Source organism: Cannabis sativa, chromosome 6, assembly GCF_029168945.1.
Source record: "Cannabis sativa cultivar Pink pepper isolate KNU-18-1 chromosome 6, ASM2916894v1, whole genome shotgun sequence".
In the NCBI taxonomy this organism is placed as follows: domain Eukaryota; kingdom Viridiplantae; phylum Streptophyta; class Magnoliopsida; order Rosales; family Cannabaceae; genus Cannabis; species Cannabis sativa.
Window position 1 is genome coordinate 69,264,346 of NC_083606.1, and position 72,089 is coordinate 69,336,434.

General features: G+C 35.2%; 2 protein-coding genes and 1 long non-coding RNA gene across 4 annotated transcripts; 2 read left to right on the forward strand and 1 right to left on the reverse strand.

The window, feature by feature from the left end:
- Nucleotides 1–16,875: 16,875 nt before the first annotated feature.
- On the reverse strand, nt 16,876–24,292 carry LOC115725458 (squalene synthase 2). Of its 2 annotated transcripts, none has more exons than XM_030654986.2 (14): nt 23,821–24,292; nt 22,450–22,492; nt 22,050–22,139; nt 21,348–21,423; nt 21,081–21,150; nt 20,595–20,738; nt 20,386–20,490; nt 20,049–20,195; nt 19,458–19,533; nt 18,160–18,248; nt 17,446–17,540; nt 17,298–17,340; nt 17,154–17,223; nt 16,876–17,058 (listed from the first exon to the last, which is right to left on the reverse strand). In XM_030654986.2, exons 1-13 carry the CDS (start codon nt 24,013–24,015, stop codon nt 17,155–17,157), a joined length of 1,242 nt encoding a protein of 413 aa, XP_030510846.2. In that variant the 5' UTR covers nt 24,016–24,292; the 3' UTR covers nt 16,876–17,058; nt 17,154. The 2 variants fall into 2 exon arrangements, with proteins under 2 accessions (XP_030510846.2, XP_030510849.2); XM_030654989.2 differs by lacking the exon at nt 23,821–24,292 and adding an exon at nt 23,108–23,198.
- Nucleotides 24,293–44,845: 20,553 nt separating this feature from the next.
- Nucleotides 44,846–45,392, forward strand: LOC133039513 (uncharacterized). The gene is made up of 2 exons (XR_009688657.1): nt 44,846–45,087; nt 45,170–45,392. It is a non-coding gene; the product is annotated as an uncharacterized LOC133039513 (long non-coding RNA).
- A 15,919-nt stretch (nt 45,393–61,311) lies between these two features.
- LOC133038903 (protein DETOXIFICATION 46, chloroplastic-like) lies at nt 61,312–66,432 on the forward strand. The gene is made up of 14 exons (XM_061117522.1): nt 61,312–61,963; nt 62,343–62,437; nt 63,108–63,216; nt 63,380–63,435; nt 63,949–64,004; nt 64,376–64,514; nt 64,656–64,793; nt 64,877–64,945; nt 65,047–65,157; nt 65,400–65,528; nt 65,718–65,795; nt 65,915–65,986; nt 66,075–66,137; nt 66,256–66,432. Exons 1-14 carry the CDS (start codon nt 61,480–61,482, stop codon nt 66,340–66,342), a joined length of 1,686 nt encoding a protein of 561 aa, XP_060973505.1. The 5' UTR covers nt 61,312–61,479; the 3' UTR covers nt 66,343–66,432.
- The last annotated feature ends 5,657 nt before the right edge of the window (nt 66,433–72,089 follow it).

Here is a 72,089-nt window from a genome sequence, read left to right on the forward strand (position 1 = left end):
TGGTCGTATCCTAGTTAGAACGTTCATACTTATCTGTTAAGCTCTGTAAATAGGTGTATGGGCGCCTATTTACAGGTCGGAAATTATATGATATGTTATATGCATTTCTTACTGAGTCTGTCGACTCACAGTTGTGCTTCCATGTGTAGGTAAAGGAAAGGCTAAGACTGAACAGGAGTGAACCCGAGCTCAGATGGGATTGTACATGTCAAGCAGCGCGACCTGGAGTGTTCGGTCTCGGGACATCTGGGAGTTGTATTTTGAAAGTCGGTGTGCGACCAGTAAATTTGTGTATTTTGGAACATATAGTTTGGAAAGTAATTTTACAAAGTTTGAAAACGGGATCCCGGCATTTGTAAATATTTTATTATATTACAAAGTTTAATATTTAATGCAAAAGTTTAAATTTGACACGTTTTTCGAGAAACTTCTTTGATTAGCAAAGATTGCATATTAATTGAAAAAGCACTGTAGTGTGCCTTAGCATTAGGGCGTTACATCTTTCCCCATGTTCGGACCTTGGCTATCACCCTCTTCGGCGTATGGTGATGTTTTTTCTGCTCCTAAGCCTTTTGGTGCCCGTGGTCGGTTGGCCATGATGATGGTCCGTGGTGGTCAGACCAGGACGCAGGGGATCAAAGCTCGTGTTCCTCATCCCGTATGGGCGGTTGATGGGATCGGAGGTGACCGTTTGCAACCCCCTAGTTTTTCCAAGATGCGGCGATCTCGAATCTCTATGAAAACGACTACTCGGCCTGTTGAAGCTGCTGGAACCGAGGATGCTGAGCAGGCGGTGGGGCTCCCAAGGCCTCCGTCGACTGTTCCTGCTCAAACCGTAGCCATTTCTGGTAATAAGGGCGATGATGGTCAAGTATTTGGTGAAAAGGGTACCGCTACCAATCTGGTTATGGCTATTGAAGGAAGGCCTGTCTCGGGTGTGGGAATGAATTTGAATTTGGAGAAAGAAGCTATCAAAGAAGTGGGAGTTGGGCCATCTGATGGTGGGCCAATTTCTTTTAGTGGGCCGGTTGTGGGCTCAAATAAAATTATGGGGCCGCTTGGGCTATTTGGTTTTCAAAGTGAAAAAGACAAGAATGGTGGAGGCCCACTTCAAGCCAATAAAGATATTTTTTTGAATGGGTTTGGTGACAAGGCCCAATCCACTAATTCTCTCGGCCAAAGAGAACCAACAGGGACAGATGGTAATGAATTGATGAAGGAGGATAGGCTTGGGGCCGTGCGTGATGGTGATGAACAAAGTGCTTTGGCTCATTTCTTTTAAGCCCAAGAACAATTACTTTATGATTTAAAGCATTTTGGGAAATTAGATTTGTATGAGATAAAGAATACCGGGGGCGATATTGGTGTGTTGACTACATCAGAAACTAATGGAAGAACAACACCTTTTAAGAAAAGAAAGTTTGAAGGCTCTGCTTCGTTGTGCTCAAGACCTCATAAATTACACCGGAAGTACCCGGGTGTAGTCCTCGATTTTCCTTGGGACCCTTTGCGACCAGACCTTGAATCAAAAGCGCTGGAGGAAGATCCTTCTGAGGAAAGCTCTAACTCCTCGAGCTACACTGATGGTATTATGAAGAACCCTCTGGTTGGTTCATTTGTGATTGAAGACTCTGATTCCTATGTGTCAGTTCACTCTAGTACCCCTGTGGAGGAGAATGTCATATCTCCTCCACAAGAGTCATGAGAGGTATTGCTTGGAACTGTAGAGGGTTGGGGAAGACCTTTACAGTTCGCGAGCTGAAGTCCCTGATCAGATCGCCCTCTCCTGATTTTGTGTTTCTGACTGAGCTAAAAGTGGATGCAACTCCCCTGGTACGTATTCTTAAGAATCTCCATTTTTACTTTAATATTAATGTGCTGCCTATTGGAACAGGGGGGCATTATTTTGGCTTGGAAAATTGATTTTAGCTTTCAGTGTATTTCTTGTTCTCGTAACCACATCTCGGGTTTGGTCTACTCGGATCCCCCTACTCAATCTTGGTTGTTATCTTGTGTGTATGGTCCTCCTTACCTCCATGCGAAGAAAAAATTCTGGTCTGATCTTATGGTGTTAGGGGATAGGTTTGGGGGTCCTTGGTTAATCTTTGGTGATACCAATTTTGTTCTTAGTCACTCTGAGCGTGAAGGGTCATCGGGTAGGGATCCTTTTGTCCCTTTCATTTCTAATCTAGTTGATTCTAGAGGTCTAATTAATTTGAATATCCAAGGAGACAAGATGACCTGGGATAACCACCGTTCTGGTAGTAATCATGTCAAATCAGCACTTGATAAAGGAATAGTTAATGGTTCTTGGCTTCTTTTGTTTCCTAAAGTTATCCTTTGTTCCTTTCAATCGAGAAATTCGGATCATAGGCTGTTATGTGTTGATTCTGGAGGGACAGTTTAAGAGATGTTTCAAGTTTGAGGAGGGGTGGACGAGAGACGAGAGGAGTAAACTGGTTGTAGCCAATGCTTGGCGAACGGTTGATCACCCTTGGGCCCCTGCTAGTGCTTTCAAGAAAATTGGAGCTACTCGTGTGGCTCTTCTTTAGTGGCATAGAACTCAGTACGGTAAATTGGACGGGACAATTAAAGATCTGGAACAGAAGCTTGATAGAATCCAGAAGTTACCGGTTGGAGTCAGGGACTGGAAGGAGGAATGTGATATTCGTCAGTTGTTGAATGAATCATTGGCTAGAAAGGAGATTTATTGGAAGCAAAGGGCGAGAATTGATTGGCTAAAGAATGGAGATAAATGCTCTAGATTCTTTTTCCTCTCTGCAGCTATTAGAGGAAGAAGAAATGCCATTGAGAGTATTTTGAGTAGTAACAAATGTCTGGATCAATGACCGGGAGTCTATTGGTCGTGAGTTCATTGCGTTTTTCAACAGCATCTTCTCGGGGTTTGATCCATGTCAAGCTTTAGACTGTAGACATCTCTTCTTGGATAGAATTACTCAGGATGTTCAGGATGGGACCACCCTGTGTCCTTCTCGAGATGAAATCAGAAGTACGTTATTTGCCATGAATAACCACAAGGCCCCTGGACCGGATGGTATGTCAGTCCTCTTTTTCAAACATTACTAAGAGTCTGTAGGTGATGACTTCTGCAATGTAGTTTCTGATTTCTTTGAATCTGGCAGAATGCATAGAGGTATTAACTCGACAAACGTGGTTCTCATCCCAAAAATTCAGAACCCAAAAAGACCTAACCATTTCAGGCCTATATCTCTGTGTAATGTGATGTACAAGGTTATATCCAAAATAGTTGCTAATAGAATTAAACATATCCTCCCTTCGATAATTTGCCCTACTCAAGCAGCTTTTGTACCGGGGCGGAATATACGGGATAACAATGTAATAGTGCAAGAGATCATACACTCTTTTAACAGGAAAAAAGGCAAAGAAGGATATTTTGCAATAAAGATTGATCTGGTTAAAGCCTATGATAGGTTAAACTGGAAGTCCATTGACAACGCTCTTGATTGGTTCGGCTTCCCCCTGAAATTTCATAAATGGGTTACTCAGTGCATCTCCACCACTTCGCTGAATGTATGCCTTAATGGTGGAATAGTGGGAAAGATTATACCCTCTTGTGGGCTTTGCCAGGGTGACCCCCTCTCCCCCTACCTCTTCATTTGTGCTGCTGAAATTCTATCAAGACTTTTGGAAGAAGGCTTGAGGAAGGGAGACTTCAAGGGCGTTAAGTTAAGCAGGGGAGGGTCGGTCCTCTCGCACTTATTCTTTGCTGATGACTTAATTCTGGTTGGCCGGGCCGATGTGATGGAAGCCAAAGGCTTTTGGAATTGTTTGGAAAACTTTTGTTCCTAGTCAGGCCAACAGGTGAAAAAGCTCAAAACGTCAATCTTTTTCAGCAAGAATACTCCCAACAGAATGAAAAGAGGCATTAAGGATGTGCTGGGTATTGGCTCTCAGGAAGGTGTCATTAAATATCTGGGTCTGCCTCTGTTTAGATCTAGACAGAAGGATGTGGATTTCAACTTCATCCTTGATAGACTAACATCCAAATTATAGGGATGGAAAGCAAAAACGCTTTCCAAGGCATGGCAAGCGACCCTGATTAAATCTGTTGGTCTATCGCTACCAATGTATGCAATGCAAACCACCAAACTTTCTAATCGTATGGTTAAAAGAATAGATGGTCTTGTCAGAGATTTTTGGTGGGGATTTGAGAAAGGAAACCATGGCATGCATCTAAGAGCTTGGGATAAACTTTGTCTCCCAAAGTCTCTTGGAGGCCTTGGTTTTAGGAAAACAAAATAAATGAATCTGGCTTTCCTGGCTAAATGGGGTTGGATGATGCTAAATGGTTGTCAATCTTTATGCTGCAGAGTCCTAGAGGCGAAATACCTTCGAGGTAAAGATTTTCTAAACTGCAATTATAAAGATTCTGACTCGTGGTTCTGGAAGAATGTAATCAAAGCCAAGGCAATATTGAAAAAAGGGGCTTGTAAGTTAGTGGGTCATGGTAGAAACACTTGCATTTGGAGGGATCCTTGGATTCCTCACTTAAAAGGTTTCATTCCGAAACCAATAAGAGAAATTTTGACTGGATTGAACTATGTGGCTGATCTTCTCACTACTCATGGATCTTGGGACATTTCTAAACTAAATAATCTGTTTGACAAAGAAACTGTCTCTGCTATTTTGAAATGAGGCAATCCTTCGGGGCAGGAAGAGGATAAATGGGGATGGACACTGGAGCCTAATGGGGATTCACTTGTAAATCCGCTTATCTAACTCAAGCGCACGATAGAGCTAGCCATTGTGTGGTAGCCCCAACGTTGTGGAACAAGTTATGGAATAGCAAAGTGCTCGAGCGGCATAAGATCCTTTGGTGGTGCATTCTCTCAGAGGCGTTCCCTATCAGGGAAGTGATCGGGAGAAGATTCCAAATAGAGGATACTAGCTGCCCTATGTGTGGAATGGGGGAGGAATCTGTTGAACACCTTTTTCTCTCGTACGATGTGGCGCTACATCTGTGGCGTTCATCTCCTTGGGGCATCTATCCGGTCTGCGATAATGGGATTCGTGTTTGGGACTGGGTCAAATTTCTTTGGACACTTAACAACAGGGGTATCCGAGTGGAGGAGATTTTTCTTTATGCTTCAATCGTTGTTGATACCATCTGGAGAGCGCGAAATGAAAAAATTCACAACAACAATCACTCGGATGTTTTGAAATGTATTGACCTTATTCATACTTCTTTTGCAAAATTACACACTACTTTGGTACCATGCCCATCTCCTAACTTGGCAGAAAGCTGGAATCCACCCCCTGGGGATTGGATCAAGCTGAATTGTGATGTTAGAGTGGGTTTGGCGAGCATGTGCACAGCTATTGTTGCTAGGAACCACCTGGGCAAAGTGGTTCGGATCCACACGTCTCAGCTGGACTTTTCGGATGCTTTATGTGGAGAGGCGGCGGCTGTTTGTTTAGCCATTTTTTTGGCTTTGGATTTAGGTTTAAAGTTTATTATTATTGAGAGTGACTCAAGACTAACTATCAATGCGCTCAATGGGAAGGAGTCTCATTGGGCTCTTGAGAACTATGTCTCCTTTTGTTTGAGATCTACTCCTTCTTTTAATAGTTGTAATTTTATGAATGTTAGTAGACGTTGTGACTATGTTGCCCATAATGTGGCTAAGTGGGCTTTTACCCACCATAGGTTTGGCTGTATTCCGGTCTCTTCTTTGCCGGAGAACACGCTTTGTAATGACCGTGAGGTCTAATTATATTTCCGTTATCTAATACAACTTGACGCTTATTTTCAAAAAAAAAAAAAAATAGAGAGTGCTAAAAAGAGTATAATAAAGGAAAGTCTCTATATTATATTTAATTTTATATGTACAAAACACAAAACCTTTTTATATCTATTTTATAGTTTGAGTTAATTTGGACTCTAAAAAAAATATTTTTTTTTGTTTTTTTATAACAGTAAATGATATTTTTAAAAATTATTAAAAAAAAAATATTTGAGTCCTATTAAAAGTGGACCCTAGACGCGGCCCTAATAAATTAACATTTTTCGTTAAGTAGCCACATTTAATATAAGAGATATGATTTTTGATTATTTTTTGAAGCTAAATGTGTAATTTTTGCTATTTTTTGAACTGTAATGACCACACTGCAAGACTTTAAAACTGTAAAACTCATCTAGTGCACCTCGCACGAGCTTTTGAGAGAATAGAAGAAGATAGAATTATAAATAAAAGGTTAAAGTTACCCACAAGCCTCACATACAGTACTGTGTTATGATTCATGCATGCTTCTGCATTTCAATATTCTTTTTTGGGAAAAATATCTTAATATAAATAAATGAGATAATCCATTTATATATATAGGGAAATTTCACTATTTGCCCTTAATAATATACCTCATATCAAAATTTATACCCTTCCTTAATTTGTACAAATTTAGTCCATTAATTACATGAACTTCCCATTTTACCCTTTTTTTTTAAAAAAAAAATAAAATACCTAAAATCTGAAATGATGTTTCTCTCTCTTCCCTCTTCCCTCTCTCTCGTGCACCACTCTCTCTCTCTAGAAAAAAACTGAAAAATTTATCAAAAAATTTCCCCCTATCCGTCCCACTCTCTTGTCACTCTCTTTATTTGCTGTTGAATGGTTGTTTTCTCGTTGGGTGTTGGTGGAAAACCGAAGCACAATACAACATCACTCAAGAATCTTACACCATTATAATGGGTAAGTTGTATTTTAAGCATTTTGTTTGACTTTATGTAGTTTAAAATTGTTATATGTGTGTTTATTGTTGGAACTGCTGTTTTTTGGTCTGAAATTGTTGAGATCTGACAGATTTGGTTTTCAGTCGAATTCTGGGTTTTCCAGAGTTATCGATGATATGTCGATGGTTTGTCGATGATAACAAAGGGGAATGTCAGTGACGACCATTATCGACGTTATGTCGACATAATGTCGACATGTTGTCGACATCATGCAACCAACATGATATTTACTATTTGTCGACATTTTGTCAACAGTTGTCGACAGAATGTCGACAACATGCATTTTTCTTTTTTTTTAGATGTTGTCGATACTTTGTCGACATGATGTCGACAAAATATCGACGCAATGGAAAAAAACCGTGAATTAAACATAAACATAACATAACATTAAAATTAAAAAACATAAAAAAAACATAACATAAGAAAACATAAAAAACAGAAAACATAACATAAAATAACATAAAAAAACATAAAAAAAACAGAAAATAAAGTTCATAAAAAAAAAAAACAAACATTAAATGAAACTCCCCACAAGCCATAACATAAGAAATTATTTTTTTTAAAATTCTTTGGCTTGTGGGTGAGCCTTGCAATACTTGCATAATGTTCCAGGCTTCACCGGTTTATCGTTAAAAATGCCTAGTTTGCAACGACGGCATCCTTCGGGGAACCCTGGTGGTGGAGCCGGCCATACACCAGTTTTGCAAAATTCTCTTTCAAGTTGCATGAACCTGAACTCGTTACGATTTCGTTCTCTTTCGAAAGCTCGATCGGCGTCCAAAACTTTCTGCATTGCAGGAGTAATTATGCCAACATCAGGCTCCTGCTTCAGCTCTTCAAGAGTTAGGATGGGGAATTTGCCGTTCTTTCTTGGGGCCATATTTAGAACTTAAGAGAATAAGAGAAATTTTTAAGAGTAAGAGAGAAGTAGAAGACAAGAGCACTTATGAATAAGAAAGGATTTGCTTTTATAGAGCAGTAAACATGTTGGGAATGTATGAAAATTTAATGGTCATTAAATGCGTAACTGTACAGGGAAAACGCATGAAATGGTATATTTGTCGACTGAATGTCGATAGTATGTCGACATGATGTCGACAACATGCCAATTTAGTGTCACTGCTAACACATTTGTCGACGCCATGTCGACTTCATGTCGATATGTTGTCGATAGGACACGTGTCTGACATGCAACGTTTCAGTTGGGAAGGGTTGTTGGGAACGTAGGTAAAATTTATTAACATTAAATGTGCAACCGTTGTTAATTGTCGATTAAATGTCGATGGTATGTCGATATTATGTCGATGACGAACATGCTTGGTGTTTTTGTCGACTGTATGTCGATAGTATGTCGACACAATGTCGACAATCAGTGCCCTAATTTCTGATGTTGTGATTATCGACATTATGTCAATTGATATCGATGGGATGTCGATTTTTATTTTTTTTGGGTGTTTTTTCCTTTACTCACCTTGTTTTTTTGGTTTGCAATTGCAGGAGACAAAGTGTTCCTTGTTGTATCGTACGATGGTGTTTGGTTATGTGAGAATTATAATTGGATCTACAAAGCAAATAGCAGCTTGACGTTGGCAGTTACAACCGAGACAACCCTACAAGAACTGCGACAAATTTTATATGAAGAGTTGGAAGTTGATCCAGTAGCGTATGATTTAAAGTTGGAGATTTGTTCCTTGTACATGAAGGGAAAAATGGTTGCGCCAGAGGTTATTAAGAGAGAACGCCAACTGAGAACGTTTTTAGAGATGAGGGCAACAATGTCAAATACAGAGTTTATGCCATTATTCGTGACCAAGGTGAGAAAAGTTGGGAATTCGGAGCCTACGCCGCCTACTAATCCTCTCCCTCGGAGTGTGGTAGGGTCTTGCGTTCCCGAAACAGATGTTGGGATTGGTGTGAATGAGGAGGTTCCGGCCAATTTAGAGGTTCTGACCAATTTAGAGGTTCCGACCAATGTAGGGCAAGAACAAGAAGCGACAAGATTTCATCAGTTTGAAGAGTTCGATACACCCTTCTACAATAACGATCCTATTGTAGATTTGAATATGGACGATGAACATGATTTAGCAGTCGATGAACCCGTAGCGGGACCATTGTTGAGGTTAGAGTGTGTACCGAGTAACCAAGGTACACAGCGAGAACGACAACCTCGTAGTGAAAATCGCACTACACCTGGAACTAGCAGCAGTCGACCAGGCAGAACTGAAGAACATGCTCGTCATGCAACGTTCTCAACGTTCTCCTCTTTTGAAGTTTGTACCAAGTTCAAAGCTCCCATGTGGACAAAGGAAGATATAATGGAAAATCATGAACTAACTACTTGTTTACAAAGTAAGGAAGCAGGGGTGATAGAGCTTGGTAATCTTTATGAAAACAAGGAAGAACTGAGACAAGTTGTGGGTAGGTTTGCACTTAATAACAATTTCGAGTGGATGGTGAAGAAGTCATCCCCTGATGTGTTGTACGTTACATGCAAGGCTCCAGATTGTAAATGGAGATTGAGGGGGAGGAAGAAGATGCATTCTGACAACTTTGAGGTCACTGTATTTCACAATGAACACACATGTAACTTGAATGCGAGACGTTCAGATCACCGTCAAGCAGCACCATGGGTAGTTGGCCACCTTATTAAGGGGAAGTACACCCAAGACGGAACTAAGTACAAGGCTAAAGACATACAGAGGGACATGTTTGACAACTACGGTATCAGTATGAGTTATGTGAAGGCGTGGAGGTGCAGGGAGATGGGACTTACGTATGCTAGGGGTACGCCTGAGTTTTCATACATGAAGCTTCCTGGGTACTTGTACATGCTGGAACAGAAGAATCCAGGTACCATTACTGACTTGTACTTAGAGGATGAGCGGTTCAAGTACTGTTTTATATCACTCGGTGCATATAGAAGGGGCTTTTCTTTTTGTCGTCCTGTTTTGAGTATCGATGGTACCTTCTTGAAGACGAAGTACGGCGGTATAATGTTAGTTGCTGTGGCATACGATGCGAACAACCAATTGTTGCCGGTTGCTTATGGTATCGTTGACAGTGAGAATAACGACTCCTGGACGTATTTCTTACAGAAGTTGAGGGTAGCAATTGGCGTGGTTGAGAACTTAGTGTTTGTGTCAGATAGGCATCAAAGCATTGATCATGCTGTTGAACTCGTTTTTCAAGAAGCATGGGACTGTGCATGCTATCACCACATTGTTATGAACGTGAACGCCAAATTCAAGACTGATGCTTTTCACAACCAAATATATAATGTTGCTTACGCATGGTCGAAGACTGAATGCGATAGAGAGTTCGAGAAGCTTAGAAAGATGAATCCGGTCATTGCTGCATATGTGGAGAGTATAGGGTTTGAGAAGTGGGCTCACCCTTATTGTTTGGGCGATAGATACAACATCATGACGAGCAACGCTGCTGAAAGCTTCAATAGTGTCACAGAAGAGTTCAGGAAATATCCAATAACTACTTTGGTTGAATTTATCAGGTTCACACTCCAATCGTGGTTCGCTGATCGCCTCGAAAATGCTGACAAATGTGCCACCCCTTTGGCCACGCTCTTTGAAAAAAACTTGGCAAAAATTCATGAAAATGCAAGGTACAGGCGCGTCCAACGGAATGGAGCCAATTTATATAACGTTGGTAGGGGACCTAACGGTGAAAGAGGTGGTGATGTGAATCTAGTTGAAAGAACATGCACCTGCGGCGTGTTCACGTTATTGAAACTCCCTTGCCTTCATGCATGTGCCGCGGCATTGAAAACGAACACAAGTGTGTACACGCTTTGCTCACCTTATTATTCAAAAGAAACGTGGAGGAAGATTTAAGATGATACCATCAATCTTGCTGGTGACGAGGATGATTGGGTTCTCCCAGAACACATCAAGAATATGAAAGTTGGGGTACCTGTGGAAAAGAAGCATGTAGGTCGTCCAAGAAAAAGCAACGCTGGAAGAAGACGGGAGAACCGTTTCCCGTCTGGTGATAAAAAAGGTTTTGTACCACGAAACTGCAGCCGCTGTGGCAGTTCAGGCCACAACAGAGCAACATGCAAAGCCCGCCTCTGAGGCGTCTTGTACGTATTCGTTGGGAAATTTGATATATTGTAATGATCCATATTTTGTCATAGTTATTTTTGTTGAGGTTGAATATTTTTCAAATATTTTAATTATTTTTAGGTTTAATAGTTATTTTTGTTGAATAATGTTGATATTTTATATTTGAAACCACGAATAATTATCAAAATTTGAACGAAAAGAAAATCTATATATACATAACTGTAATGTTAATTACACAAAATATACAATGTCCCAATAATTACACATATAATCAGCCGACATTTTGGTAAAATAAATCGACACACCACCGTTGACGAAACATGGCTATCCGGTCTGGCGTCACATCGGTCAATCCACGCTGCATCATGAGATGCTCCACATACTCAATGCAATACACGCCACAATCACCACTAAATGCAAAATAAAATGTAAAGTCAGTCTAACGTAAAACATGTTTTAATACTATAGTACTTTTTTATCGCTATGTACCTGGTTGCTGACTTCGGAACTAAGTCGTGAGTGGCTCGAGTCGCGTGCATTTTTGGAAGCACCGTAATGTCACAGTTAGCTAACGCCATGATCTGGTTGTTATGTGGAAATTCCCCAGTTGCAAGGATTAGCGAGGGCAGCAGTTCTGCCCAAACCTTCAGGATGGGTTCCAAGGCGGTCCAATGACAGACGCTGGAATCACAGTCGTAGACATTAATTTTCCACAGCTCTATGTCGACTTCAACTGTGACCCAGTGCCTTGTCGTGGGAAGGTTCAGAACGAAGTAAATAAACTCGTTACCCCTCCATCTCTCAAAGACTTGGGACTATAATTACAGAGAACAACGAAACAATTAACAAACCATAATAATCTTCCCAAACAATTAACATTTAAAATCTTACTAAAACAATACCTTATGAGCCCCTGTGCAGTAGTCCAGGATATAATCCTCCCATTTAAAGTTTTTCCTCGGACCCTTGTGGCTCGTCCATGCATTGCTGATCATGGCGGTCACGAATGTGGAGAGAATGATACCCTTCTGAGGAAATGTGAGTGGATAGTCGGTGCGTCGCCTCCTCAGCATATGCATTGCTGCATCTATATGCTGCATATAAAGGGAAATGTCAGTTAAACAAAAAAATATATTAGTTGCACATAAAGTTGTAAAGTGAAGTAATATTATAAAATACTTTACTTACGTCATCTGTAAGCCATTCCTTTGGTGTGAGCATTATCCAAAAGAATCCTGGACCGTAATCACCACTTCTCAAATCCCGAAGTCGGTGGTTCGGAATGAGTCCAACACACCACTTTCGGAAAGTGGTTAACAATTTCTCATCCGGTGGCTCCAGGGGATCAAAAGTCGAAGATGGCCTATGTCTCCTCTTCATCTCCGTATAGTCACCGAACCATACAGGAGGCTTTCTCTTCCTCTTCCGACTCTTAACCACTTGCGGGTTGTGCCTCTATGGACGAATCTCACCCCGCGACTCGGTGTCATGTACATGGATAAGAGGTTGTGCCTCGATCGGAGTCGCTGGAGCTCCCTCATAAGGATCGTAATCGTCGGGGAAGACCTCATCCTCTTCTACTGGGGGTGAAGCAGCTGGCGGTGGGGTAGATGGATCTGCTGGGGCCTCCGGTGCTGAAGCTGTCGTTGGCGGATGATTCAACATGGCCAATATGTGTCTGAGCTGCTCCATAATTACGTTCTGACCACCCTTCAGCTCTACATGGCTGGTCTCGTATGCCTTCTTCAGCTCGACATGAGCAGCATACAGACCCTGAGTGTCAGCCTCGATCCTATCCAACCGAGCCACTAAATCAGTGTACTCGGCACCCCGAACGCCTGATGAAGATGGTGCACTGGGCTGAGGTTCTGAACCAGTGGCCTGAAAAAATATATATCAAAAAAATACGGTAAGCATACGATAATTCCACAATGTAACAAATATCACAAAACAAAAATAATAAAAAATAAAGACATAAAAAAAAAGTTCCAAAAATTGGTACCTGAGTGTCTCTTTCCTGAGTGTTTGGGACCTGAGTCTCTGGTACCTGACTACCTGCCTCAGCCTCTGTGTCATCCACAACATCATCAACCAGGTTCTCCACACCATCGTAAGATATTGTCCTCACAAATGCCTCCTCCTCTGTCCGTGGAAGTAGCCCCTTCACCACTTCCGCATTCTCGTTTATGGTTTAAAAAATATCAAAATAAAACCATTTAGCATTTATTACAAGCATTTATGTTAAATAATTATTCAGAACATAAGTGAAAATCATACCCGTCTAGAAAATAATGCGCTGACGTCTTTCTTCCCAATATCGCCTTTGCTCGTCCAGCTAAGCATCCTAGGGAACCGAATCCCGTGGTTCGTGCCATACCTCTTGCCAACCTCCAAAATGGCCTCGTACGCCCAATATTGGACTGCAGGTGCGAAGCCATATGCTGTGTATTTGCACTCGTGCTGAACATCCGAACTCAGCTTCTTCTCGTAGTTGGCCTTCTGTTTCAACATGTCTTTCTGAAGCGAGTGCATGAGTCTGGCGAATGAGTGCTTCCCCCAAGGAATCCGGAAGAAGAACTCGAGGTCTTCCACATATCTAAGTATGTGAGGCGTGATCAGCGCGTTGGCCTCGCGGCCCAGAAGCACTGACTCCACAAACAAGCACAAGCCGAGCTTGTACAAGTCTTCCGGGTTCTGGCAGTTTGTGAACTGAAGTTGGAGTGCTTCTGTCTTCAAACTATCAGACCGGTTGAAATATTTGTTGATCAATCGGTCTGACCCCGAGCGCGCGACCTGCGCAGCCTTCTCCTCTTCTGTTGGCCCCGAGGAGAAGTCCAAACCCGTAATGAGTGCAAACTCCGGCTCGAATCGGACCTCCTTCCGACCAACATAAAACCTCATCCTCAACTCCTCCTGAGCATCCACTTTCATTTTGTGGAGCATCAGCTGGTGAAATAACACCGAGGAGAATGTCAGTGGTACGGCATTCCAGAAGCTCCCGAAACGGCTTTCCTTCGCCGTGTTATTAAGGTTGAACTCCTCAAACCGAGCTTTGATTTTTGCAAAAATTCCAGTGCCCCTATATGTGACGTGGCCAGTGAAATGCTCGGGTGCTGGAATAATGAGTCTGGGAGCCATCTGAAAAATCAAAGACCAAACAAATTTAAATGTCAAAAAAGTTAAGAAATGTCGACATAACATCGACATCATGTCCACATTCTGTCGACATTATCAAACATTCATAACTGGTCGACAAATCGTCGACATACAATCGACATGCTATCGACATTATCATAAGAGCAGTGACAAACGACCAACATCGACAACTTATCGACATACAGTCGACAAATCGTCGACATTATACCAATTAACTACCAACAGAATCAACTCTAACTTCCCTATCGACATACTGTCGACAAATTGTCGACATTCTACAGTAAACTACCACAATAATCAACTACAACTTATTATCGACAACCTATCGACATACTGTCGACAAATTGTCGACATTCTAACAGTAAACTACCAAAAGAATCAACTACAACTTATTATCGACAACCTATCGACATATAGTCGACAAATTGTCGACATCACATGGCAAAACTACATAACATCAAACAAAGGTAAACCATCGACAAATTGTCGACATGATGTCGACAACCTGTCGACAACAATGTTCAAACACATAAACAGAAACCTATACATATCGATATCCTATCGACATTTCATCGATAACGATGTAAAAACACACAAACACCATTGAAACATATCCAACATATACAACCTACCACAAGAAAGAGCACAAAATATACAAAAATTCCACTAATTTCAACAACATGCAATATTTCACATCCAAATCTATTAAAAAATTAATTTTTTTTTGAAAAAGAAAAACTTACCTTTGACTGAGCTTTGGGTGGTGGCGACGGTCCGTGGTTGTGGTGGCGATGGCCTGTGTTGGCGACTGTTCGTGGTGGTTTCCACGAGCACGGGTCGAATTCAAGACCGACCGAGAGAGAGAGAAAGAGGAAAAACAGAGATCGATAGAGAAAGAGGGAAAAATCGAGTGGGAAGAGAGGGAAAATGCGTGGTCGTCGTCGTCGTTCAACTGCTTTGTTTTTGGGCAGGGACGAAGAGGAAAAGTCGGAGAGAGAGTGGGAAAGACAGAGAGAGAGGGAAAGAGAGAGTGGGAAAGAGAGAGTGGGAAAATTAAATGTAAGGGGTATTTTGGGTAGAATTTGAAAATAGTGGAATTGTTTTGTATAAATTAGTAAGGGGTATAAAATTTGATATGGGATATATTATTAAGGGCAAAAAATGAAATTTCCCTTTCCCTATATATATATATATATATATATATATATCTAAGTGTGTAGTTTTGTATAACTTAATTATAAACGTTTCTAAAATAAAACACATGAAAACGTTCTATCTAATAGATTGGGCCAACTTCATTATTATCATGGATGATTTTATACTTTGCAGTGGAGACACAAGCCATGATCAATTCGATCCAATGCTCCAAAAAGCTCATCTTACGAAGCATGGCTTCCAAAAAATATCATTTGATCCTATTGTAAGCCTTACTCATGTCCAATTAAAGTCGTAGATCCCGTCTTGCCTCTTCTCTTCTTTTTCAAGTAATGGAGGACTTCAAAAGACACCATCACAATGTCAAAGATAAGTCGTTCAAGTATAAAAGTACTTTGCGACTCCGCAATGATAGTATCCATAAACGGTTTCATACGATTAGTCATGACCTTGGTTATCACCTTGTACAAAACATTACATAGAACAATTGGTCTCAAGTCTTTCATACATTACGGATCCTTCCTTTTTGGGATTAGGACTACATTGGAATCCCCACAACCATCTTCAAAGAAATGTTGAACTAGCTCCATAACATCTACTTTAACAATATGTTAATATTTTTGGTAAAATGCTGAGGTTATACCATCCGAACCTAGGCTCTTATTTGGGTGCATTTGAAAAACTGCTTCATCTTCAGTTACAGGGTGAGATAGCTCAACATTTGCATACTCAGGCACAGCAGTAGAGACATCATCAATAACTTCTTGCTAGTAGGTGTTAAGGCAGAAAACAAAGAGGAGAAGTAGTAGAACATCAAAGGAGAGAGACCATTTGACCAATCGACCCATTGAATATCCTCTCCTTAAACTAAAATATAAAAGTTAAAAGAAAATATATAATATGGAAGGGTAGGGTTGATTGTATATCTTTTTTATTTATTCTTTATGGGCATCATCCAATCTAATCCAATTGAACTGAACCGATCCAATCCAATCCAATTACAAAAAGTTGGATATCCAATTACAATTGGATTGGATTGGATGCTAAAAGTTGGATTCTAATTGGATTGGATCGGTTATTGGATGTCAATCTCAAAATCCAATTAAAAACCGATCCAATCCAATTACATTTATATATAGATTAAAAAATTATTTATATAAAAAATATTGAAAAATATAATAAATATTTATTATATTTTTATTAGATTTTTTTGTATGTTGAATTTATAACAATTGATTGTTTAGTGTATTTATTTTCATGATGTTTTGTTCTATTTTATTACTTAGAAATGTTATTGTTTTAATTATTTAAAACTTTTAGCTATAATACACGTGTAAGAATAGTATATTTATGAAGTATTAAACTTCAAATAAAAAGTGATACTTAGTTTTTTTTACGTATTTTTCTTTATATTTTTAAGCTAATATTGAAATTTAGGTGTGTAATATAATATCCAATTAAAAAATCGATCCAATCCAATTAGTAATTAGATTGGATTGGATTTTGAGGTCTAATTGGATTAGATCGGATGATGATTTTCCAAATCCAATTAGTTGGATTGGATCGGATGCCTACCCCTATTTTATATATTTTCATTTCAATTGGAAGCATCAAACCATTGATAGACACCCTTATATATATACATATATATATATATGCATGGTAAGAAATAAATACAATGCTGTTTAGCTGTTAATGATCAAAAGCTAAATGGGATTCATGCAACTGCAATAATTTATTAATTTTCTTTTAATAATATTACTCTCAAAACCCAATATTTCCATAAATGTCTACTGTCTACACATAAAATAACAACACATTTTTCTTTACTTTTTCTTTTTTTTGGACAAACTGGCCACTTTGGTCTGAAGTAAATAAATAAATAAAGCCAGCAAAATCCTGCAAAAGAAAGAAAAAAAAAAATTCAGGGATGAGATTTGAGAAATTTGTTGATTAATTTTAAGTGACATTTAATATTTTGGGACAAAACTTACACTAGTTATTTGATCGGTTGGAATTAACATAAGCAAGAATGGTAGCCAATAGAATGATGAACATGATAATCTGCATTGGGATTTAAGATGTAATTAGTCCTTTTTCTTCTCTAAAAAAATATTAATTCAAAGAGAGAGACTCACCACAGCTGAATAATTTGACTGATTCTTGAGTATATAAGATTTCCTGTAATATAAAAATAAAAAGATAAGGCAGGCACACAAAATTTAGAAAAGAAAAACAGTGTTCAATATTCATGAAAATGTACAAGAAATTAATTATGAAAAATACCTATTGGCGGTAAGGGTCCAAGAGTTCTTGCAGGCTTTCTGTATAGAGTCTAGTCTGCTCAATGTCTTTTGTGCATTTGGGTCATTGGTGTCAACCTGTGGTAGCCAATGATAATAAATTGATTTTAATATCGAAAAATGAACCTTAAAAAACAAAAAAAAAAAGGAAAGAGATTTGCATATTAATCAAAATCGCCATTACAAACAAGGCTCACAATTATAATCCAAACCCCAAGAAAGTTTTTTGGTCATACACATATTTGATGATAAGGAAATGAGAGGTATATTTCCAAGGGCATAAATGATAGAGCACTTCTCTAAATGAATGAGAGAAGACCAAACATTCTCTCTTTTAATTGGTTGGAGCCTTGGAGGGGGAATTAGAAGTAAATAGGAGATTTTAACTGTAGAATGGGAATTACTCCAATGATTGCAAACTATATCAAATTTGAGGATTTGAAATCCTTGGTCTAGCTCCTTCCTACCAAATAATCACAATTCTCTCCAAAACACACTCTTAATCACAGAAGATTATGCCTTTTTCATGGTTAAGGAAAATGTTAGGCTTTTTAATTATACTCATTTTTCATTGGTATAATTTGTAAGTTATCGATTATTAGAGCTAAACTCTCTTCGAGCCTGGGGTAAAGTATACTTCTAAATCTTCCATAGGGTGCAGCCATTATCATGGTTTCTACATATACAAGAATCGTACCTTGGACTTCATGATACATGAGAAATCATAGAAAGCGCCGTAGACATCAGCCATTGTATTCGTTCTATCAATTACTTTAGCCGTAAGACCTAGAAAACACAAGCAAAGTGAAATCAGCATCAGGGACTCATGATTCTTGACAAGAAAATACAAGCATGGCCAAACAATATTATATTAGTACCAGTAGAGCATTTCCCATTCTACCAAAACATAAATAAAATATATGCTTGTGAGAAGAGTATTAAAGAAAACTTTTAAATGTGTTAGATCCCATGTTGATTAGGGTGAGAGAGAGAATAGCAAATAAAAGGGTTATATGGGTCTTCGTATTAATTGTAATATTAGGGAGGGAATACATAGTATACATAGCATGCTAAAAAGAATTTAGAGGGTTATGCGTAGGCCTCTCGAATGCCTAGGATATTGTCTCTGTACTTCTCTGTTCTAATATCAACCTATACACAAGTCTTCTCTATTTTTCTGCTATTGTTCTTATTTTGGCTACTGTTCTGTTGTGATTGAGATTAATTGCGATCAAAAGGATAGTCGGGTCTTATCAAAATGGCAACAAATGTTATAAGACTGGCATTACAGAAACACAACAGACAGGGATGGGTTTTGACAATCTTTATGAAAATTCTAGCCAGAAGTACTGCTCCTAATTCTAAAATTCTACATACTTAAGTGCAAAGAAAGCATAGAAAGCTTAGGCCTTAAGTTGTCATATCAAAGTATGATGTGCACTTTTTCTTTCAAAATAACACACATTCTGTATTAACATGAAAACCATTTCAACTTCTGATGATGCACAACAGGACATACTGTGCTGAGATAGCTCACAATATCTCAACCCGGAAGGGTATGGAGATTGTGGAGCAAGCTGCTCAGTTGAATATTATTATTACCAACAAGTTGGCTAGGTTGTGCAGCCAGGAGGATGAATGAGCATTTATGCTTTCATTTTTGTTCATTTACTTTGTGAGATTTACCCTTGGGAACTTTTTGTTGAAGGTACTTTGTTCTTAATTTTGCGGTTTGTTTTAGAATCTGGTTTCTTGTATTGCTTGCTCAAATACCTTAGGGGCTGTTTAGAATTGATTAATATGTTAGGAAGGGAAAGGTAATCTTGATGATTACCCAATTTGTTATGAAGTTTTAAATTTTTTAAACCCTTTAAGTTATATCTTCTCTTTTGCCATTTTCTATTTCAACTATGCTTTCCTTTTTCTACTATATATTTGTCTCACCTAACACATTCTCTATAAAAAGAAATTCATGTGCAAAGACTGAAATCTTACCGCGCCTCATCTTCACTACACCTCTGAAGACCTCGATGTTGTTGTAGCACAAAGATAGCGTGCCAATCGACATGACCTACGCATATGTAACAAAGGTAATGATAAGTTTCAAATTTCTGAAAAACAAAATTTCTTGATCCATGACAAGTACATGATTATTCGTGAAACCAGAGGTAAAAACAACGAAAAAAATAAAATCAAGTTGGTAACAAATCACTTAAACACTGTCAGTCACCCACATTCAAATGCTATAGATTAAAGAGTATCGTTGTCTTGTTAAGATTAACTTTGACCAAAAATTTGTTCAAATGAGCATTTTGTACTGTTCAGTAAAATACTAATTTGGTGTTATTGAAACTACAGAGATGTATGTGGGCATATTTAAGCAAACCACGAGGTAAAATACCTACTTTATTTTCATCTATACCGAACCATTCTAGAAATTTATTCAAGTTTAAGAAGTAAGAACTGTATATAATCACTGGATCAACTTCAAATTAGTTAATAGTTGTTCTATGCAACATGTTAAGCTATAAATTGTTGTGAATCAGACAAGATTAAACGAAGATCTTATTAAAGAGCAGTCCCTACCTGAGGGATAGCACAAAACCGAAATATAGAGGGGTCCCGTAAAGCAGCCATGTATTTCAAGCAATCTTCTGCATGTATTATAGCATTAGTGACCATGTCATTTAAGCATTGCACTGCTTTCACTGAATTTTCCTCATATTTCAAGTCCTGAAGAAGAGATTGTAACAGAATCCAATTCAGATAGTTGTTTTCCAGTAGTAAAAGGGGCGTTAGAAAAAACTAAAACAGGGGCGAATCACACATTTTGATTATGAATTGACAGGATGATCATCCAAAGTCCAAATCACGGTCAAAGAAGAAAGTTATTAACAGAATGAAGATTGTAAAAGAGATGCACCTCAAGTTTGTTAACATATTTACTCCAAATCTGGCGCGGCCAAAACATGCGTGACTTTGGTATCTCATTGATATCCTCCAGATAATCTCGAATAATATTTATTTTCTGTTGTAATCGCATACAGTTCAACAGCATTAGGATCAGATTCCAGAAATAGTTGAAACTGGGAATCAAACTGTACTTTTTTTTTCTCATATAATATGATATACCTGAAGAAATAAGCCCATTGAATTCGAAAGGTAATCATCAGCTGGATCTTCCAAACCAGCAGCATGGAAAAGCTTGGAGAGCCCTATACCAACAAGTCCTGCTACATAGTGGCAATATTCATCATAGTCATCAACTGTTTCTACCTGCAAAATGAGATTAAAAGCATGGGAATCAAATCACATGGAAGTGAAAACTGCAGCTTGCTTTACTTTATTCTGACTAGTTTTACCCTAGGCAATTGAATTTTATGTTTATTTTCAAACTTTTATTGGGTTTTTTGAACAGCATACTTCTTATTAAGGGACGTTATGTTTTAATTCTTATGAATCTATACATACTAAATTTCTAATTTTTCATAATTTTATGTTTTTTTTTTTTGTGAATTTCGTTCAAAACTTGGCTCGAACCAATTTAAAACCTATGTTTTGATTTGATTGAGGTCCAAAATAGATTTCAAATGCACCCCAAAACAATTAGTTACCAACCTCCTTGCAGATAAACTTTGCCATTCCTTCACCCATTCTCTTCGTAATATCTTCAATTACCTCCTTATAACTGCAAAATTGAAGTACTTGATGAATCGACATGTAATTAAATGCACAATTACAAGAAAAATTTCAAGCATTTTATTTGTAATTATCTCCAGAGACTGAGAAATGTGATATGAAACAGTAATTAACTGATGCACATATCATAATAAGTACATTTGCTTTGTACTTAATAATTTACATAAGAAAAAAATAAGAACAAACCCTTCATTTAGTTCCAGAAATGCAGTTGAAACGTGATGAAACTGGTCCATGAGAACTTTGTACTCCTTTGTACCACCTGAAAGCAATATGAGATAAATATAAGTAAAGCAAATTAAGAATTTTGACAATGAATTCAACATTACTCAAAAGAAGCAATATGTGACCACTTCAACTTTTACGAATGGTATGCCAAAATCGGTACCTAAGTATCGCTTGCTTGCTTGCACGTGAACGGGAAGGTGTAAAAATTTTCTTAATTAGTAGCAGAGTTGTATTTCTTTAGTCACATAAAAAGCAATATCATTGGTGTTCACTTTACACTCCAAGGGTGGTTAAAATGAAACCTAACTAACAAATGAGTTTAATTATAAAATTATGGTCTCATGCAATATTTATTAACATATATATGTTATATTGGGATGAATGATGCACAATATTCTCATGTCACAGCAAAACATAGAGTCAAATAAGGTTCTGCAGAATCATATTCCCCTCCCTTTCAAGCTCATAAATCAGATTATTTCGAACTTCACATACCAAACAACACTAAAAAAAATATATGTGGTCATCCAGAAGTAAACATGCCAATCAGAAGCATACAAAAAGATATTATGATTTGAAAAATATCTTTTGAAAAGAACCATTGAATACAGAATTCTCATGCTTATTGAAATATAGTATATGAGTTCTTAAAAAACTCACAAGCAAAATGCCACTCGGGATCATATATGCGACGATGAAACTCCTTCAAGATAGGCACTTTAACATCATTTGGTATGCTTGTATCATCCTCTGAAAAATCAATCAAGAAATAAATAACATATATATGCATTGATAATAAATACCATTAACAAAGGTCCAAAGAAGTTTTGTAAAAGCTATCGCAATAACCAAAAGTCATGAATTTTCTTTTAACACTTGAACAACAATGTTTATTGAGATTTAAAAAATTGCAACACTAAGCTTATAAAAGCTGAAAAAAAAATATGGGGTTACTAATTAAATCAAATTTTGAAATGCAATAGATCAGATTGAATCTGTTACATGCAATATCAGGTGAAACTTAACAGAAAGCTTAAGAGCAAAGGTAATAGGAACAAACCAACAGTGTCAAGGGCTCGGAGAACCAAATAAAATATACATACCTGCAAAGACACAAAAATCAACATTTGTAATTCACATATTAAATTACTAAGCTAATAAAAATCAAAGCAACAATCAAAACAAAGTGAATAATGAACATCTGCAGAAATATGCAACTATCTTAGTAATAACAACAAGAAAAGTAATAATTACTTATGCAAAACACAAACAGTTAATAGTTTTTCTTGATACTAACGTTTTTCTGCACATAATGTTATAATATAGAGGACAAAACAGATTAAACCATATTCTGGTCATTTTACAAAGGATTAGAAAAATGAAACTAGAGATACCCAAGACACAGAAATTGTTAGCATCTGTGATGTTAACAATTTGTTTATATAAAACAATTGAAACTCATGTCTTCTCGACCCTGTCAACTAGGCTCCCGCCTAAGCCTACAATATTTGAAGAAAAAGAAACTATACCCATTTCAGCTACTCCTCTTGAATTTGTCACTGTTCTCTTATACCCATATAAAAATGGCTAATGATTATACTTTTGCCACTATTAAATAGTGAGAGAATCAAAACCCATAGAAAGTGCCCAGAATTCAAAAGCAATGAACCAGTCAGGACTCAGGAAGTCCTTGTACAAATAGACATAAAATTGTAAACCTCTTTCATTTTTCTTTTCTTGACTAATAAATACAGTTTCCACTTTCCAATTCAAAAAGAAAACTAGAGTTGTCCCATTTACATCCAAATGGTGCACAAATTTGCCTCTCATACATAGCAGAGCTGGAAAGAAATTAAATTCTTTTAGAAAAAAAAAAAAACTCACACAAGTTTATGAGTTTAAAGTTTCAACCCTTTTCTGGTATTATGTATTTCAACAAATGTTTACAAACAAACTAGCAGTTTAGTTTCAAAAGCTATTAGTCAGTATACAACCAAACTTGATTTGTGTTTTGGTTCTCTATAATTACAGCTTACGTGTAAATAGTGAGCCTATCAGTCAATTTTAGCCCAAACAAACGTGAAAATTTAAAAGCCTAAACAACTCAACTACCCCTTTTTTCAAAAAGGCAAGGCCTCAATTAATATCTACCTATTCTACTTTCTCAGACTCTTACCAAAGCAATATTCCACAATAAGAGATTATATATTACAGGCTTCAACATCTATCAATTATTACAAGACAAAAGTCCGAATCTTTCAGGATAAAAACGTACGGACATGGTTAAAAAAAGGTTGACCTCACAATAAATCAGGCATTCAAACCAAAATTCTCAAACCCATTAAAGAATTATTAATCATCAAATCATGAACAAACAGTATCAAAATTAGAATGCCAACAATGTCATAATCTACAAAAATCATCAACTTACGGCATCACGGAGCTCAGTTCCAAGCTGTTGAATAACAAGAGCGAAACTACGAGAGACCTTATGAAGCATTGAGTAGCAGAAGCCCCAATGAGGCACCTGAGGGATCTGTTTCTCGGCATGCCTGGCTGCCATTTTAAGCTTCAAAAGTGGGTAAAAGTCATCTGGGTGTTTCAGAAACGCTCCCAAACTCCCCATTGTTTGATTATTTTTTATTCTATTAGATCTGAATTACAACAACTCAAATCTCAAATCACTGAGACTACAATGGCGTGATATGGTCCAATGCAGCGTCCGTCCCTGAATTTATGTATAAAATATTAATCAATATTATATATATTTGTGTGTGTGTGAAAGGAGTATTGTTGAAGAAGAAGAAGAATACAAAAGAGAGAATCCAGATAGATAAAAGATTTGAAAGACTGGCGTTTGAGGTTGAGCTGTGATCAAATATATATATATTTATTTATATAAATATATGGTAATATCAAGCCAATGATCTTCTTCTTCTTCTTTCTCTAAATTACACTAATACCCTTTTTGGTGTTCAAATACTTTTGCAATATGTCTATGTCCAACCAAATTAACCACCCAAAATAAATCAAGAATAATACAACCAAAATATTTAGGAAAATTGTAAGGGCCATTCGATGAAATTTCGTAGTCTAATTTTTTTTATATAATTTGTAATTATTTAAGATATTTTGTAAAATTTTGAAAAATTTAAAAAAGATTTAAAATAAATAGGGTTCAAACAACATGTTTGAGCATCTGCAATGGAAATATTATGAAAGATGTTTGATGATATGGATATATTTTTAGTATTTTTCAATTGATCATTACTATTGGAATGAAAAATAATGCTCCAAAAAAAATGTTATACCATAATATCCTTTATATCTTCTTTTTCTTATTTTATTATTATTATTTTATAATTTAGTAAGAAAAAAAATTTTGAATGAAAATAATCTTTATTAGACAGAAATATCCGCTAATACAAAGACCTGAAGAGCAAGGGGAACATCGCTCTCAGTAAAACGATGACCTGACCAATAACAAACACCATGTGTCATACAATGCGCGGCTTTGTTAACAGACCGTTTAACATGACCAATAGAAACATTACTTAAATAAAATAAAATAAATTGACAATCTTGAACAAATAGACCAAAAATAGAAGGCATAGATACCGAACTAAGAATAGCTTGAACAACTAAAATGAAATCTGTCTCTAAAATAACATTTGACTTGTTATTCCTCTTTATCTAACTAAGTGCCTCTTTGACACTTAGAATTTCTGCAATTTCAGGTTGGCAACTGACAGAAGAAATAGTTGAAAACGCCTTAATTATTCGACCATCACAGCCGCATACTACAAAACCAGTACCAATCTCATTTGTGTCTTCAAAAACCGCCCCATCCACATTAATTTTTAACTGTCCAGCAGCCGGTTTGGACAAGCGTTCTCTTGTGTCAGTGCGATTGGAAGCCAGGGAAATCGAGTCCAGCCGCTTAGACTAAGCACACTTCTATTGTCGGAGAGTGGTACGAGCCAGCCAAACAACATCAGCAGCACTACAACTTTTACCATTCCAAAGCATATCATTCCGAGCCTTCCAAATTGCCCAACTAACCATCAGCTTCTTCAACCAACCCCATATTGCCTACTGCCAACACTTCCATAAACCAGTCAAAAAAATTGGTTGCTGCAGAATGGCCAACACCTAACGCCGATCAGAGCCAACATGAATGAGAAAAGGAGCATTGAACCAAAACATGGAAAATTGACTCTTCCCCATAGTTGCACAACACACAATGTAGATCCATAGGAACATGTTTACTATAAAGTTGAGTACGTGGAGGCAAACAACCTGAAAGAGCTTTCCAAGCAAAATGTAAAACATTAGGTGGGGCTTTAATCTTCCACAACATCTTCCAAACATCATCCTCCATAGATGAGTTCCAATTACCATTGATTGCCTATAAGTGATTATAGGAGCTTTTGACAGTGAAAAAACGAGTTGAATTATTATTCCAAAACCAACTATCACTCCGAAGATTAACATTCAAAGGCACCTGTTTGATGAGCTCAACATCACGGGAATCAAACAAGTCCTCAATAAGCTCTAAGTCCCATTGTCTACTATCTGGCTTCATGAGTTGAGACACTTTACAATTGGCCAGTGCCGGATGATTAGACACCACACACGGGTTAGCCTCAGACGAAAGCCAAGGTGTGTTAAGCACCTCAGTAGATGAACCTAGTCCTATTCTCCTACGGGCACCATCTCTGAGTAGCGATTGTGACTAAAAGACACTGCGCCATATAAAGCTCGAATTGCCACCCAACTCGGCCTCCAAGAATGAGCAGTTAGGAAAATATCGAGCCTTATATATCCGACCCACAAGGGAATCCTGGTGCAGAAGTAACCGCCAACCTTGCTTACCCAACAAAAATAGATTATATTCATGCAAACTCCGAAAACCCATCCCACCAGAGTTCTTATTTTTGCATAGTTTCCTCCAACTAAACCAGCCCACACCTTTCTTACTACTCGAACTCCACCAATACTTAGACATAATGCTTTCCAGATGTGGACAAGTTTTCAGTGGCAACAAGAACACAGACATAGCAAAACTTGGCAAAGCTTGCGCTACGGTTTTTATTAAAACTTCACGCCCAACGGCAAACAAAAAACGACCCTCCCAACTTTGAATGCGCTTCTGCATTTTGTCTTTTAAAAACCCCAAAATGGCATCCTTATTTCTTCCCATGACACAAGGGAGGCCAAGATAAGTACTATGTTCATCAGCAAGTCTCATTCTAAGATCCCACACAATCGGTCTCGAGTAGCAATAGGAACATTAGTACTGAAGAAAACAGAGGACTTACTGAAATTGACTTGTTGACCAAAAGCGATCTCAAATAGCTGAAGCAGATGTAATATATTCGAAGCCTCTCTATCATTTGCACGACAATATATATAACTATCATCTGCAGAAAGCATATGAGATATAACCGGAGCCCCATTAGCAACCTTGCAACCTTTAAGCCTACCATCCCGCTCGAACTTCTGTATCAAAGATGAGAAGCCCTCTCAGAAACAATCGGACCCAGCTCATGTCCGCCATGAATTATTCTATACCTCACAGAGCTAACCATAGCAATAACAAGATCAATGAAACGCAAATCAAATCCCACTTTACTCATCATAGCTCGAAGAAAGCCCCACTCCACACGATCATAAGCTTTACTAAGATCCAGTTTGAGCGCCATATAGCCTTCTTTGCCTTTACGCTTTCTTTTGAGAAAGTGCATAGCCTCAAACGCTATCATAATATTATCAGTAATAAGGCATCCCAGGATGAAAGCCGATTGATTTGAGGATATGATCTGAGGCAACACTTCCTTTAAGCGATTCGCATTCACCTTAGACACTATCTTATACAAGACGTTGCACAAGGATATGGGTCGAAGGTCACCCATCGAAGTAGACTGTTTCTTCTTCGGAATCAAGACAATATTCGTGTCATTCAGTCCATTAGGAATACTGCCATTCGCAAAGAAGATGTTTATTATTCGATCATTTTAGAACAAATAGTGTCAAAAATAATATAAAAGAGTAATAAAATAAAATAATATATTTTTAAGTGATGTGAAAATTTTTGACACTCTTAAAAAATATTATTATTGGAGATGCTCTTATACGTGTGATTCTTTTACTTTATATATGTGTGAAATAGATTGTTTGAATATGTTGTAATTATTAAAAATATTCTCTAACATTTTGAGAAATTTGAAAAAATTTAACATGCTAAAAAGTAAAACAAGATTCAAACAATTTATTTCACGTGTGACTTTTTTAATTTACATACGTGTGAAATAGATTGTTTGAATATATGCTGTAATTATTAAAAATATTCTGTAAAATTTTGAAAAATTTTAAAAAAGTTTTCATGCCAAAATGTAAAACATGATTCAAACAACCTGTTACACATGTGATTCTTTTATTTTACATACGTGTGAAACAAATTGTTTAAATATTACTTTTTATGTTATAAATTAAAAAATGCATTGATATAATTTTTTTGAGAAATACATTATAAAATACCCTATTTTTTTAACAAGCTCAATTATTATATTAAGGAAATTGAAAATTGAAGCCAACCAGCCCAAAATAATCCAATTCATTCAATTAACATTATATTTAGTTTGACATAATTGTAACTCAATCACTAATACTATTATAATTCTATTGTTTAGTTTATGTTTGAAACTTTTATAAAGATATTACAATTCACTAATCTAATGACATCTAAGTTTTCTTTTTTAGTTTTTAATATAACTTATATATATAAATTAGTTGATGGGAATTTTAAAGACTACTAATCATTGCTTTAAAATTATTGTGTGATGTTTAAATTTTAATTTCAAATACTCTTGAAATGAATAAGTTGAACTATATTTTCATTTAATTTATCAAGAAAAAAATCTTCGTTTTTCTAATTATTTATAAACGTTTTGAATATCTTTTCTGATTTGAGAATGAATAGTTTGATAAATTCATGCTTTATTTATTTTATTTAAATAAGTATTTTATAAAAATAATAAAATTAGACGTCATTATAAATAATATATTTTTTTTAGTATTGTTAAGTTTTGAGAGAAAGATCAATTAGCTAGATTATAGGCTAAATTTTGTTGTGTATTTGAAGAGCATTTTTTTCAATATTGGTTCACACCTTGATTAAATGATTTAAGGTTCGTTTGGTATGTCGTATTGTATTGTATTATGTTATATTGTTGTATTATTATTATTTAATACAATACTATGTTTGGTATTGACTTGTATTAATAGATTGTGTAAAGTTATAATATATTTTCAATACACTCGACCCTAACACCAACTACAGGTTTGGGTTTGGGTCTGGGTCCGATGACTCCCGGGTCCGGGTTGCGAGTCTCGGGTTTGGGTCCATGTAACACCCTAACTAACATAGGCGTATTACGTGATTTTTAAACATGCTGTGCAGCTCGTTGCTAATCAACGAGATTTATGGAAAACGTGATTAATTAAAATTTTTGCTTTTAATTAAACTTGTAAAATATTTATACAAAAGACTCGGGATCCCGATTACAAAATCATTTACAAAAGTTTACTGTTCATACAAAATAATTGTCGCCTAGCGACTAGTTACAAAAATAGCCTTGCTGTCCCGATGATCGTACGCTCCAGGCCTAACCGCCCTGACATGTACAATCTTCATAGGCTCGTTCACGGTCCATCAGCTCTAGCCCTGCCCTTACCTACACATAACATAGCACTGTGAGTCGACAGACTCAGTAAGAAAAGCATAATAATACTCATACATAAACCCGGTCATGATCAGACGCCCATACCCCTGATCATAACCCTAACTGCCGTGTCCAACACGATACTGAGTCCCCCTAACTGCCGTGTCCAACACGGTATTGAGTTCTGAACGTTCATAGGGACGGTACTATTGACAAGTAACAGCCTGATCGGTCGAACTGGTCATACTCCGCCGTCGGTCATACTCCAAATTTCGTACCGACGTGTTACAAGATCGGCTGACGGCCGAACCGGTCATACTCCATTCGGTCATACTCCGGCTGTACCGACGTGATACGTCAAATAGTACGGAACCACCAACCTAAGTATCGGCCTAATCGGTCGAACCGGTCATACTCCGCATTCTTGGTCATACTCCGGCTGTACCGACGTGATACGTTGTCGGCCTAATCGGTCGAACCGGTCATACTCCGCTTCTTGGTCATACTCCAAATTGCAGACGTGACACGGTTGGATGGTTCGAAGCCAACATACATATCTAATGTAATCTAACAGCTTCCTACATGCACGCTAAACATGTAATCTACATATGCATACCGTTATACTAATCTTACCTCGGATTCCGAATTCGGGTGTGCCGCCAACTCGACCGGAACTATCTCGCGCTATGGCGGACATGTGCTCCTAAACCATAAAAATCACAACACTATAAGTGATACGCTAAATCACTTCCTGGGGACTTAAACTAGGAACTAAAAGTTACCCTATCGATAAAAAGCATGGCAATACCCCCAAAAACATAAAATCGAGGAAAACTAGGGTTCTTGAATTTTCCCCAACCGGTAGACCGGTTGCCCAACCGGAATTCCGGTTCTGGGAAATTTCAAAACCCCATCCGGAATTCCGGATGCACAACCGGAATTCCGGTTTCTCGCAGGCAGCAACATCAAAAATTCATATCTTGCTCAAATCAACTCCAAAACATTTCAAACCTTCCAGACCTACTCCATATGACCCAAATAACATTTCTAAGGCATCAAATCTACCCAGAATGCACAGAAATGAAAAACACCATTAAAGCTCAAGCTTTGAGTTCTAAACTCAAACTTGAGTAAAACCTAGTTAACATGCAATCAAACCAACATAAATCTACTTAATCATGCATAATTAAACCTCTGAAAATGAAATCCAACAACCACAGCAAGCAAATCACAGATTCACACATTTCTTTAAAAATCAAAGCTTTTGAACAAAATTTCACAAACTTAAACCAAGCAACTAGCATGCATGAAACCTACTTAATTCCATTCAATTCAAGTATAGAAAATCATAGAAAACAACCTAAAACTACAGCAGCAACAACATCAAAATCATCATGCATTACTCATCTTTTCATCAAAAATTTCAAGAAAACAAAGTAAGAAACTAAACAAAGAAATACCTCTTCTAGAATCACTTTAACTTGCTGAAAAATCACTTGAAAATGAAGAGAAAACACCACTTGGCTTGCTGCTTCAAGTGGCCAAAAAGAGAGAGAGCTTGAGAGAAAAAAATTTGCTTTTTCCTTTGAATATTTTCTAACTTTGAAATAATGGAGTTTTGTAAAATAAAATTAAGGGTTTTACTTAATCATTTTCAGCCAACACATAATACCAAATAAACATATAATTTCACTAATAAAATCACTAGAAGACAAAATACTAATGGGGCAAAAAGACCATTTTGCCCCTCTACCCTAAAACCACATAAATAGCACTAAAGGGGTATTTTTGAGAAATTCTAAATTCCCGGCCATTCCCGACATTCTCAATGTCTAAAAAAACCGTCCCAAACTACTAACATACTAAGTTGTGATTTCTACTGAGCCAAACACCGAGTTCCAAAATACCGGGCACCGGAATGCAAAATTATGCAAACTACTATATGACATAAAAATGCATCTCTGAATTCAATAAATAACAGTATAAATAATTATTTAAATAGCTATAAATAATTTCATAATTAAACGTGATCAACTGCTAATTTCCAAATTAAACTAAGCGGTCTTTACAGTCCAAGTTCACGTCTTGATCCGAATCTAGGTTCGGGTCCTGGGTCTGAGTTCAGGTTTGGGTCTTGGGTCCCGAGTCCGAGTCCGGGTCCCGGTCCCAGGTTTAGGTCTAGGAATGAGTTCAAGTCTGGATCCGGGTCTCAGGTTGCGGTTCTCAGGTCCGGGTCCGGGTCCGGGGTCAAGTCCGAGTCCAGGTCTGAGTCCAGGTCCGGGTCCAGGTCCCGGGTCAGGGTCTAGGTCCCAGGTCTCGGGTCTGGGTCTCGGGTCCCGATCCGAGTCCTAGTTTTGGGTCAGGGTCCGAGTCCGGGTCTGGGTTCCGGGTTTGGGTTCGTGTTTGGGTTCGGGTCCGAGTCCGAATCCGGATCGAAGATTGGTGTTGACCCCGAATCCCTTGTAAGTATTATAATACAAGCTAATATGGATCATTTATTATGTATTAAATAATACAATATACATTGTATTTAAATTTTTTGTCATAATAATTAATACAATACATTGCTTTATTCAAATATAGTATCATTTATTATTTAATGCAATACAATCCTTATACGCGTACCAAACGAGAAATTAATTAATAATATTTAGAAAAAGGACATCACTCTAAACATAGTTGGAAAATTAAAATGATTTAGATTGATTAATAATACTTAGAAAAAGGACATCACTCTAAACATAGTTGGAAAATTAAAATGATTTAGATTGATTAATAATACTTAGAAAAAGGACATCACTCTAATGTTAATAATGGTTTGAAAAAATGTAGACTCTAATCTTAATAGTTAATACTACTTATCAAAAACTATCTTCAATCTTAATTCAATAAATTTATCTATTAATAATGTTAAACTAGTTTCGTACAAGGTAATTTAATTAATAATAATCTAATTAAATATTTTCATATAAAATTAAATATAGTTACAAATTTCTAAACAATCATATTCTCTTTAATAATATTCCAACATACTTGTAAAATTAATATTCAAAGTAGCTCATGAATAGGGGTGTTTATGTAATTTAGTGAATTATGAAGATACTTGTTTTCTTGTTGAATGTGTGAAACTTGTTTTGCCCCTAACTACTTTATTTATTTATTTATTATTTATTGGGATGAATTGTGTGATGAACGTGATATGGCATGAACGCACTAGAAAGCGTGGACTATGGGGTTTGAAATATTTTTCACTATTTTGAGTTGTCATTATGGGGATGTATGGATTGAATTGATTGCCAACCTAAATTATTAATTTATATAAATATATATAGCCTTTCAATTATATCAATTCAACCTATACATAACAATATGGGCAAAATCTAGGATGATCTCTTCAATTAAAGTCCATCCATGTGTACTTCATTAATATGTATACAAGTTGTGTTGTCTTAAGTGTTGGTGGTGGTTCATATAAGAAGTAAGATCATTGATATAAGCCACTAATGATAATGAATGAGATTCGGTATTTAATTACTCTAATAATTATATATATTATAAATAATGTGAGATATATATATTATTAGTAACATAATGATTCTATTTTTGTCCTCATTTATTATAAAGAGACTCAACATTCTTTTTTTTTTATGAATATGTATAATAGGTGGGTTGTGTCGGGTTATAAAATTGTAAATAAATTTTCAGATCATAATTGTATTTTGGATTATAGTTGTAAGTGTTGACGCGGTTTTTCGTCAACAGATCTAAAAAGTTCGTAAAACAAGCAAGATGAACACAAGCAATAGTTAATCAAAGTAAACCGGTTTGCAAAAAGAAATTTACCAAAAACAAACACAAAAATTTTATAGTGGTTCACCCCATTTCAAGGGTAATAGGCTAGTCCACTTGGAGTGTTATTGATCTCAATGCTTGAGGAGAGTTCTCCAGAGTTATGTTCTCCAAGAGTTCACTCCTCAAGTGAGTTTTTAGAATTTGAGAGAGGGAGCTCAAGAGTATGATCTCGTGAGTATCAATTTCAGGACCCCTTTACAAGTGATTTCACTCCCCTTATATAGATATTCATCTAGGATTTAAAATTCCTTAAACATAGGTATGCCCTCCCGTAATTATAGTTGGGTTAAGTTCAAGATACAAAATAATAATAAAATAATTATTTAAAAATAATTAAATATCTCTTCACTCGTCATTTTTTGACTATATTTTCGGAGCAGCTCTAACAGCATGCGTCCCTCGTATTTAGCGGACCCGGATGGTCATGGGTACCTAAGGGGAGCTAATTGGGTCGGTTCATGCCCATTAGGTCCTTGAGATAATTTGACAGCTGAGGAGCTTTTTGCACCTTAGCACCTGACGGAGTCGGGAGCTTAGTGCGCCCAAAATGCTCCTCTTTGGCGAATAAGCTCCTCCATGGCCCATGAGCTCCTCTTTGGCAAATGAGCTCATCCTTGGCCCATGAGCTCCTCTTTGGCCAATAAGCTCCTCCATGGCAAATGAGCTCCTCCTTGGCTCATGAGCTCCTCTTTGGCCAATAAGCTCCTCCATGGCCCATGAGCTCCTCTTTGGCTATTGAGCTCCTCCTTGACCCATGAGCTCCTCTTTAGCCAATAAGCTCCACCTTGTTGGACCTCCATATCTAGAGTAAAAATTCATGCACAATTATTTTGGATTTTTGAGCTAGAGATAACAATAAGTATTTATTGTAACATGTAATAAAGTCTTTTTTTTTAAAAAAAAAAATATACATATATCAATACAATTATTATATTATTTAGAGTAATTTACGGCATAAATATTTGAGTTTAATTACTAATTATAAATAAATATCTAAGTTTAATTTTTGGCGGTAATAATACTTAAGTTATACTTTTAGAATTTCATAAGTACATGGTCGCTAAATGTCAAGTCATTATCCATATGTTATTTTCTTATTAGTATATTTAAACTATTTTTTATAAAAAAAATAAAAATTTAACGACATAAACCAATCAAAGATTACCACGTGGCAATTTACTTAACACTTAACAGCCAGGTATATATAGAAGTTCTAAAATTATAACTTAAGTATTATTACCACCAAAAATTAAACTTAAGTATTTATTTGCAACCGAAAATTAAACTTAAGTATTTATGCAACAAATTACTCTATTATTTATTGGTTTGTTTACTTATTATTCCTAATCTAATTAATCAAATAAAATGTGATAATAGTATAAAAAAAAGGTTATATTCTAAATTCATGATAATTATAAATTGGCAATTTTTTACTTATATACAAGTAAATTTATTATATTACAAAAATTATAATTATATAATTCTATACAATTTTATAATATTTAAAAATAAATTTATATATTTATGATTTTATTATGTTAATTATTTTTAATTAATTTTCTAACAAAAATAAACACTAAAGTTAAATATATAAATACATAAATCAATATTTATATTTTAATATATTACTAAAATAATATGTTTACTAAACTTTAATACGAATTTCAAAAATATATATATATATACAAACATATTTATAATTTTTTTTATGTTTTATAAATAGTGTATATGTTTTTAATAAACTTATTAGTATTATTAATATTTATAATACTATTATTAATCTATATTTATTATAATAATATTTCAATAGAATTAATATAATTTTTTTATTAAAAGTTCATAAAAAATTTTAAAAATAAAATATTTATGTTTATTTAATTTTTAATAAATATTTATGCTTATTAGTTATTCAAAAATGTATTTTAAAAAATAAACGAAACTGTAATTAAGTGTAACACTATGTTTATATTATTATTGATAGTGTTTATTAAATATTATTCTAACATATTTATTTTGAAAATGTTTATGACAATATTATTGATATAATGTGTTTATTAAAATTTAATATACAATTTTATAAATAAAATATGTATGTTTAGCAATCTAAACTGTAAATTTGAAAAATAAAATGTTAAAAAATAGTATATGAAGTAATTCTTTTTCTTTTTAATAGTAATCATATGTGTTATTAACTAAAAAAAATTACCGCAAATACTAAATTGTTGAGATGTTGTTTTTTTTGTAACATTGTTTATTAATTTAAAAATTAATTAAAAATATTCTATCAATTAATAGTAATATTTTTTTTTTACGCGCTGATCAAAATCACACAGGATTAACAAAACAACAACCTTCATAAGAGGGTTTTCTTTTATGAGAGAGAAAACAAAAATATCTATGAAAAGGCAAATCGAATCAAATCTATTACATAAAAATATAGCTCATAGAGCAAAATCAATAAAAATAAGCATTGCATGCCATTTATAATAAAGATGAAGACAACTCTAACAATAGCATCAATTAAAGGTCCAATACACCGCCAGTGATTAAACATCAAAGAAGTGTGGTATATGCTAAGTTTTCAAACCAAATGAATATCTGATAGAGTTCACCTACTAATGAAATGAACATTTGACAGAATCCACCTACCAATGAATATCAGTCAATAATCTTCCAACAAAAATTAAGAAATAATAATCTTATTATTTAAATAATAAATAAAAAATATAACAAGACTAACTATGTCATAACACAAGGCTAATATGATATGAGTTTATGAGTGTAATTGACAATCCTAAGCAAAATAATAATATTTTTTCATCCATTGTACTTATTTTTCTCTCCTACCAAACAAAACCAACTACTTTATTATGAAGAAAAAAAGGATTGTCCAATGAGCTCCATCAATAGTAGCAAAATCAAGAGATATGTAAAATGATTTTGAAAACAGCATACTTTGGTTGAATTTAAGAGCAATAAAATTATTGACTATTTTTTAATCAATTATAATCACATCTCCAATGGTTTGATAATTAGATTTTGGGTTATCTATGGTAGAGTCAGCTCAAAATTTAACAGGGCCCCAATACATGTAAATATATCTTTATATATTAAAAGTGTCTATCTAACGGCATTTTTTGGTTTAACAGAATATACTTAAGAATATTCTGTTAAATTTAACGATTAGGTTTGATCTCTCGTTAACAAATAAACCCAATATAATTAAACCCAAAAAATTAAACAATCTTTTAAATATTAATAATCTCTTTTTAAATTAAAAAAAAATCATCTAAACCACATATCTCTCTAACAAACCTATCTTGGGAGAATATTAATAATTTTTTTATTTATTTTTTAAAAAAGAAAAATCTTTATATATTAAAATTAATCTAATATTTTCTCTGGATAAGCATAGGAAGCAAAAATACCAATTGTATCTTTGTGTGATTGCAGATATACTACTTCTGTCATTGACCCACTTTTTAGCTTTATAAATGGAGATGTTCATATAATATTAACACTTTACAGAATATTTATAGATATAAAGTTTATAAACTTACATTACAATGCTATGTTAAAAAAAGAACTAAATAGAATAATCTACTACTCCAATAATAAATTTATTTACAATTTTATAATTACACTAATATTATTTTTAATACATTATTAAATAATATTTCAAATATAAATATTTAATTTTTTCACAAAAAATTTGCAATCTTTAAAAATAAAATACATTCAAAATCTTAAAAAGACCAAAATCTTAAATGGAACTAGCAATACGTGGCTCGGCACGTACATTCAGCTAGTATATATATATATAAATAGTTAATTGTGGTGGCGTTTAGTAATACTTTTTTAATTAGTTTTCTGTTTTTAAAAATAGAAAAGTGAAAATATTTTTAAAAAACATGTTCTATAAAACTGTTTTTACTTTTCAATTTTATAATTAGAAATCAAAATTTAAAAAAAAAAAAAAAATCACTTTCAATATTTTTTTTAAACAGTTTTTTTTCATAATCAATTTTTTGGATTATGACCAGACCCGGACCAAATCTCCTCCTCACGGCCCTGGCGCTGAACTCGGCTTCTGATCCGAACCCGAATCTGACCTCGGACCTAGACCCGATTTAAATAAAATCAAAAAATAAAAATAAAAATGAAGTTTACATAACACACTTTTGTTTTCTGTTTTTAAAATTGAAAAACAAAAGTTATTACAGAACCCATTTTTGTTTTTCAAAAATAAATTTTTTAAAAACAAAAATTAAACTTTTATTTTGTAATTAAAAAATAAAAAAAAAAAGAGTGTTACCAAACAGTACCTTTATTTTTTAATAATTTTTCAAATGTACTAAAAAAAAGAAATTGAAAAAAAAAAATAAAATTGGGAAGTCATAGCACCTTCCGATTCCATGTTTCGTTATTGTGAGTCATCACAATTCGAGTTATCAAAAAGTCAAATGTGTACATAAATAGTATGGCCAAATAAGTCATTAAATGAATACCTCAAAATATATTGAAACTAGTCTTACAAATATTTTTTTTCGTTCAACGATCTAATAATTTAGTAGCTCATAATTTTACAAAAGCTGTTATCTTATTTTCTGATCGATATTTCAGTTTGAAGCATGTTCCAATTAATTTGCTACTCTATTTGGTAGTTGAAATTTCTAATTAATAAAATTTCTTTAAAAAAAAAAAAAAATTAACTCATATCAAACATTAGTGGTAATAGAACCTATAATATTAATTTTCATGCTCAAAATCGGTTTTGAGATTAGGTGAGCTTTACGAAAATACAAATTATTGTGGGTTCCTTATTTTAAAATATGTATATTTTTAAAGGAAAAATATTTTTTTTGGCCCTCTCGGCTGGTAGACCCTAGGCACAAACTTTAGATGTGGACCTAGTCCGTCTTAGTCCAAACCCAACTCTATGCTCTTGCTAATTTAGGTAGGGGTAAGTTGAAAAATACTCTTTTTATTAATCAATTAATCAAATTTACCTCTAATTTTATATTTATTTGAAACATACCTCTTTTTATATGTATTGTACTCAAAATACCCTGACATAAGAGAGTCACATGGAGAGTAACTTGAAGTGATAGGGACAAAATTGGTACAATGTTTTAAAAAAGAGGTAAAAATGATAGACTTTGAAAAAGAGTCTAAAAATAAAAAAGGACATTATAAAAAGAGTATAGAGTGTAATTTCATCAATTGGGTATTTGATTTTGAGTTTTTTGCTATGGAATTTTCCCTTTGTTTCAAAAAAAAAAAAAAAAAATGCTAGTGGTACCGTTTTTTCTTTGAATTGGCAATATCATATTGACCGAGACCTAAAATCAAGTATATTTTTTCTATTTAAAAAGAAGAATAAAAAATATAAATTATTAGAAGATAAGTATTTGGCCATATGGTGCTTTAATATCAAACTTTTTTTTTTTTAATAATAATATCAAACTCTTAGTTCTACGCGTTTGTCAAAAGAGCTTCACTATATTTTTTCGACTGTACACATTGATTTACAAATTTATGATCATAAGTTCGAGAGAATTAATTTATATATTATTTTTAATTTATAGTTTAAGTTCTTTTGGTGGTTTCTCTGTTAGCTTCTATGTAAATTATTAGGTAGATTTTAGTTACGATTTAGATTACTTTATTGGTTGCTATATAAATTTTTATATAAAGCAAAAAAAAAAAAAAACTATTATGAAATGTAAAAATAAAAAATCCCAAAAATAAAGAGATATGTGATCTGACGAAGTTAAGTGTAGATTAGGTGGGGCAGTTGTTCCAGCTAAAGTCATTAGGATTGGTCTTAAGTTAATATTAAGATAAATTATTTAATGTAGTGGTAAAAATATTTTGAAGACTAAATAAGTCACAAGTTAAACAATTAACATATTTATTTTATTTTATTTTTATGAAAAAGTATTAAAATATTATTATTGGACGGAGCTATCTTCGCTTCGGACGGCTGGTACGGGACTGGTGGGGTGACTCGTGATTGTCATGGTAACATTGTTGAAGTGTTTTCTATCAGTAAACCAAGTTGCTTGGAGGCTGGTGTGGTGGGGGCGTTTGGCATAAAAGAGGCTCTTAGTTGGATAAAGGGCAACAACTGGGATGAAGTGCAGCTTGAAACTGATTGTCTTCTTGCTGTCCAAGCCTTACATAGTTCGATTCATATGCTATCTCCCTTCGGATTAGTGATTCAGGATTGTAAAGCTTTAATTAGTTCTTTAAAATCTGCTGAGATTCAATTTGTTAAACGTTCTGCTAACAAGGTTGCACACTTTATGGCTCGTAGCTCTTGTTTTCATCCAGTTCGTACATTCATCGCGAGTAATGCTCCAGCGGATCTTTTAAATATTGTAATGGTTGATGCGATTTGCTAATAAAATGTTCCCATTTCCATTCAAAAAAACTATGTGTAATATAAAAATATAAAATGTCATTCCATAAAAGTTACTTTAACATAGGTAGCGTTTGGTAACACTTTTTTAATCAGTTTTCTGTTTTTAAAATTGGAAAAGTGAAAATATTTTTCAAAAGCATGTTCTATAAACTGTTTTCACTTCTCAATTTTTTAATTAGAAATCAAAATTTTAAAAATAAAAAAAAAATCACTTTCAATATTTTTTAAATAGTTTTTTTCTTAATCAATATTTTAGACTCCGACCATACCCGAACCCAATTCCCCTCTCCACGGCCCTGGCGCTGAACCCGGCTTCTGACCCGAACCCGAATCTGACCCGGACTAGACCCGACTTAAATAAAATCAAAAATTAAAAATAAAATAAACTTTACAGAACACACTTTTGTTTTTGTTTTTAAAATTGAAAAACAAAAGTGGTTACAAAATGCATTTTTGTTTTTCAAAAATAAAATATTTAAAAACAAAAATTTTACTTTCATTTTGTGATTAAAAAATTAAAAAATAAAAGTATTACTAAATGGCACCATAATTAAATGTATTTTATTGTATATAATTCATAAATTGTCATCAAAATTTGAAGTATTGATGTAAAAATATGTAATCGCCATACTTCAATTTATTTTTAGCTTCACCCATTTACGTGATTCTTTTTTGGGTAAATATTATTTTGGACCCTCTGTTTTACAAAAGTTACCAATTGGACCCTGTGTTTTGTTAAATGACAAAATGGACCCTGTATTTTCTAAAATAGTACAAATAGGACCTTGAATTGATTTTTTTGTCAAAATAAAGTTTAATTATAATCCGATCTAAAAGTGCTATGACAAAACTGTTTACATTTTTTGTATATGTTCATATTAAGCATTGTCTTCAAGTTGGTTGTATTAAAAAAAAGTTGTTAAAAATTAAGCTCAGGGTCCTATTTTTACTATTTTAGAAAATACAGGGTCTATTTTGTCATTTAACAAAACACAGGGTCCAATCTGTAACTTTTGCAAAACACAGGGTCCAAAATGATATTTACCCTTCTTTTTTTTTTTTTTTGGGAAAATGGGTGTGCATAGATTCAAATAAGAAATTAGATTTCATAATCACTACAAAAATATTTTTTTTGGATGTTGGACAAAGTCAGCATACCTGTACCATTTAAGTTGTGAGCATAAGCCCACTTTACCATGTCATGGGCTACAAAATTATAAATTCTAGTTCAACTTATTTATAATATAGTTAAGAAAAATTTACGGCATAAATACCTTTATTTTGTTCATTGTGTTACTAATAAATACTCAATTTTTAAAAATTACGGCATTAATACTCAAAACTCATTTTTTTACACTACCCCGTTGGTACCCACTAACAGAAATTAGTTTGGTTCTTTTTTTTTTCACTTAATTTATTAAAGATTACATAAAACTAATTAATAAATTTAAAGAATAAAATAAAAACAAAAAAAAATTAATAATTCGGACGAGTGACCAAGAGTCCCACTTCACACCACTATGATGATAAACTAAATCCCCATTTCGCACCTTTCCACTTCTTAAACCAGATTCCGACCAAATATTTTTGGGGATTTTTCAATATTATACCTAAAAATAATTTTATTTATAAAAATACCTTTAAGAGAATTATTTACACAAATACCGTTATGCCACGTCAGCCTACATACCAAAATTCAAAACAATTACCGAAATTTGAAAAAACTGAAAAAATCTCGTTTCCAAAAATTTTCGCTTTTTGGGAGTTTTGGAAAAAGCAACCATTTAGTTGCTTTTAATTTGAATAAGATATCAATTAGTTACTTTCCCATTAAAAAATTTATTTTAGAAATTTCACTATTTGCCCTTAATAATATACCCCATATCAAAATTTATACCATAAACTAATTTGTACAAATTAATGCCTATAATTTTAAAAGATACCCAAATTACCCTTTAATTAAAATTTCCCTCTAACAGTTTCCCTTTCCTCTCTCTCTTCCCACTTCGGCTTCCCCAATCCCCCACCTACCTCCGAGAAACCCAACCAGCGTTCCCGACCTCCATTCCCTCTCTCTCTTTCCACTTCGTCTTCCCCAACCTCCATTCCCTCTCCCTCGCCACAACGAAAGTCCGAGAACCCAAACCCAAACCCACTTCCCCAACCTCCATTCCCTCTCCCTCCATTCCCTCTTCGTGTGCATCCAATCGACGAACCCACAACCCAGTCGAGGACGATAAAACCCACGAAACAACGACCACAAAATCCAGTCGACACCCACCACCGTCCTCAATCGACACCCACTTCAGTCAAAAAGGTACCATTTTTTTAAAAAAAAAAATTGATTTTAAATGTTCAATTTTGCTAGATTTTTGTGGATTACTTGATTACTTGTGATTTATCTTTGTTCATGTACATTCTGTGGATTCCTTTGATTCTGTGTATTATTTTTGGCGAAATTATATGTATGTACAGTGTTTGTCGATGACATATCGATAGGATGTCGATATTTTGGGTGTCTGTTTGAATTTAGCTGTTATTTGTATGTCGATAGGATATCGTTGTATGTCGACAGGATGTCGATTAGTGGGTGAAATGTATTTTCTGCCCTATATTGTCGACGACTTGTCGACAGTATGTCGATGGTTTGCCGATTAGATCAACTTGTTTATTGTTAGGTTGTATTGTCGACTTAATATCGACAGTATGTCGATATGTTTTCGACTTGTTGTGAAATTATGGTCATATTGAATTTGTCGACAGCATATCGACATGTTGTCGATATATTGTCGATTATATTTACATGTTGAATTTAATTTGTATTGTTGACTGAATGTCGACATTTTGTCGACATGTTGTGGAATTGTTGTTCGTTTTAAATTGTCGACTGAATGTCGACAGGATGTTGATATTTTTTGTCGACATTGTTGAATTGTGTTTGCTTTTGATAATGTCGACATAATGTCGACGGTATGTCGACATTATGTCGACATGTTTTTAATTTTTTTTGGCAGCTTTATTTATTTGTTTTTTATTTTTTCAGATGGCTCCCAGACTCATAATTCCAGCACCCGAGCATTTTACTGGCCGCGTCACATATAGAGGCACTGAAATTTTTGCAAAAATCAAAGCTCGGTTTGAGGAGTTCAATCTGAATAACACGGCGAAGGAAAGCCGTTTCGGGAGCTTTTGGAATGTCGTACCCTTGACATTCTCCTCGGTCTTATTTCACCAGCTTATGCTCCACAAAATGAAGGTGGATGCCCAGGAGGAGTTGAGGATGCGGTTTTACGTTGGTCGGAAGGAGGTCAGATTCGGAGTGCTGGAGTTTGCACTCATTACAGGCCTGGACTTCTCCTCGGGGCCAACAGAAGAGGAGAAGGCTGCGCAGGTCGCGCGCTCGGTGGTCGACCGATTGATCAACAAATATTTCAACCTATTCGATAGTGTGAAGACGAAGCACTCCAAGATAGGTTCACAAACCGTCGAACCCGGAAGACTTGTACAAGCTCGGCCAGGCTTGTTTGTGGAGTCGTTGCTTCCGGGCCGCGAGGCAAACGCGCTCGATTACGCCTCACATACTTAGATATGTGGAAGACCTCGAGTTCTTCTTCCAGATTCCTTGGGGGAAGCACTCATTCGCCAGACTCATGCACTCGCTTCAAAAAGACATGTTGAAACAGAAGGCCAACTACGAGAAGAAGCTGAGTTCGGATGTTCAGCACGAGCGCAAATACACAGCATATGGCTTCGCACCTGCAGTACAATATTGGGCGTACGAGGCCATTTTGGAGGTTGGAAAGAGGTATGGCACGAATCACGGGATTCGGTTCCCCAGGATGCTTAGCTGGACGAGCAAGGGCGATATTGGGAAGAAAGACGTCAGCGCATTATTTTCTAGACGGGTATGATTTTCACTTATGTTCAGAATAATTATTTAACATAAATGCTTGTAATAAATGCTAAATGGTTCTATTTTGATATTTTTTGAACCATAAACAGAATCTTAAAGTGGTGAAGGGACTACTTCCACGGACAGAGGAGGAGGCATTTGTGAGGACCATATCTTACGATGGTGTGGAGAACCTGGTTGATGATGGTGTGGATGACACAGAGGCTGAGGCAGTAGTCGTGTACCGTAGACTCAGTCCCGTACACTCAGAAATGTACACTCAGGTACCAATTTTTGGAACTTTTTTTTTATGTCTTTTTTTTTATTGTTTTTGTTTTGTGATATTTGTTACATTGTGGAATTATCGTATGCTTACCGTATTTTTTTGATATATATTTTTTCAAGCCACTGGTTCAGAACCTCAGCCCAGTGCACCATCTTCATCAGGCGTTCGGGGTGCAGAGTACACTGATTTAGTGGCGAGGTTGGATAGGATCGAGGCTGACACTCAGGGTCTGTATGCTGCTCATGTCGAGCTGAAGAAGGCATACGAGACCAGCCATGTAGAGCTGAAGGGTGGTCAGAACGTAATTATGGAGCAGCTCAGAGACATATTGGCCATGTTGAATCGTCCGCCAACCGCCAACGACAGCTTCAGCACCGGAGGCCCCAGCAGATCCATCTACCCCACCACCAGCTGCTTCACCCCCAGTAGAAGAGGAGGAGGTCTTCCCCGACGATTACGATCCTTATGAGGGAGCTCCAGCGACTCCGATCGAGGCACAACCTGTTATCCATGTACATGACACCGAGTCGTAGGGTGAGATTCTGTCGATAGAGGCACAACCTGCAGTGGTTAAGAGTCGGAAGAGGAAGAGAAAGCCTCTTGTATGGTTCGGTGACTATACGGAGATGAAGAGACGACATAGGCCATCTTCGACTTTTGATCCCCTGGAGCCACCGGATGAGAAATTGTTAACCACTTTCCGAAAGTGGTGTGTTGGACTCATTCCGAACCACCGACTTCGGGATTTGAGAAGTGGTGATTACGGTCCAAGATTCTTTTGGATAATGCTCAAACCAAAGGAATGGCTTACAGATAACGTAAGTAAAGTATTTTATAATATTACTTCACTTTACAACTTTATGTGCAATTAATATATTTTTTTGTCTAACTGACATTTCCCTTTATATGCAGCATATAGATGCAGCAATGCATATGCTGAGGAGGCGACGCATCGACTATCCACTGACATTTCCTCAGAAGGGTATCATTCTCTCCACATTCGTGATCAGCATGATCAGCAGTGCATGGACGAGCCACAAGGGTCCGAGGAGAAACTTTGTGTGGGAGGATTATATCCTGGACTACTGCAGAGGGGTTCATAAGGTATTGTTTTAGTAAGATTTTAAATGTTAATTGTTTGGGAGGATTATTATGGTTTGTTAATTGTTTCGTTGTTCTCTGTAATTACAGTCCCAAGTCTTTGAGAGATGGAGGGGTAACGAGTTTATTTACTTCGTTCTGAACCTTCCCGAGGCAAGGCACTCGGTAACACTTGAAGTCGACATAGAGCTGTGGAAAATTAATGTCTACGACTGTGATTCCAGCGTCTGTCATTGGACCGCCATGGAACCCATCCTGAAGACTTGGGGAGAACTGCTGCCCTCGCTAATCCTTGCAACCGGGGAATTTCCACATAACAACCAGATCATGGCGTTAACTAACAGGGACATCACGGTGCTTCCAAAAATGCATTCGACTCGAGCCACTCACGACTTAGTTCCGAAGTCAACAACCAGGTACATAGCGATAAAAAAGTACTATAGTATTAAAATATGTTTTACGTTAGACTGACTTTACATTTTATATATTTGCATTTAGTGGTGATTGTGGCGTCTATTGCATTGAGTATGTGGAGCATCTCATGATGCAACGTGGATTGACCGATGTGACGCCAGGCCGGATAGCTATGTTTCGTCAACGGTGGTGTGTTGATTTATTTTACCAAAATGTCGGCTGATTATATGTGTAATTATTGGGACATTGTATATTTTGTGTAATTAACATTACAGTTATGTATATATAGACTTTCTCTTCGTTCAAATTATGATAATTATTCGTGGTTTCAAATATAAAATATCGATATTATTCAACAAAAATAACTATTAAACCTAAAAATAATTAAAATATTTAAAAAATATTCAACCTCGACATTATAGAAAACATGTTATTACAACGAATAAGTACAGGACGCCTCAAATGCGGGCTTTGCATGTTGCTCTGTTGTGGCTCGAATCGCCACAATGGCCGGTAGCTTCGTGGTACGTAACCTTTTTATCACTCGGACGGAAACGGTTCTCCCGTCTTCTTCCAGCGTTGCTTTTTCTTGGACGACCTACAGGCTTATTTTCCACAGGTACCCCAACTTTCATATTCTTGATGTGTTCTGGGAGAACCCAATCATCCTCGTCACCAGCAAGATTGATGGTATCATCGTAAATCTTCCTCCACGTTTCTTTTGAATAATAAGGTGAGCAAAGCGTGTACACACTTGTGTTCGTTTTCAATGCCGCGGCACATACATGAAGGCAAGGGAGTTTCAATAACGTGAACACGCTGCAGGTGCATGTTCTTTCAATTAGATTCACATCACCACCTCTTTCACCGTTAGGTCCCCTACCAACGTTATACAAATTGGCTCCATTTCGTTGGACGCGCCTGTACCTTGCATTTTCATGAATTTTTGCCAAGTTTTTTTCAAAGAGCGTGGCCAAAGGGGTGGTACATTTGTCAGCATTTTCGAGGCGATCAGCGAACCACGATTGGAGTGTGAACCTGATAAATTCAACCAAATTAGTTATTGGATATTTCCTGAACTCTTCTGTGACACTATTGAAGCTTTCAGCAGCGTTGCTCGTCATGATGTTGTATCTATCGCCCAAACAATAAGGGTGAGCCCACTTCTCAAACCCTATACTCTCCACATATGCAGCAATGGCCGGATTCATCTTTCTAAGCTTCTCGAACTCTCTATCGCATTCAGTCTTCGACCATGCGTAAGCAACATTATATATTTGGTTGTGAAAAGCATCAGTCTTGAATTTGGCGTTCACGTTCATAACAATGTGGTGATAGCATGCACAGTGGACTGCTTCGGGAAAAACGAGTTCAACAGCATGATCAATGCTTTGATGCCTATCTGACACAAACACTAAGTTCTCAACCACGCCAATTGCTACCCTCAACTTCTGTAAGAAATACGTCCAGGAGTCGTTATTTTCACTGTCAACGATACCATAAGCAACCGGCAACAATTGGTTGTTCGCATCGTATGCCACAGCAACTAACATTATACCGCCGTACTTCGTCTTCAAGAAGGTGCCATCGATACTCAAAACAAGACGACAAAAAGAAAAGCCCCTTCTACATGCACCGAGTGATATAAAACAGTACTTAAACCGCTTATCCTCTAAGTACAAGTCAGTAATGGTACCTGGATTCTTCTGTTCCAGCATGTACAAGTACCCAGGAAGCTTCATGTATGAAAACTCGGCCGTACCCCTAGCATACGTAAGTCCCATCTCCCCGCACCTCCACGCCTTCACATAACTCATACCGATACCATAGTTGTCAAACATGTCCCTCTCGTATGTCTTTAGCCTTGTACTTAGTTCCATCTTGGGTGTACTTCCCCTTAATAAGGTGGCCAACTACCCATGGTGCCGCTTGACGGTGATCCGAACGTCTCGCATTCAAGTTACATGTGTGTTCATTGTGAAATACGGTGACCTCAAAGTTGTCGAATGCATCTTCTTCCTCCCCCTCAATCTCCATTTACAATCTGGAGCCTTGCATGTAACGTACAACAAATCAGGGGATGACTTCTTCACCATCCACTCAAAATTGTTATTAAGTGCAAACCTACCCACTACTTGTCTCAGTTCTTCCTTGTTTTCATAAAAATTACCAAGCTCTATCACCCCTGCTTCCTTACTTTGTAAACAAGTAGTTAGCTAATGATTTTCCATTATATCTTCCTTTGTCCACATGGGAGCTTTGAACTTGGTACAAACTTCAAAAGAGGAGAACGTTGAGAAGGTTGCATGACGAGCATGTTCTTCGCCCGCCTTGTCGACTACTGCTAGTTCCAGGTGTAGTGCGATTTTCACTACGAGGTTGTCGTTCTCGCTGTGTACCTTGGTTACTCGGTACACACTCTAACCTCAACGATGGTCCCGCTACGGCTTCATCGACTGCCAAATCATGTTCATCGTCCATATTCAAATCTACAATAGGATCGTTATTGTAGAAGGTTGTATCGAACTCTTCAAACTGATGAAATCCTGTCGCTTCTTGTTCTTGCCCTACATTGGTCGGAACTTCTAAATTGGTCGGAACCTCCTCATTCACACCAATCCCAACATCTGTTTCGGGAACGCAAGACCCTACCACACTTCGAGGGAGAGGATTAGTAGGCGGCGTAGGCTCCGAATTCCCAACTTTTCTCACCTTGGTCACGAATAATGGCATAAACTCTGTATTTGACATTGTTGCCCTCATCTCTAAGAACGTTCTCAGTTGGCGTTCTCTCTTAATAACCTCTGGCGCAACCATTTTTCCCTTCATGTACAAGGAACAAATCTCCAACTTTAAATCATACGCTACCGGATCAACTTCCAACTCTTCATATAAAATTTGTCGCAGTTCTTGTAGGGTTGTCTCAGTTGTAACTGTCAACGTCATGCTGCTATTTGCTTTGTAGATCCAATTATAATTCTCACATAACCAAACACCATCGTACGATACAACAAGGAACACTTTCTCTCCTGCAATTGCAAACCAAAAAAACAAGGTGAGTAAAGGAAAAAATACCCAAAAAAAAATAAAAAATCGACATCCCATCGATATCAATCGACATAATGTCGATAATCACAACAGCAGAAATTATGGCACTAATTGTCGACATTGTGTCGACATAATATCGACATAACGTCGACAACCACACCAAGCATGCTCTCCATCGACATAACATCGACACACCATCGACATTCAATCGACAAACACACATTTAATGTTAATAAATTTTACCTACGTTCCCAACAACCCTTCCCAACTGACACGTTGCATGTCAGACACGTGTCCTATCGACAAGCTATCGACATGGTATCGACAAATAAGATAGCAGTATCACTAAATTGGCATGTTGTCGACAACATATCGACATTGTATCGACATTCGGTCGACAAATACACCATTTCATGCGTTTTACCTGTACAGTTACACATTTAATGACCATTAAATTTTCCTACATTCCCAACATGTTTACTGCTCTATAAAAGCAAATCCCTTTCTTATTCATAAGTGCTCTTGTCTTCTACTTCTCTCTTACTCTTAAAAATTTCTCTTATTCTTAAGTTCTAAATATGGCGCCAAGAAAGAACAAAGGCAAATTCCCCATCTTAACTCCTGAAGAGCTGAAGCAGGAGCCTGATGTTGGCATAATTACTCCTGAAATGCAGAAAGTTTTTGACGCCCAAAGAGCTTTCGAAAGAGAACGATGTGGGAACGAGTTCAAAGTTCGTGCAACTTGAAGCACATTTTTGCAAAACTGGTGTATGGCCGGCTCCACCACCAGGGTTCCCCGAAGGATGCCGTCGTTGCAAACTAGGCATCTTTAACGGTAAACCGGTGAAGCCTGGAACATTATGCAAGTATTGCAAGGCTCACCCACAAGCCAAAGAGTTTAAAAAAAAAATAATTTGTTATGTTATGGCTTGTGGTGAGTTTTATTTAATGTTTGTTTTTTTTTTATGAACTTTATTTTCTGTTTTTTTTTAATGTTTTTTTATGTTATGTTATGTTTTTATCTTATTTTATGTTATGTTATGTTTTTTTTATGAACTTTATTTAATGTTATGTTATGTTTATGTTTTATTTACGGTTTTTTTTTTCATTTATATCGACAACTTCTAAAAAAAGATAAATGCTTGTTGTCGACAGCATGTCGACAACAATCGACAAAATGTCGACAAATTGTAAATAACATGTTGGTTGCTTAATGTCGACAACATGTCGACATAACGTCGATAATGGTCGTCACTGACCTTTCCTTTTGTAATCATCGACAACCCATCGACAAATCATCGATATATCATCGATAACACTGTAAAACCCAGAATTCGACTGAAAACCAGATCTGCCAGATCTCAACAATTTCAGACCAAAAAACAGCAGTTCTAACAAATAACACACATATAACAATTTTAAACAACATAAAGTCAAACAAAATGCTTAAAACACAACTTACCCATTATAATGGTGTAAGATTCTTGAGTGATATTGGGTTGTGCTTCGGTTTTCCACCAACACCCACCGAGAAAATAACCATTCAAGAGGGAAGAGAGAGAGGGACGAGAGAGTGGGACGGACAGAGAGAAATTTTTTGATAAATTTTTTAGTTTTTTCTAGAGAGAGAGAGTGGTGCACGAGAGAGAGGGAAGAGAGAGAGAGAGAAAGATCAATTTCAGATTTTAGCTTTTTTTTTTTTTTTTTGAAAAAAAAGGGTAAAATGGGAAGTTCATGTAATTAATGGACTAAATTTGTACAAATTAAGGGAGGGTATAAATTTTGATATGGCTTGTATTATTAAGGCCAAAAAGTGAAATTTCCCTTTTAGAATTCTACACATATATAAATAATAAAATAATCATTTTAATATGTGAAAAACATAAAAAAACGATTAATATTAAAATAAACTTTTTTGTTTCTTTTTTTATATTTTTAGACTATATTATATTATTTTATTGTTTAAGATAAGGTTACCTTGTTTTTTTTATTGTGATTCATATGATGTTGTAGATACTATTTAATTTATTTACAAATTATTTTATAAACCTATTAAAATATTTTTATAAAAATAAATTTATTTTTATATAATCTACAAATATAATAATAAAATAAAAAAATTTAGTAACTTATTTAATATATAAAAGATAAAAAGGAAGAGAAATTATTTTTTTAATATCAACAATATAATGTAGTAAATGCTGTAAATTTGAAAAGCTACAAAAAAAAAAAAAAAAGAAGTTGAAAAAGGAAAAAAAATAGTGATGTGTGTGCGTGTGAATGGAGAAAAAGACAAAAAAAGAACATGTTGATGTACAGTGCGTGAAATAAGAGAGAGAAAACACAAAAACAATGAACAATAGTCTCGGTATGCCCATTCCGGTATTAACATTAATAGAAAAACTGACAAGAAATTCTTAAATAATTTAAAATGAACATATTAATATGCAATTATTTCAATATTTTTTTAGCAATCTCCCATTATTAATTGCAATACTCAGATTTTGAGAGAGGCATCCATGAAGGATAGCACTCGTGAACATGACCATGCATAGGAAATATGTCCATCAACCCCCTTTTCTTTTCCAATTCTTCATGTGTTCATAAACCAACAATTGATGCTTAAGCCCATTCATTCTTCTTAAAATGCTAGGAATCATTTCTCTACACCTCAAACAACTTTTCACGTCCACCCATTTAAAGAAATCACAACCCTTCAACATGAAATTGCAACATAAAATTCCAAAAATCAACATAAATGACTAGTGCAAATCACAGCGCTTTGCTACATCATATTGCCCTTCAAGCTTCTCATCACTCGTTATCGATTCGGTTAGAGAGAGATGGTGCGATTGGGTTAACAGAGAGATGATGTGATTGGGTTTTACAGAGAGATGGTGAAATTGGGTTTACAAAAAGATGGTGTGATTGGGTTACAATTTGTGGTTGTACAATTGGGTTGCTCGATCTCTAGTTTCTCGCTGTGGTGGTGCGATGGTGGGGATCTGGTTTCTCATCATGGTGGTGCGAAGTGGGACTCTTGAATTCCCGTCTGGTGCAATTAGAATTATCTTCTACTTTTTTATTTTATTTTGAGCAATTTGCGGCGAAACCCCTTTATATTTTGATTTTTATACACTTAACCCCCTTATCTTTATTTTTGGTGGCAAAACCCCCTTATGTTTTAATTTTTATACACTTAACCCCTTTATCTTTTTTTTTGTGGCAAAACCCCCTTATGTTTTAATTTTTATACACTTAACCCTCTTATCTTTTTTTTGGTGGCAAAACCCCCTTATGTTTATTTTTCTTTGCAAATTTGACACGCCAGTTAAATATTACCGTTAAATATCAACTGGATGACCACTGTATACACCTTTGTATATGTAACGTTAAACCTCGAAGTTGATACAGTAGTAATCCGGTTAGTATTTAACAGTAATATTTAACTAAAACTTTAAATTTGCAAAGAAAAGTAAACTGAAGTGTAACGCCCCAATATTTTGCCTTATTTTACAAAAATACTATTTTCATGCATAATTTGAAAAAATAAAAAAAATAATTTAAATACAACAGTGGATTTTAAAAAAAATCAAAATGCAACAGAGAAGGATCCTTCATTTGTAAAACAAGATACAGTAAGTAAATAATTTTAAATAGTGCATTTCCACTGTGTTAGATTTATCAACTGCTTAAAATAAAACTAAGGCACCACCAGCGTTCTAGATCGTTTGTGCGCCCGTAGCCACTCACAGTATACGTACTTAACCGACCCCGCTCACTATACATACTTCCCCGTCTAATACCTGTAGGGGGAAAGTAAGGGGGGTGAGCTAAAAGCTCAGTAAGGAAATGCTTATCAAACAATACCATATAATATCACACATACCATTAATGTATTTATTAAGTTTTAGCAATATCATACATGCTCTTTTATAACTATAACCAAATAACTGTACATATGGAAACCTTTATCATACAAGTCTATACTATTTGTTCACACCGTACACATATACAGAGATCATAACTCCAATATCATACTCATAACATAATCATATCAATACTATAAATAATAATAACATTATCACAACATTGGCATATCATAGCCATTACTTACATAACCCGGGCCTAGCCTGACCCTACAATATCCTGGGCCTAATCTGCCCATATAATAACATGGGCCTATGCAGCCCTACCATTGTTATAGGATAGGGTATCTCTATATTCAACAGTAACATCACTGTATCATACCCACCATAACAATCTCATACACGACTCAGTAAAATGTAGGGTAGGGTATCTCTACATTCAACGGCCTTATCCCGTATCATACCCCACCATGGTCCCTCACTTTACCTGAGACGTTAGCATACAACATATAACATACAACATAAACCATACACCATACAACATACAATACACAACATACAACATACAACACATATACAAGTCATACAACCATAATCTATGTATCAATTCACAAACTCATATTGTGTCCATACCACACATTCTCAGTACCATATACATATTCATAAAAACAAATCATAAGTCATATTTCAATACATAAAGAATTTAAATTTATGTAGATAAACACATACAAAAATATCTAATTTCCTTACCTCAAATCCCGCTGCTTAAGAGTTGTTATCTCGTCACTACTACCTCTTGATGACTCTTCTTAGATCTTGAAATCTCAAATTATTAGAATGGTGATGATGATCTCAATGTTATGTTGATGAAAATCATGAGTGTTGTTTGGCGAAGAGAATGAAACAAGAAGGAAAATTATAAATCTTTGATAGGTAGCGAGATGGATAACTTGTAGGATATAGGATTTTATGAGTGTCCTCTCTAAGAATTGTATTCAGGCTGAAAGAAAGAGATTGAGATTGAGTTTTATTTTTCTTAGGGTTAGAGACCCTGCATATTACGTATCAAGAATGTGATAGATTTAGGTTTTATAATCTAATTAAATCTATAAAAGAAAATAATAAAATAACCCCTATAATCTGATGCTAATTTAACTCTAAATAGAATGATTAAATAAAAATCTTATTTGTTAGATATAAGTTTTAAATTTAAATTTTTAAAACTTAGGGTTTTTATACTAAACTTAACAGGTCGTCACTTTGTAACCTAATTTTGACCCCAATAAAGTTAAAATTACGATAAATCTATTTCTACATAATTGATAGATCTTTGAATTATCTTTCCAACGCCACTGAAATCACCTCAATCCGAGCTCTAGAACTCCAGATATGATCATTTTAGTAAAACAGTTTTTAATCCTGCGAATTTATCCAAACCTACGAATTTTTAACATTAATTCTATAATAATGTTATTTGATATCACTTATACCATTAATTAAAATTCACTAAATAATTTATAAAACCCTAATAAACTTTCATATTGGGCTTTAATTAAATGATTACCTACCTTGTAAAAATACCATAATATTTTACTTTCGTAGTTAATATAACTTTAACTCTCTCTAGAAAATTGGTACAATAATCTAAGCAACAATCTCAACTCACTAACAACACAAATATATAAGATAATTATCCTCACACAATTAATATCCCAAGGAGAGAAAAAAAAAATTAAATACTATTTTAATCTGGATATTACATGAAGGGTTTTGCCACCAAAACAAAAGATAGAGGGGTTAAGTGTATAAAAATTAAAACATAAGGAGGTTTTGCCACCAAAAAAAAAGATAAGGGGGTTAAGTGTATAAAAATTAAAACATAAGGGGGTTTTGCCACCAAATAAAAAAATAAGGGGGTTAAGTGTATAAAAATTAAAACATAAGGGGGTTTTGCCACCAGAAAAAAAGATAAGGGGGTTAAGCGTATAAAAATTAAAACATAAGAGGGTTTCGCCGCAAATTGCTCTTTTATTTTATGTATTAAAGGATTATTAGTTTTTTTCTTATTTTATGCTTCAAATTTATTAATTAGTTTTATTAATTTATTAATTTTTTTATCTAAAAAAAACTAATTTCTGTTAGTGAGTACCAACGGAGTAGTGTAAAAAATAAATTTTGAGTATTAATGTTGTAATAAAAGAATTAGTTACTTATTAGCAACAAAATGAATAAAATGGATATTTATGCAGTAAATTTCTCTTTTTTTTTTAATATTTTATTAAAGTGTAAAGTACCATGTGATCCAAACACCACTAATTTATAATAGATTTGTTATGTTATCGTGTGTACAATGACAAATATGATGATCCATCAAGAATTCAATCTTAATATTAACTCAGTAGGTAGGAGGGCTGTACAAAAGAATTTGTAAACTGAATAATCTGCTCAAATCAAATCGATAAAAATTACAAATCGAAATAACCCGAAAAAATTATAAACCGCCCAATCTGTTAATTGAGCGGGTTAAAAATAAGTTCAATCCGCCCAATTAAACCGAATAACCCAACCAACCCGATTTTAGATTTTTTTTTTATTTTTTAGTTTTTATTATATATAACATAAATGATTAAATATATAATAATATAAAGTTATATACTTAATTATTAGTTTCAAAGTCATATATATTGTGTTGTGTTTTGGTAGAATTTTATATTTTTAATTTTTATTGACTTTGACTTTGAAATTAAAAAAAAATTTGGTCGGGTTAACCTGACCAAATCGCCCAAACCGTTGGTCGGTTTACAGATTTTTTTTAAAAAAATTAGGCAGGTTGTACTTAAATTTTAGCAACCCAAACTTTAGATTGGGTTAGAAAATATATAGGATAAGCCGCTCAAACCGACCGATGTACAACCTCAATAGGTAAGAGACCAAATTGCTCAAGAAAAGGGAGGAAAAGTGTAGTATCACTATATTATGTTTATGGACCTTTTCTCAGTTGAGTGGTGTTTAGAAGGTATTTTTGGACTTATTAAAGCTTTAAAAATAATTTTAAAACTTGAGTGGATTTGCACCTACTTTTTACTTTTCACCTAAAAGACACTAAGAAAACATAATCTTTATAGCTTTTCAACAAATATTTTTTTAAGGGGGAAAAGTATTAGTTTAACTAGGGGCAAATCCATATAAAAGTAAAATGGGGTAGTTGTTATTGAAATAATTTAATTAGTTATGACATATATATTTGTAATAAAAGATATTTATAAATATATTATTAGTTTTGGTATAATAATTAAGTTAGATTACATATATGATAGATATTAAACGTTCAAATCCCACTAATAATATCTTTTTGAAGTTTATTTTTACTCCTTACCTTACAAAAAATTATGTTGTTACTCACTTTAAATTCTGAGTCTGCTATTGAGTTTAACCAATCAAAAGAATGTTACTTATCTCAAAAGAATGATATTTCCTTCTATTATCCATGACATGATTAGTTTTATTAACTCTAATATTAATTAGAAGCATTTCAAGCTCAATACACTAAGGAAAAAAGAGCATACTCCATTATGGTTAGGAATAATAATCGTTTGGAACTAAGGTTGCAATTAGTTACAAAATAAAAATGAAATGAGAATGGTGATGATGATGGTGATGGTAATAATAATATAAATGAAATGAAATTTTTAGTAAAAATTACGAAATTAATAATTGAATAAGAATTGTTATATTTAGTATAGTACTACGGAAAGAAATAGAGTTTCTATTATTTTAATCGAATTGTCCTTTATTTTTTTTTTAAATAATTTTATTTTATCAAATTATCATTATTATATAAATTAACAAAAATAATAATTAAATTGTATTTTATTAGATCTAATTATTTAAAAACAAAACAATAAAATTATATATAAGTAGCTAATTATTTATTTTACATTTAATATTTATTATAACATAAATATTATTCATATATATATGCTTCAAAATAAAATAGTTACACATATTATTATAGCTCTAACCAATATATATAGGACCGATCCAAGTAATTTGGGGGTCTCGGACAAAAAGTAAAATTGGACATTTTATTAAAAAAAAATTATCAACCAATACTTTATAGATTCAATTTTGAAGAAAAAAATACTTCATAAATTCTAAAATAAGCAAAAAAATTAAAATCATATGTATTGGAATCATCATGTTTTATTATTTTTTTGGGAGTACATATTTGCTCTTATGAATATTTATTATGTATACTATATATTATCAAAAAAAATATTTATTATATTATACATAAATGGATGATAAAAAAATAAGATCTTTTAATGTATGAGGTCTTGCACAATGACTCAATCTGCCATATGTTTGGATCGGCCCTGTATATATATATTTCCATAAAAAATCAAACATATATCTGTGTTTTCCATAAAAATCAATACATATTTTTCTTTAGATACGGGAAAGGTCATATCATCTCAACACCATTTTAGAGACCTTACTTAGAGACTTGTGCGTCACTGTCTCAGCCTAAATGGAGCTCCTCACCTCCTCATGGCGTCTCACACCAAGGAGGCATCTCTTTGGTACCTCCTTACCTTGGACCAAAAAGGAAAGTCTCCTCACCACTCTCCTTGGTACATTCTCACCCTGAACCAAAAAGGAAAGTCTCCTCACTACTTTCCTTGGTACCTCCTCACCTCGGATGAAGGAGGCGGATCCTCACGCCTTCATCATCTCAAACCAAAGGGGGGTCCTCACCTCCTCATGTCATCTTGGCCCAAAAGGGGCCTCACACTTCCATCATCTTAGCCCAAAGGAGGCCTCACGCCTCCATCATCTCGGACCAAAAGGGGCATCACGCTCCTGTCACCTTGGCTTAATAGAGGGGCCTCGCCTCGGTACGTGTCTCTCACGACTCACCAACATGACTTGGAAGACACATTCAACTTTATTATTTTTTAAATACTTATTTTGAAATATGATTTTGTATTTTAAACATAACCCGACCATGGTTACGAGAAGGTGCTCCCGTGGTTAAGAGATTTTGAATCTTAGATGAAAACCTATATAAGGGAAGTGACGTCACTTGTAAAGGGACCTTGAATTTGATATTCATAAAATCATACTCATAAGCTCCCATTCTCTCATTTTAAAATCTCACTTGAGGATTGAACTTTAGAGAACATAACTCTGGTGAACTCTCATCAAGCATTGAGATCAATAACACTCTAAGTAGGCTAGCCTATTATCCCCGAAAGGAGACAACCCATTATAAAATTATCGTATTCATCTTTGTCGAATTTATTTTTGACAAACCGATTTATTTTGATTAATTAAAGCTTGTGTTCATCTTGTTCATTTACGATCTTCTTAGATCTATTAATGAAAAATTATGTCAACAATATATATACATATATGAAAGAAAGGAAAATAAGGTACAATAATTTTTAATTTGTATGAATGAGTTTTCTAACTTATTTTATTTAGGAAAAGTAATTCTTTAGTTTACATAAATTATAATTTCTATTGGAATGAATTTTCCAATCACAATAAAGAAATCAAACACTTGAATTACTCTCCTTTAGGAATAATAATTACATTCCTACTCACATTCATGTGAACCAAACACTACCTAAAAGATGGGCAAAGGCATGCATACATATAGCTATGTCTAATTTAAACTTGCTGATAATCGGACACATAGTGGTGTGGGGGCTACAACCCCATTAAAAAAGTTACATTTTAAAAAATTAAATATCTTCTTTTTAGTTAAATAATTATGAATAAATAATATTTTAAATCTTGTATTTTGTAAAAATTATTGATTGAACATTCTATTTTGTAAAATACAAATTAGACCTTGTATTTTTTCAAAATAATACTAAATAGTATCTTAAATTAATTTTTTGTCAAAATAAAACTTATTAATATTACAAAACTAGTTGTGTTTTCTACATTTGTTCGTGCTAGAAATTATCATCAAGTTGGTTATATTAAAAAATTTATCTAAAATTGAGCTCATACTCTTATTTGTAACATTTTAGAAAATATATGGTCAATTTTTTATTTAACAAAACAGATAGTCCAGTCGATAACTTTTACAAAACATACGATCCAAAATGGTATTAACCAAATAATTATACAATAAAATAGTAAAAAGGTCCGTACAAAATTATTACAATTTTTATCTAAAGTAAATATAAACATTTTTATAACAATTGAGTCCCCACATATAAAAAATGTTGGGTTCGTCACTCCTGGTAATGGACAGGTTTTACCATAAGGTATTAAGACCATCTCCAATACAAAATTAAAATTTGTGTTAAATTTAGCACAAAAAATGAGTTTGTGCTATATTTGACCTACTATTTATAATTGTGTTCCATTACACAAAATGTAAAATAGGTAAAAAAAAAGTTCATTATTGGTAATGATGGTCATTGATATTTTATTGAGAATATAAAGAAAATGTATAATTTTTATATTTTGAATAATGGTAATATGGTAAATAAAAAATGTAAAATGTTGTAAAAATTAATAAATCATAATAATTAGTGATATTATAGTAAATAAAAAAGTTATATTTATTGTGTACCAATTTTAGTATAATAGTATATCTTGTGCTAAATTTTATACAACTTTTAACATATACCACATTTAACACATTTTTTTAGAATGAAATAGTGTTTTTCTTAAATTTGCTAAAATATAACAATATAATATTTTTTTTAACACTTCATTGCTCTAAGATCTTTCTAAACCATGTAAATTATTAATAAAAATGAATATATCATTTTTTTCTCTAAGATTACTAGCTGTAGCTTGCAGTAACTATTGGTTCTTTTATTGTAAGTTTTAATTGACTCATTTATTTTCAAGATGAGAAATTGATAGCTATATTAATAGAAGTATTTAATATTTATATTTTAAAATGTTTATTGGAATGTATAATTTTACTAAAATTTCTCGATTATATAATTTTGCGATTTATAATATAGGTATTTGTTAAACCTATCTGGTATGATTAAAGTGTCATCAATATAAAAAAAAAATTATGTAATGAACATAAAATTTAATTATCTTTATTTATGAAACACTTATTTTCAAAAAAAAAAAAAAAAACTGACCTATTTATTTAAGAATTTTTACAAAAATACTAGATTTTGGGCAAAAATTTATAATTTATTGTTATACGGAATTTTTTACAAAAATACTGTCTTTTTATTAAACAACAAAACAGAACAATTATAACAACAATGGAACAACTAAAAAAAACTGTGGAATAACATTAAAAACTTAACACAATACACAGTATAAAACTTACACAACATTTTTGAAAAAAAAAATTTCCCATAGTAAAAAGTAAAAAATTTAAAACTTTCAGGTGTAAAAATCTATTTATTTATTCTAAATGAGAGAGTCCATTCCATTATACATTCCAAATTGATATAATCCCAACCCAAACCAGATTACTAAATCTAAGTTAGAAATATATATAACATTTTCTCTATACAAACTAGAGTCTTCAAACATGGAATAGCAAGAGAAAAGTCATTCCCCATACTTACCACAGCCTATACTATCTACATTATTAGCATCTATATTTTAGTTAGAAATGTCTCTCAAACATAGCCTATACTTTATAATTTCTTTCATCTATATCCATTGGAAGGCCCCCTCTATGGTATAAAGCATTTAATTCTCTTTAGTACTACACATGAAATGTTATATATCATAGTATTGAGCTATCATCACCTCTCATATTAGTATGATACAATATATTTTAATTTAATAATTATTGTTAATTATTTTTTAAATATCACTTTGTGATAAATGTAAATTGGGGTATTACCAATATTCAATAATAATGCTATTTGGCTTGATGCTTATCCTTGATTTTATGTTCTCATGTAAAAATTGATTTTTTACTTTAATGAAATCTTTCTTTCAAATAAATAAACAAAGTTCTTGCTCAAGTAATGCTAGTTAGGATGGGGAGTGACATTTGGACTTGGAGACAAGAAGTGGTTTCTACTCTATTCTTCAAAATACATAATTAAAATTTTATATTTTTTTATTTTATTTCAAAATTTTAGACTAGACCATACATTAGTATTTTTTTTTTAAATACATCACAAAAATTCTATATTTCTTTTTCCTAAATTTTAATATATTTTATTTATTTTAAATAAATAATATTAATATTTACGCATATTATTTTTTTTATTTTGATTAACCATATAAAAAAAATTAAAATCTCAAACAATTAATAAAATACGTTTAGAGTAATAAATAGTATTTTATAAATGTAGAGCATGAATAATAAATTTTAAAATAGAGAAGAATTATCTTTGAAAAAAAAAAATAGAAAGAGAATTTAGAGCATTTGATATAGTATATTTATAGTTTAATAATTCTTTCTATATTTTAAAGAATCTCTATTTTAAAAGATGTGATGTGAGTGCTCTTAGATAGGTAGTAGTGAAAAATGTGTCCTAACAAATTGTGTATGGAGGGTGATGGGTGTCTTCCTATGAGAGTTCAATTGAAGACTAAACATGTGGATGTTTCTTTGTTGTGTCCAGTTTGTTATGGGGCCGGTGAATTGTTAGCGAATATCGGCTTTGTCTATAATTCAAGTTGATGCAGGATTATTTGGGGACTGGTTTCTTCACATGTTCTCACAATTGGGTGAGGAACAAAGTGTTCAGGTGCAGGGGCGAACTCACATAGAAGCGAGGGGGGCGGTCGCCTCCTTGAAAAAAATTGGGAAAAAATGTATATACATTTTAGTTAGTTATGACATATATTTATAATAAAAGATGATGTTTATAAACATAATATTAATTTTAGTGTAATAGTTAAGTTAGATTGCAACTATGATAAAAATCAATGGTTCTAATAATCTCATTAAGAGCATTTTTGTTTCTTTTTAATTTTACTTTTGCCCTTTCTCTTTTAAAAAAAAATGACGTCCCCTTACTTTAAATCTTGAGTCTGCCACTGCAGGTAGTGATGTTGGTTTGAGCAATTTAGTTCGTACGAAATCAACTTTGTGGAAGGGTAAGAAAAGTGAGATAGAGTTCGTTGTCGGTTTGGCTCGTATCACTCTTGATAAATGCATTATTTGACGAGGAGGGAATGCATAGTTTTGGTGAAATTAATCGGGATCACAAGGGTCGGGTCGTGACTGGGATTTTGGGACTATAGATTGGGTGAGTTCTTCTTCAATAAAGTACTTTCATGGTTGAAGCTGGATTTTTTCGGTGAAAATATTATCAAATTTTACTCCATCTATTGTAGCAGGGTGTATTGTAAAAACACCCAATATTTTATTATATAAAGCACTCTCTCTCCGGTAGTTACATTTTTCCATCTCTCTGTTTCTTCTCCAACCTATAGAATTATCGTCCGTACACTTTTCTTCTTTTAAACCAACTATTTTCTCGGCGTAGATTTTTTCATTTTCCCGGGAAAATGATTCTTCAACAACCTCATCTACTCCAAAACCCTTGGCTACTTCTACACACTCCTCGCTCTCGCTCTCACTCTCAAGTACTACTTTCTTCATCATTCTCAAACTTCAACAGTAATTCAATTCTCTCTCTACCTACTCGCTTCGGCAACACCACTAGTACCTCTCCTCTTAGTCTTCCGAGTTTGAGATTAACCGGTCGCCGTTTTCGTTTACTTCCCGATTGCAATGCCGCCGGAGCCGGCAGAGAAATTTCCGACGGAGAAGAAAGTTTTGGTGATGAAGATGGTGGAGGAGTGTTGGCGGTGGAAAATGCGGAGATTACGGGAGAAGGATTGTTGGGTAATCAAGGTATGTGGGATCAGATGAAGGAGATTGCGATGTTTACAGGACCTGCTGCTGGGCTTTGGATCTGTGGTCCTCTTATGAGTCTCATTGATACTGCCGTTATTGGACAGAGAAGCTCTCTTGAGCTTGCTGCTTTAGGTACGCATTCATTTTTTTAAAATTTGTTTGGTTTTCCTTAATTAATAAATTATGTATTTATCTTACACAATTATATCTTTTTATTATTATGCTATACATCCAATGGAAGATAAGCATGAATAAATTGTTGGGGAATTACCCATATACTAATTTTTTTTTTTTTTCAAATTTCAAGTTTAGGTTGTTTTGATGCTTGTTCTGGTAGTTTCTACGTGGGTTGTTATGTAAATTTTAGTTGCGATTTAAGTTGTTCCATTGGTGCTACGTGGGTTGTTATGTAAATTTTTGTAAAAATGCCAAAACTGATTTAAGTGTAAAAATACCCCCCCTTTTTTTTTATCTTGAGTCTGAATTTTTGTTTGTAAATTTATCTATGCAGGTCCTGCAACAGTTCTATGTGATAATTTGAGTTATTTGTTCATGTTTCTCTCCATTGCAACTTCTAACATGGTTGCCACTGCACTAGCCAAACGGGTTAGTCTCCTTTTTGTGATACTTAATGAGTATATTTAGCAAAGTCTTATCATGAATCATTATAAAGATATTTGTTGGACGAAGAAAATAGAAAACTTCATTTTTAGTATTGTTTAAACTATATTGTCTTTCTGGTGAATAGGCAAATAGTTGTTAAGTGGGTTGTAACTTCGATGGTCCGAGGGAATGATAAAAAGTTTGCAATTAGATTGATGTTCATACTAAAAATTCGATATTTCCTTGGTTCTCTCTGAAGCAGATTGTATTTTCTTGACTACTTCTATATGCTATATGTTAGATATCTCTGCTCTACATGGCTTGTTTGTAGGGGGGTGAATGACTTTATATTATTGCATTGATGGAGCTTTCAATGTAATCATTAAAGATTTTTTTTTTACATGAATTACTTGTGAATATGAATTGAAAATGAAGCTATTTTGGTGATTTTTTTTATTCCTTTCGCACGCTATTTGCTATTTCGTTTTGGATGTTTTTATTTAATTACCTTATTATTTGTCATGCTAGATCTTGGTTATAATAAAAACTATTTCTTCTTTCATGCTCCATTTTCAGAAACTAAAGCTACACAATATTAATATCCTATGACAGTGTTTCTTTGGTTCTTTTCCCTTTTTTAAGTTCAGTGCTTAACCTTCTTGTTTCGCTGCAGGATAAAAAAGAAGTGCAACATCACATATCTGTCTTGCTCTTTGTTGGATTGACTTGTGGCTTCATGATGCTTTTGTTTACAAGATTTTTTGGCTCATGGGCTCTGACTGGTAATTAAGACTGGGCCTTAGTTTCAGAAATCTGACAATAAGAACTCTCTTACTGAATGTTTGATTATACTTAATAAGTTAAATCGTAGGTGTTATTGATACCTTGAAAATTTCTTAGTCAATTAGTGACTGATGATTGTGATACTTATACTGTCACTTTCAGCCTTTACTGGGGCAAAAAATATCCACCTTGTCCCTGCAGCAAACACCTATGTTCAGGTACGAAAATTTTAGTTGTCCACATCTTCTTTCTATTATTTTTATAACATAACGTTTTTATTATCCACTAGATGAGATTCAAAAGAGTAATCAAGCAGAATTTTCCACTTTAGTTTTGGATTTTCTTTGCTCAGTAGTTTGTGTGAGTACTGAATAATACCATGTGTCCTGAAGCAATGTATCACGATCTTTTCAGGACAGTCACTCATTGCATCATACTTATAGTTTTCCTTAGTTACTGTTCATATGAATTGTATATATTATTCGTTTGAGGCACTTATGAACAATGTTTTACCCAATATTTTGTGACATTGGCATTAGCAAAATGAGAAAGAAAATGTGAAGGGTTCTTGGATATTCTAATAGACCGTGGATGCATGAGGTCTTATTATTCTATTAATGTTCTTGTATAATCAGTACTTAGCTTCTTTTGAATTTTACTTCAATGAAATATACTATTTGTGTGGAGCTGTGGATAAATATCCAATTGAACCAAAAAATTTCTCTTGGTAGATTCGAGGCTTGGCATGGCCGGCAGTTCTTATTGGTTGGGTTGCTCAAAGTGCAAGGTTATTGATCTCTTCTTACATGTTACCTGTGTATTAAGTTTAAAATATACAAATGAACCAATCAATTTGCTGGAAAACACGGCTTTCTTTTCTTTGAGTCTCTCTCACTTCTAAATACTTGATAAAGAATCATAGAGGCCTGATAATTATTTTTAACACATCGAAGTAGAATTTATCTGGCTAGGTGAATTTTTTTTATTATTTTTCATGAGGATGGATTTTTGAGACTAAATTTTAAAAACCAACATCTTAGTGATGGCTATCTGACTATATTGAAGTTATCGTGATTGTTTTAATGCTGTCTTTGGTTTGGTATTGAACAGATGCTACTTTACTGAGTTTGTATTGTAATGCTGTAATTCTGTTTCCAGTCTTGGCATGAAAGATTCTTGGGGACCTTTAAAGGCTTTGGCTGCAGCAAGTGTTATAAATGGGGTTGGTGATATAATCCTCTGCATTGTTTTTGACTATGGTATTGCTGGTGCAGCATGGGCAACAATGGCATCTCAGGTATGTTGGATGAACATTTTGATTTATTTTTGTACTTGGTGTTATTATTTTTGGTGTACTTATCAATTTATTCTAGATTTTGACCCAAAAAAAATTTAATTTTGTTTTGTTACACAATGGATCTAACAAGAACAAGTTTAGGTTGTTGCAGCATATATGATGATTGAAAGTCTTAACAAGAAAGGGTACAATGCATATTCAATTTCCATTCCCTCTCCGAAAGATATTCTGACAATAACTGAGCTTGCTGCTCCAGTCTTCATAACATTGATGGCCAAGGTCCATATTTTTCCGTCCCATGAATTGAAATGATTTTTTTTTTTATTATTATTTCTGTGAATCTAAAGTGTTTTAACTTTTAGATAGCTTTCTATACTCTCCTAGTGTATTTTGCTACATCCATGGGAACAATCACGACAGCTGCTCATCAGGTTTCTTTTACACTTGGCTCGTTAATTTCTCTACTTTGATTTGTTTCTTATAAAGCTGAAGCTGATGAATACTTGAATACTTGACTGACTCTTTGTCTTAGGTCATGATCCAAAATTGCTTTATGTGCACTGTTTGGGGTGAACCTCTATCTCAAACTGCACAATCATTTATGCCTGAGTTGATTCATGGAGTGAAACGTAATTTGGAAAAGGTTCGTGGTACTTTTACAGATGTTGTAACTTGTAACCACTAAATCCTATATCAGGTTTCATCATCTGCACGAGTTTATTACTAAAAACAGTTTTCCGGTGGCAGTGGCTTTTCTTGCGATAAACATGTTTAGATACTCCTAACAACACTTTCTTGTGTTATAAACTGATAGATTACAGATTAATAGCCTTATAAAGTCTTCAGTTTTCAGGGCATTTTAAATTTTTTTAAGATGTTTTACAGGCTAGAACGCTCCTCAAGTCGCTAGTCGTTATGGGAGGTGTTTTTGGAGTAGTTTTAGGAACTTTTGGAACTTGTATTCCTTGGTTGTTTCCCAATATCTATACACCTGATCAGATTATCATAAAAGAGGTTAGTTATTCTCTTTGACCTGTTTGATGTACATTTGTTTCTTCTAAAGTTATTAAAAAACATGTTGATGTGAAATGTAACTGATTTATTTACTCTTATATCTCTTGAACAGAGTCTCTCATTTCTATAGCAATAATATTATTTATAAGACTTAGTTTATCTGATTTCTTATGGTGTATTTTCTTGCAGATGCATACTGTTTTGATACCATATTTTTTGATCGTACTTGCAACACCCCCAACTCACAGCCTCGAGGGAACGTTACTGGTGCGATTTTTGTTTCTTCTTATTTTTATTATTATCATAACTACACTCTCAAACAAAAACTGGTGATTTCAGACTCTTTATTCAAAACTCAAAAATCTAATATCTAATTATTTTTACAGGCCGGTCGAGATCTAAAATTTATCAGTATGACAATGAGCGGCTGCTTTATCGTGGGAGCAATTTTACTAAAGGTAGAATTATTATTTCCTACTTCTGTTCTGTTATCCATGCTATCATTTTTAACACTTTCTTTATTTATGTTTCTTCTTAAAAAACCAGCTTGTAAGTGTCAAAGGATTTGGTTTAGCAGGCATTTGGTTTGTACTAGCTGGTTTTCAATGGGTAAGAACTCCAACTTCTTTCTTTCGTTAATAATTTTAAATACTTTTATTTTCTTCAGCTACAATCGATCCCCCGAAAACCAATTTGAATAAGTTTTTTGTTGGCTTTAATCTTTTAGGCTCGATTATTTATCGCGCTTCAACGTCTTCTATCCTCGGATGGCATACTATACTCGAAAGAGAAAGAATCATCTGTAATAGTTTAGGTCTAAATTATGAAGCTGTTTCTTGCAAGTTGTAATGTTGTTTATAATTATATGCCTAGCTAGGCCAAAAATAAGATGGGTGTCATATATTTTTTTTTCAAAATGTCATCATATTTATTAATTATTCCATCATTTACATCCCATTCAATGGCAAAATTTGCAGCAAGTTTACTGGCCTCCCTCGCTTTATGTTATGCCATTTCATAAAAATAAGTACAAACCAGTTAACTACGGGAAATTTCATATTTTGGCCCTAATAAAACACTCAATATCAAAATTTATACCTATTAATTTTTTGAACAAATTGATTCCTCTAATTTGAAAAAGTTCCTAAAATACCCCTAAAATTAAATTTTCACTATCTCTCTGACTTTCCCTCTCTCTCTGGCTCTCTGACTTTCCCTCTCTCTCGCTCAAAGACTTTCCCTCTCTCTCGCTCTCTTCACGAACCCACACGAACCAGACCAACGTACCCACGGCGTCGACCACGAAACCAACAAACCCACGCCGCCGTCGACCACCCACGAACCCATCCCCACGAACCAAACCCACGAACCCAATCGACGAACCGAGGAGAAACTGCCGTCACCACCACGAGGAGAAACTGCCGTCGCCACCACGAGGAGAAACCGCCGTCATCACCCACGAGCAAAAACCGTCGCCTACACCACGAAATTCAGTCAAAGGTAAGATTTTTTTTTTTGAAAAAATACATTTTTCATAGATTTGGATGCCAATTATTGCATTTTGTTGAGATTAGTGGATTTTGTGTAGCATTTGTGATCTTTAGGTGTAGTGTTTCAATGAAATCTGTGTAAATTACAGGGTTATCGATGACATGTCAATAGGTTATCGATAGGATGTCGATAGATTGAGTGTCTGTTTGGATGTTACTGTAATTTGTATGTCGATAGGATATCGCTTGTATGTCGATAGGATGTCGACTGGTATTTTAAGAGTATTTTTGCCCTATATGTCGACTACTTATCGACTGTATGTCGATGGTATGTCGATTAAATGAACATGTTGATTGTTAGGTTGTATTGTCGACTGAATGTCGACTGTATGTCGACAGTATGTCGATATATTGTGTAATTGTTATTTGTTTGAATTGTCGACTGAATGTCGACAGGATGTCGACATTTTGTCGACATAAAAGTATTTTCTCTGCTTCTGATAATGTCGACATAATGTCGAGGGTATGTCGACATAATGTCGACATGTTTGTTTTGAAATTTTTGTGTGCTTACTGTTAGATAATGTCGACTGAATATCGACATGATGTCGATGTTATGTCGACAATTTTAAATTTTTTTAGCAGCTTTATTTATTTGTTTTTTTGTTTTTTCAGATGGCTCCCAGACTCATTATTCCAGCACCCGAGCATTTCACTGGCCGCGTCACATATAGGGGCACTGGAATTTTTGCAAAAATTAAAGCTCGGTTTGAGGAGTTCAACCTTAATAACACGGCGAAGGAAAGCCGTTTCGGGAGCTTCTGGAATGCCGTACCACTGACATTCTCCTCGGTGTTATTTCACCAGCTGATGCTCCACAAAATGAAAGTGGATGCTCAGGAGGAGTTGAGGATGAGGTTTTATGTTGGTCGGAAGGAGGTCCGATTCGGGGTGCTGGAGTTTGCACTCATTACGGGTTTGGACTTCTCCTCGGGGCCAACCGTAAGAGGAGAAGGCCGCGCAGTCGCGCGCTCGGGGTCGACCGATTGATCAACAAATATTTCAACCGGCTCGATAGTGTGAAGACGAAGCACTCCAACTTCGCTCACAACCGCCGTAACCCGGAAGACTTGTACAAGCTCGGCCAGGCTTGTTTGTGGAGTCAGTGCTTCTGGGCCGCGAGGCCAACGCGCTGATCACGCCTCACATCATTAGATATGTGGAAGACCTCGAGTTCTTCTTCCGGATTCCTTGGGGGAAGCACTCATTCGCCAGACTCATGCACTCGCTTCAGAAAGACATGTTGAAACAGAAGGCCAACTACGAGAAGAAGCCGAGTTCGGATGTTCAGCACGAGTGCAAATACACAGCATATGGCTTCGCACCTGCAGTCCAATATTGGGCGTACGAGGCCATTTTGGAGGTTGGCAAGAGGTATGGCACGAACCACGGGATTCGGTTCCCCAGGATGCTTAGCTGGACAAGCAAAGGCGATATTGGGAAGAAAGACGTCAGCGCATTATTTTCTAGACGGGTATGATTTTCACTTATGTTCTGAATAATTATTTAACATAAATGCTTGTAATAAATGCTAAATGGTTTTATTTTGATATTTGTTAAACCATAAACAGAATCTGGAAGTCGTGAAGGGGCTACTTCCACGGACAGAGGAGGAGGCATTTGTGAGGACAATATCTTACGATGGTGTGGAGAACCTGGTTGATGATGCTGTGGATGACACAGAGGCTGAGGCAGGTAGTCAGGTACCAGACTCGGGTCCCGTACACTCAGGAAAGAGACACTCAGGTACCAATTTCTGGAACTTTTTTTTATGTCTTTATTTTTTATTATTTTTTTTTATATAGTGGAGGGTATATCGTATGCTTACCGTATTTTTTTGATATATATTTTTTCAGCCCACTGCTTCAGAACCTCAGCCCAGTGCACCATCTGCATCAGGCGTTCGTGGTGCCGAGTACACTGATTTAGTGGCTCGGTTGGATAGGATCGAGGGTGACACTCAGGGTCTGTATGCTGCTCATGTCGAGCTGAAGAAGGCATACGAGACCAGCCATGTAGAGCTGAAGGGTGGTCAGAACGTAATTATGGAGCGGCTCGGACACATATTGGCCATGTTGAATCGTCCGCCAACGACAGCCTTCGGCACGGAGGCCCCAAAGATCCATCTACCCCACCACCAGCTGCTTCACCCCCAGTAGAAGAGGATGAGGTCTTCCCCGACGATTACGATCCTTATGAGGGAGCTCCAGCGACTCCGATCGAGGCACAACCTCTTATCCATGTACATGACACCGAGTCACAGGGTGAGATTCGGTCCATAGAGGCACAACCTGCAGTGGTTAAGAGTCGGAAGAGGAAGAGAAAGCCTCCTGTATGGTTCGGTGACTATACGGAGATGAAGAGGAGACATAGGCCATCTTCGACTTTTGATCCCCTGGAGCCACCGGATGAGAAATTGTTAACCACTTTCCGAAAGTGGTGTGTTGGACTCATTCCGAACCACCGACTTCGGGATTTGAGAAGTGGTGATTACGGTCCAGGATTCTTTTGGATAATGCTCACACCAAAGGAATGGCTTACAGATGACGTAAGTAAAGTATTTTATAATATTACTTCACTTTACAACTTTATGTGCAATTAATATATTTTTTTGTGTAACTGACATTTCCGTTTATATGCAGCATATAGATGCAGCAATGCATATGCTGAGGAGGCGACGCACCGACTATCCACTGACATTTCCTCAGAAGGGTATCATTCTCTCCACATTCGTGACCGCCATGATCAGCAGTGCATGGACGAGCCACAAGGGTCCGAGGAAAAACTTTAAATGGGAGGAATATATCCTGGACTACTGCACAGGGTTTCATAAGGTATTGTTTTAGTAAGATTTTAAATGTTAATTGTTTGGGAAGATTATTATGGTTTGTTAATTGTTTCGTTGTTCTCTGTAATTACAGTCCCAAGTCTTTGAGAGATGGAGGGGTAACGAGTTTACAACGAATACGTACAAGACGCCTCAGATGCGGGCTTTGCATGTTGCTCTGTTGTGGCCTGAAGCACCACAGCGGCTGCAGTTTCGTGGTACAGAACCTTTTTTATCACCAGACGGGAAACGGTTCTCCCGTCTTCTTCCAGCGTTGCTTTTTCTTGGACGACCTACAGGCTTCTTTTCCACAGGTACCCCAACTTTCATATTCTTGATGTGTTCTGGGAGAACCCAATCATCCTCGTCACCAGCGAGATTGATGGTATCATCGTAAATCTTCCTCCACGTTTCTTTTGAATAATAAGGTGAGCAAAGCGTGTACACACTTGTGTTCGTTTTCAATGCCGCGGCACATGCATGAAGGCAAGGGAGTTTCAATAACGTGAACACGCCGCAGGTGCATGTTTTTTCAACTAGATTCACATCACCACCTCTTTCACCGTTAGGTCCCCTACCAACGTTATACAAATTGGCTCCATTTCGTTGGACGCGCCTGTACCTTGCATTTTCATGAATTTTTGCCAAGTTTTTTTCGAAGAGCGTGGCCAAAGGGGTGGCACATTTGTCAGCATTTTCGAGGCGATCAGCGAACCACGATTGGAGTGTGAACCTGATAAATTCAACCAAAGTAGTTATTGGATATTTCCTGAACTCTTCTGTGACACTATTGAAGCTTTCAGCAGCGTTGCTCGTCATGATGTTGTATCTATCGCCCAAACAATAAGGGTGAGCCCACTTCTCAAACCCTATACTCTCCACATATGCAAAGAATGGCCTGATTCATCTTTCTAAGCTTCTCGAACTCTCTATCGCATTCGCCTTCGACCATGCGTAAGCAACATTATATATTTGGTTGTGAAAAGCATCAGATCTTGAATTTGGCGTTCACGTTCATAACAATGTGGTGATAGCATGCACGATGGACCGCTTCGGGAAAAACGAGTTCAACAAAGCATGATCAATGCTTTGATGCCTATCCGACACAAACACTAAGTTCTCAACCACGCCAATTGCTACCCTCAACTTCGTAAGAAATACGTCCAGAGTCGTTATTCTCACCGTCAACGATACCATAAGCAACCGCAACAATTGGTTGTTCGCATCGTATGCCACAAAGAACTAACATTATACCGCCGTACTTCGTCTTCAAGAAGGTGCCATCGATACTCAAAACAGACGACAAAAAGAAAAGCCCCTTCTACATGCACCGAGTGATATAAAACAAGACTTGAACCGCTCATCCTCTAAGTACAAGTCGGTAATGGTACCGGATTCTTCGTTCCGGCATGTACAAGTACCCGAAGCTTCATGTATGAAAACTCGGGCGTACCCCTAGCATACGTAAGTCCCATCTCCCCGCACCTCCACGCCTTCACATAACTCATACCGATACCGTAGTTGTCAAACATGTCCCTCTCGTATGTCTTTAGCCTTGTACTTAGTTCCGTCTTGGGTGTACTTCCCCTTAATAAGGTGGCCAACTACCCATGGTGCCGCTTGACGGTGATCCGAACGTCTCGCATTCAAGTTACATGTGTGTTCATTGTGAAATACGGTGACCTTAAAGTTGTCGAATGCATCTTCTTCCTCCCCCTCAATCTCCATTTACAATGCTGGAGCCTTGCATGTAACGTACAACACATCGGTGGGATGACTTCTTCACCATCCACTCGAAATTGTTATTAAGGGCAAACCTACCCACAACTTGTCTCGCTCTTCCTTGTTTTCATAAAAATTACCAAGCTCTATCACCCCTGCTTCCTTACTTTGTAAACAAGTAGTTAGCTCATGATTTTCCATTATATCTTCCTTTGTCCACATGGGAGCTTTGAACTTGGTACAAACTTCGAAAGAGGAGAACGTTGAGAACGTTGCATGACGAGCATGTTCTTCGATTCGCTCGGTCGACTACTGCTAGTTCCAGGTGTAGTGCGATTTTCACTACGAGGTTGTCGTTCTCGCTGTGTACCTTGGTTACTCGGTACACACTCTAACCTCAACAATGGTCCCGCTACGGGTTCATCGACTGCTAAATCATGGTCATCGTCCATATTCAAATCT

Excerpts from the sequence above, each read along its gene's own strand:
- LOC115725458 (XM_030654986.2), bottom strand. The coding sequence starts at position 24,015 with ATGGGGAGTTTGGGAGCGTTTCTGAAACACCCAGATGACTTTTACCCA. Across the intron at positions 21,151-21,347 it reads TTTCTGGAACTAAATGAAGG|TTATAAGGAGGTAATTGAAG; the intron begins GTTTGTTCTTAT and ends TCAATTTTGCAG. Across the intron at positions 18,249-19,457 it reads TGTAGTGAAGATGAGGCGCG|GTCTTACGGCTAAAGTAATT; the intron begins GTAAGATTTCAG and ends TGTGTTTTCTAG.
- LOC133038903 (XM_061117522.1), top strand. The coding sequence starts at position 61,480 with ATGATTCTTCAACAACCTCATCTACTCCAAAACCCTTGGCTACTTCTA. Across the intron at positions 65,158-65,399 it reads TGAAACGTAATTTGGAAAAG|GCTAGAACGCTCCTCAAGTC; the intron begins GTTCGTGGTACT and ends GATGTTTTACAG. Across the intron at positions 65,796-65,914 it reads GCCTCGAGGGAACGTTACTG|GCCGGTCGAGATCTAAAATT; the intron begins GTGCGATTTTTG and ends TTATTTTTACAG.